At 36.1% G+C, this 72,089-nt stretch overlaps 1 protein-coding gene and 1 long non-coding RNA gene across 3 annotated transcripts; one reads left to right on the top strand and one right to left on the bottom strand.

Annotated features, from left to right (window-relative positions):
- The first annotated feature begins 28,253 nt into the window (after nucleotides 1–28,253).
- LOC111093508 lies at nucleotides 28,254–39,904 on the top strand. The gene is made up of 4 exons (XR_005381966.1): nucleotides 28,254–28,382; nucleotides 30,935–30,981; nucleotides 38,853–38,960; nucleotides 39,867–39,904. It is a non-coding gene; the product is annotated as an uncharacterized LOC111093508 (long non-coding RNA).
- A 2,577-nt stretch (nucleotides 39,905–42,481) lies between these two features.
- LOC100683655 (sperm protein associated with the nucleus on the X chromosome N3) lies at nucleotides 42,482–43,249 on the bottom strand. Of its 2 annotated transcripts, none has more exons than XM_038581119.1 (2): nucleotides 42,999–43,249; nucleotides 42,482–42,829 (listed from the first exon to the last, which is right to left on the bottom strand). In XM_038581119.1, the coding sequence occupies exons 1-2, from the start codon at nucleotides 43,083–43,085 to the stop codon at nucleotides 42,608–42,610; spliced, it is 309 nt and encodes a 102-aa protein (XP_038437047.1). In that variant the 5' UTR covers nucleotides 43,086–43,249; the 3' UTR covers nucleotides 42,482–42,607. The 2 variants fall into 2 exon arrangements, with proteins under 2 accessions (XP_038437047.1, XP_038437048.1); XM_038581120.1 differs by having other exon boundaries at nucleotides 42,482–42,826.
- Nucleotides 43,250–72,089: the final 28,840 nt, after the last annotated feature.

Here is a 72,089-nt window from a genome sequence, read left to right as displayed (position 1 = left end):
TTCTTCCTTTATGACCCTAATCCATGTGAAGATGCAATTTCTGATTAATGCAATAAAATAATTGATAAATGACAAAGTGGACTTTGCAATTATTATAACAGAATAATCTCAACAAGAACAGGGGCTACCATATTGCTTATGTTTCTGGGAAATGTTGGGAAGTAGAAGGAGAGCTTAGGGGTCAAATAACTGGCCTGAGTTTCATTTTCTTTCAATGTTAACACCTTCTAAAAGCAAAAGCTGAATGTCCAGTTCCCATACCTTCAGTGTTCATTCTTGTTTTAATTAACTAGATAATATAGAACATAGCTTGGGTCATCACTCTGTGTGTGATGGCTTTAAGGTCTTGATTTTTATAAAGTCCTGTTCCAGGAATGATTATATCTCCAACAAATTCATCCTAAGTACCTGTTTGTCATCTCTTGCTTGAAACTCCTACTCTGAGCCTCTGTGATGATTACTTTTTACTCTTCAAAACCATCTCCCCAGCCACTGACTTGGTGCACAGATCATTATATATCATAAGCAAAAGTCACTCCTGCAAACACACACAAACACACACACACACAAATATGCTCACCACTAAATAAAAACCTAGAGGGGACTAGAATAAAACACACAAAAAAATAAATTTTCTGAAAAACTGAGAATCTTAGAATGAAATTAAAATGCAATAAAATGCAGTAAAATGCAATGCAATGCAATGCAATTCAATGCAATAAAATAAATAAAATAAAATAAAATAAAATAAAATAAAATAAAATAAAATAAAATAAAATAAAATAAAATAAAAAAGTAAAATAAAATAAAAGCACACACACAGGCAAACACATGCATGCATACTGGCTACTAGGTTTCACTTTTGCTTTTTCACCAGGATTCCTTATAGTCCTTGCTCCATTGTTCCCTTGACTTCCTCCAGCCATTTCTCAAGAGTCAACTTGCACTTCTCAAAAGTCCAGTTCAATTGTTTTGTACCTCTCCAGAGTGCAGACCCCAAACCTTGAACTCAGAAAGAGAAATGTGTCCTTCCTATCTCCAGATTAAAGCCTGCTTCCTGAGGTGTCCCTGAATGATTGATCTCTGAAACACCACTTCTTTCAGGGGAAACCACTACTTGGACTTCTAAATGTTTCATATGGCCTAGAACCAGGTTAGGTGATCACAGCGCGTGATGCATCTTTCCCAGGCAGCAGTTAAGGCATCCCTGAGAATTATACTACCTGTTGTTCACCAAAGTGCCCCATCTCTTAGTTGCGGGATGGCCTGTCTAGAGATAAACTTCAACTTCCACCCAGGAAGGCAGAAGGTACATATATGGCCAATCACTTACAAGTTTGGAAGGCAGAAGGTACATACATGGCCAATCACAAGTTTTTTGTTTGTTTGTTTTTGCAGCTGTCAATGTAAAGTCAAGGATCTATCTCACAACAAAAAGGAAGTGCTGATAACTCTTAAACAATAATTTGTCCCTGCTACAAAAATGGATCCGTTACTAATGTTGTAGTTTTGTCTTTTGGGTTGTTAAGTATATGTGTGCCCATGTATGTGTGTTTATTTGTTTTGGTAGTTGCTTAATTAATATATTTTTTAAAAGTACTTTACATTTAAAAAACCATAAAAAATATAAAATTGTCTGGATTCAATACTTTTGTATTTTCATGTTTGGTTTTTATTTTAATATATACTTGGAGGGGTTATGTTATTATAGGTGGCAGCTGATTTTGTGAGAGAAATAATTAAGAATGGATGTAATTGATAAGAGAAATATATACTTTTATAGGTTTAAGGATTAAAATTAATACTATTTGCAAATATTCTTTAGATATAGCAAGTAAAGAATTAGCTAACAAATATTGCTGAGAAGAATTTACATTCTAGGCCTAGCCCTGGACTATATGCCATGGGTGAAAAAGTATGTAAATTTAAGAGAAGCCCTTGGTACCAAAAGGCTTCAGTCATAAACCTGACTGTGAATGTTTCAAAATCCTAAATTTACTAGGATAAAAAAAGAAAAAAAAAACTTTAATTTCTTTCCAAACCTACTTCCTGAATGATACATGACCTGTAGTGATTTTTTGGTAAACAAGTGTTGTTGCTGTTGTTGTTTTCTGTCTGCAGTGAAAAATATAAAGATGTCATGTGTTTGATAAAAAGAAGTTTAAAGACTTCTTGTGTCAAATTAATCTTATTTAGGGGCACCCGGGTAGCTCAGTGGTTGAGCATCTGCCTTTGGCTCTGGTCATGATCCCAGGGTCCTGGGATAGAGTCCCGCATTGGGCTCTCCACAGGGAGCCTGTTTCTCCCTCTATCTATGTCTCTGCCCCTTTCTCTGTGTCTCTCATGAATAAATAAAATTTTAAAAAAAATTAATTTTATTTAATTATACTAGTCTAATGTTGACAGCATCCTCATTTTACTTTATTGTATTTCAGTAGACTATAAAATCATGCTCGATTGTTTATTTCATCTTCTAAACAGGTATGAATTGACCACTTCTATCAAACTAGAGTCCATTGTAAATTTTTCATTTCTCTAGATTTGCTACAGTTACACATTCTCCTTTGGCATGTTTTGCTTGGAGGAATAACTGTTCTCTGTCTTCATAACAGAATCTATCAAAAGGGTTGTGCATCATGGCCTGTCCAGTGAGAGTTATTCAAGAAAAATTACTGATTGAAAATAATGTGGAGAACCACTACTGATCATTGCTGAGGTAAATCTTTCTTTTTAGTAGCAAAGGGCCATTGGTAACAGTGTAAAAGTAGACATAACCACAGAACTGTAGTTTGGAATATAGCTTTCACTAAATGGTTCCTGTGAGGTCTCACACTGTGTTTTGAAAACATTTTTTAAGAGAAGATGGGAATCTAATAAATATATTCATGACTGTAGAAATGGTAAAAACTCATGAACTCAGACTCTATAGAACCTCACCAGGGCCTTTTAAAGATTACTTTTTCAAAATAATTTTTAGCTGAACTTTGAGAAATGGGACTTGATCTTCATAACTGTAAGGATGAAGGGCCCTCGGTTTTAATATATATCAATTGGTGATTTGACTGGAGTTGCTTTTTATAGTTGTGGCCTCTTAATTCTGAGAATTCTCTTCTGGACGCATACTGCTTCATTTTATTTTTCTATTTTTTTAAAAGTTGCAGATATTTTGGCATCAGTTGTAATGTTTCCTTTTTCATTTACAATTGTATTGATTTAAGTCCCCTCTCTTTTTTTCTTGGCAAGTCTAGTTAGAGGCTTGTCAATTTTGTTTGCTCCTGGGAATTGGCCCATAAATCTGAGAAAGCTAAATGTAAATCTTTAGTTTCCTTTCCAACTGGAAGGACCAAGAGACCCTCTTAGCACAACACTGAGGTAGCCTGGGGAGGGGGACCGCTGTGATCAAAGTGAAACTGTTCCTCTTACCCTTCTAATGTTGTCCTTGGTAGTATCTGTGGTCAAGGGAGGTGTTTCAGCCACATCCCCAGTTTCAGAGATTTTCACAATGTGGTCTTGTCAATGGATAGTGGCTAGTTGATTATCTTGTGAGGAGGGATGAAACTGGGAATAAGTTAGGTCATTCATTACATTAATGATGTCATTTATTTGGTTTTTAACAAAGTTTTGATGTGTATGTGTGTATGTGTGTGTGCATGCTTATGTCTGACTATATTTGTGCATGTGTGTGTGAGAGATTTTTTTTTTTGAATGAAGAGAAATAATATGGTTACAGTTCTAGTTAATTAAGACTGATTCCACAAATCCAATATTGAATCCTTTATTGTTTGATTAAAAAATTTGTAAAATACATGTCACTTATAGAAATACTGATGTTGCTCTTTGATAAATGTAAACATAAGAAATTAAATGGGACAAAATCCTTTCTTATATAGCATTTTATTCATAATTATTACCGACTGCTGACATTTGTGTTTCTGTGATGACATGACTTTGAGGGCTATTCTAAAGCTGTAGCTGTGCAGTCCATGAATGTTTCAACCTCTATCTGCTTTTCTCTTTCATTCTCCAAATGCATGAAGGCTTCTACCTTTCTGTACTGATCAAATGCATAATTGTGTAAGAAATGGTTAAACAGCAAAGTCAGAGGCTGTGGGAGCTAGGGATGTAATTAATCAAGGCAACAGAGGAAATTAGTATTGATTTTTTAAATAATGGGTGAAGACTTTCTGAAATAGTTCTCAATGTGGAAGTTATTATTTTGTGTGTCTCTATTCAGTATGGACATAAATACTTCTTCATTAGAACCTTTCTATCCATAGCCCGCATTTACCACCACTTGCATCATCTCATCAATGTAGAAGAAAAAGCCATGGCTTGTGGTTCCAGTTGACACACATTGAGGAGAATGAACATCTTTATACTTTCCAGGTACACTAGAATACAAACTATGTGGGCAAGATATTCTTTTTTTTAATAAATTTATTTTTATTGGTGTTCAATTTGTCAGCATACAGAATAACACCCAATGCTCATCCCAAGTGCCCACCTCAGTGCCCACCACCCAGTCACCCCCACCCTCCCGCCCACTTCTCCCTCCACCACCCCTAGTTCGTTTCCCAGAGTTAGGAGTCTTTCATGTTCCGTCTCCCTTTCTGATATTTCCCACTCATTTTTTCTCCTTTCCCCTTTATTCCCTTTCACCATTTTTTATATTCCCCAAATGAATGAGACCAGATAATGTTTGTCCTTCTCCAATTGACTTATTTCACTCAGCATAATACCCTCCAGTTCCATCCACGTGGAAGCAAATGGTGGGTATTTGTCATTTCTAATGGCTGAGTAATATTCCATTGTATACATAAACCACATCTTCTTTATCCATTCATCTTTCGATGGACACCGAGGCTCCTTCCACAGTTTGGCTATCGTGGACATTGCTGCTATAAACATCGGGGTGCAGGTGTCCTGGCCTTTCACTGCATCTGTATCTTTGGGGTCAATCCCCAGCAGTGCAATTGCTGGGTCCTAGGGCAGATCTATTTTTAACTCTTTGAGGAACCTTCCACACAGTTTTCCAGAGTGGCTGCACCAGTTCACATTCCCACCAACAGTGTAAGAGGGTTCCCTTTTCTCCGCATCCTCTCCAACATTTGTGGTTTCCTGCCTTGTTAATTTTCCCCATTCTCACTGGTGTGAGGTGGTATCTCATCATGGTTTTGATTTGTATTTCCCTGATGGCAAGTGATGCGGAGCATTTTCTCATGTGCATGTTGGCCATGTCTATGTCTTCCTCTGTGAGATTTCTGTTCATGTCTTTTGCCCATTTCCTGATTGGATTGTTTGTTTCTTTGGTGTTGAGTTTAATAAGTTCTTTATAGATCTTGGAAACTAGCCCTTTATCTGATACTTCATTTGCAAATATCTTCTCCCATTCTATAGGTTGTCTTTTAGTTTTGTTGACTGTATCCTTTGGGCAAGATATTCTATTTTGCTTTGTTCACTCATGTGCCCAGAACCTTGTACAGAAATGGCACATAAAAGACCCCAAGTCAGTGTCTGTTAATTAAATAAATAGTTAAATAAGATAAAAATAACTGTAGTTGATTAAAAAAAAACCTGTATTTGAAATTCTGTATCTTAGGGAATATAAATGGAAAGTCAGAATTATTCATTGATAGGTTTTTCTTTTTGATACAAGTAAGGGCTCAAACAAATAGCAATTAAATTTCAGCTGAAAAGTCCAAAACAGAATAACAGAATCAAGAGCATAACACAGAATCAATTATAAAATAAGAATTGGATTGGTGTCGGAAAAGGTTCATACATTTCCCTAAGGCATAAGGGATACACACACACACACACACACACACACACACACACACTCACTCTTATATCCTGTTTAACTATGTAGTAAAGAATTTGTTATATTGTAATTTCAATTATTCCCTTTATTGACTTTAAAGAAGTTCTTTAAAACAGTGTTTTCAAACAATTTTGCTCCTCAGGATATATTTGGCAATGTCTTGAGACATTTTTGATTGCCATAACTGGATGATTGCTATTGTCGCTTAGTGGGTAGGGGCCAAGGATGCTGCTAAACATCTGATAGTACATAGGACAGTCACCACAACAAAGAATCATATTGTTCAAAAAATCAATAGTGCTAAGGTTGAGGAATCCTGCTATGAAGAAACATTTATCATATTTTTACTGAGAACTCTTGACTGAGGCAGAAGAGACATCATAAACATGACTCTGGTACTCGGCTGATGTCCAAGTAAAGGACACAGTTCTCTTCAAGCATCTCGTTGTTACATCTAAACGAACCACACAAATATAAATTAAAAATAAATTTAAAACAATTCTGGAAATTTTTCTCAGATTAGAGATACTTTGGACTGTCATAAAAACCAGAGTTGAAAATTTCTATCAAGACAGTAATTCCAACTATGAGGCTATGGGAGATATGTGGAGTTGTGTCAGTGTAACATATAGCAAGACCTCTGTAATTACTGAGTGAGTAATTAGATAGATTAAATGCAGCACTTGATTTTTTTGGATTACATAAAATCATATTAAGGCCTAATTACTCATACAGTTGATATCAGCTTTCAAAAACTATATATTCAAAATGGTATGTTAGTTTAGTTCCTTCTAGAGGACTCATTCCAAAATGGAATGAGAGGTGCACAAGATTTATTGGGGGAAGTGCCTGTTCAACATAGTGAAGGAGTCACAGGAGGTGAGAAGAGCAGTGAGGCTGACTTGTGGTTCTGACAACTGTAAAGGAGGGAGGGGTGCAGGAGGTTGTACAGGAAGCATCTTGGACTCCAGCACACTTCCAAGACCAGTTTGATCAGGCCAATTAGGAATCCTCAAGCCCAAATTCCCCAGTTGAAGAGTTCCATGGCTTGTAGGGATGCGGTTTCATTTGAGTTTCCATTGTGCAGAGTCGTTACTATGAGGAGCCCACAAGAAGCATGACCTTATGGATGTAGCGTCAGGCCAGAGAAGAAGAGCTGAGCATCAGTTTGCCCCTGGTAGCCAGAGACAGGGGTAGTCCATTTTGATAGTTGTAACACCACTGATGACAAGAAGATAGAATGTACTCTGGTATATTTGTACATATGAGATACCAGAAACATTGACAATCTCTGCTGAGGATATTTAATTCAGGCACAAATAAGAATCTCTGTCTTCTCCTTCCCTGCCCCCCATTTTTGATTTTATTAAATAACTATAAAGTCTTTAAATACAGGATTATGCTGTGGGTTTCATATCAACTACAAATAATTAGTATTTCCAAAATCATTAATTGATATTAAGAGCCAGTGTATACTGACAGAGATTCCTGACTGAAGTTTTTGAAAGGATAACTGAAAACAATACTGACAACTGTAGGTCAATAGACAATACATCCATCAAATAATGCAATGATTACCTGACATGTGAAAATTTGCTTATACCCACAGTTCTTGATTGAAAGGTTTAAAAAGTTCTTCAACTTTTGGGCTGTCTGAGTGACTCAGTCAGTTAAGTGTCTGACTCTTGATTTTGGCTCAGATCATGGTCTCAGGGTCATGAGATCAAGTCCTTGGTAGAGTAGGAAATCCACACTCAGTGAGGAGTCTGCTTGAGATTCTCTCTCTTCCTCTCCCTCTCCTCTACCCTCCCACTCTCTCTCTCTCTGTCTAAAAAAAATAAATAATTTTTTAAAAAGTTCTTTAATTTTTTCTCTTTAACTGGAAGAAATGTTATAAATGGTTTTAATGTTCTAATACTGGGATTTCTACCTCTGGGCTCTATGAAAATCCAAAATATGTGCTGCCGAAGTTTGATATGAAGTCATAAGTTGCATATGCTGGTTTTGAAACAATTTGGTTTAGGCCTGAGCTTTCCAGTAGAAACTCATCTTCTTGCTTCACGTTTTCTATCAGGTATCTCTTAGTTCATTCCACAATTATTATTCTTTTTACAATATTTCACATTCGTGAATGCTGCATGTGCTCATCTGAATCAACATGAATCCCCAATTAGGCTAATTAAGGTCTGATGTAACAAATTCACCTTCTTTCATACTCACCTTTACATCACTCTCCTTTTGTTTTATCTTTTGAACCAGCGTTTCTTACATTTGTAGTGGGCATGCTGTTATCCCCTGAGAAAGAGATTTATGCTGGGCCAAAACGAAATTGACCAGCACTTTAGGGCACATTGAAAATAGCACCCCTGTGACAGCCTCACAAGATTAATTCCTATATCTACCATTTACAGTAGATTGCCATCATTTACACTCTTGAATTTATGCTGTTTCGCATACTATCTTTTGTCTGTCTTGATTCTAACTTGCTTAATAACTGATAGGCATATTTTAAAAGGGGAATTTTAAAAAGCTCAGAAATCTGAGGCACTATTTTAAGACTGCAGCTGCATTTGTTACCCTATTTTCAAAGTGTTCAGGTTATTTTTATCTAATTTTTCTGAGAAGGTATTAGCCTCATGTGCTTTCACACATCAGTTTATTCCTAACCTTCTGTGTCCATCAAAGTGTAGAGGGGGGAAAAATGATAAAGCACAGTTAGGAAAAAGAAATCTGACTAATTCTAATTTATGCCCATTAATGGGAGACTTTAGGAAAACTTTAAAGTCTGTACCTTACTTAGGCCTACAACATCCTTCATGGCTTATTCTGGAAGCCTCTCAAACTCATGTCACATCATTTTGCAGGACAGCTTCCTGAGATACCTTCTGTCTGCTGTTTTGGCAACACTTTCCTTCTACTTGTCTTCTTTTTGTCATTCTCCCTTTGGTCTTTTCCTTCCTATGTTGTATATCCTGTATAGAATATTTATAACCTTATTCTATCTTTGTTGCCCAGAACAAGTATAAGCCTGTTCAAAATAAGTATGCTAAATATTTTCTATATATGCTAAATATTTCTATATACTATCTCATTTAATCCTTTCAAAAATCCTAGATGACACAAGAATCACTATATACTCACTTTGCAAATGGAAAATCTGATAGACAAATAACATAGAAGTCCTGCTGAAGGTCATATAGCTAGTAAGTGACAGTTCAATCAGAGTTAAAGCCTGTGATTCAAACCCCTTATAAAATGCTACCTTCTCAAAGTGAAAGTCTGACACCTTCTCAAAGTGAAAGGTGTGGATTTATGTAGCAAATGTATCTATTAAAAGAAAATACTGACATTAGGTCAAAATCAAAGTAATTTATATTACTAATAGATTCTTTTAGATATTAATATGTATAACTTTATCAATAGAAGCAACATAATATTCAATCATTAGTTAATGTAGAGGAATTATTTACACGGCTTTTCCCCTCCATATAACTTTTGTTATCAGAACAACCTAGAACAAAATACCTTAATAAAGTAGTGATTAGCTAACAAATGAACACTTCATAGTTTCTTTTATTTATTTATTTATTTTAGATTTTATTTATTTATTTATTTAGAGAGAGAGAGCAAACATAAGCAAGGGGAGTGGCAGAGGGTGAGGGGGAGAGAATCTCAAGCAGACTCCCTGCTGAGTGCAGAGTCCAACACGGGGCTTGAACCCACAATCCTGAAATCATGACCCTAGCTGAAATTAAGGGTCAGTCATCTTACCAAGTGAGCCTCCCAGACACCCCCATAATTTCATTTAAATCAAAATTCATCTAGGAATATATAAAAAATAAGAAGAATAACATTTACCAATTTTCTACAGTAAAATGTTCCTTAGCCAGGTGTTACCAAGTCCTTGGAATTAGTCATATTAAGTTAAACTTATGAGGGGGCATAGTGTCTTGGTTGAGATGAACAAATTTTCTTTGGATTTCAAACCTGCAAGTATAAGATTAATAGTGTCTCCTGGAATGGTCTCTCCTATTGCAGATAATTTACCTTTGTTTTCACAGCATAGGATGTCCCATCTTTATAAAGGAGTCAATTAGAAATTCCTAGCATTTCTTCACATAGCAATTTTGCATTTCTCTTAAACCTTGGTAGGTGCTTATTTATTTATTTATTTATTAAAGATTTTATTTATTCATTCATGAAAGACAGAGAGAAACAGCGTGAGAGAGGTAGAGACACAGGCAGAGGGAGAAGCAGGCTCCATGCAGGGAGCCAATGTGGGACTTGATTCCGGGTCTCCAGGATCAGGTCCTGGGCTGAAGGCAGCACTAAACCACTGAGCCATTGGGGCTGCCCGGTAAGTGCTTATTTAAAACATAAGAGTCCTATGCTACAGGAAAAAGAAGAGATAACTATGGCTGGATATTTTAAAATCCCATTATCCTGTTCAAAATTTCTGATCACATTAATGACAGGAAAACCTGATCCTGCTGTGTAAAACATTCATATAAATATATTGTTTTGATTTCAAAGATCAGTTACCATTGAAGTAATGGAAGGTTATGGTCAGAAATATGGAAAACAAGAACACTCGAATAACATCACACTGAACTAACAAATTTAAGGAATAGGCTACTCATGCCATTGTCCCAGTGGATGGAGTTCATTTAAATTCATTCTGTTGTTCCATCATTAAACATGACTTAACTCCTCTGTCTTGGCTTTTCTTTGAATTTCATCTTCCAAATACCAAGATATTGATTATTCTGTTTCATATTCAATGTCTCAGGGAGAATCTGATTGATATAAGCTAGTCATCATTATCCCTGACGGGCTGGGGATCTAGGACTTTAGATCATTGGACAACATATAGATTGGATGCCCTGGGGTCAGGTGCCCCCCAACACCAGCTAGATAGGCAGGTATCACGATAGCAGAAAATCTCAGAGCCATTGCCTTTATATGGAGACTAAGGATAGGAATAGCTGGTAAAATCTCGGGAGATAATCATGGTTTCCCTGTTCAATTCATTGACTATAAAGAATGCAGCCTTAAGAGAGACTTAACAGAATTAGTTAGTGGCACATATTTGCAGATTTTTAATCTAATTGGCTCTCTAAGTGATATGGATTGTTTACTATTGATTTGTAAAGAAAACTACCAAAACTCAGTCAAAACTGATAATGTTGTTTTCTTCATTTAGACTAGAAAATGAGAAGATTTGCATGTTGAAACCACTCTTCTTTTGCAAAGAGTACAAAATTATATTATTGATGCAGGAGAAGATACTTTTTTTCCTCTGCTTTGGCAAAAAGCCAGGCCTCTAGTTAATTGAAGGTATGCATCAGTGTATTTAGGTATAAGTTAAAGTGTAGTGAAGGCTGAGAAAAAGTCCTCTATGCTATTTGAGGCAAAACTGCTGCTGTTCAGTGCTTGCTTGCCTATGCTGATTCTGTCAGGGAAAGATAGTCTTTTGGAAAAGTCATTATGTAATAGTTCAGAAAGCTAAACTCATGTAGCTCAGTCTGGGGGTGATTTCTCCCCAAAGTTTTGAAAGCTGCTGATCACTTAAAAAGTGCTACAAAATGTTCCATATTCAAGAGTAAAAACAGGTAAGCAGAGGAGCTTAAAACATTTCTGCATATTTATTCTGAATTTTACAGAAATATTCTTTTGTAAATCAAGTTGTCTGTGTTTGTATGTTTCTAGCAATATTAACTGAACAAAGTACTGACTTTACATTTACTTTAGAGTAGAAGAGAAAGGACAATCTAGTAGTGCAAAAATTTTGGAAGAAAAAAAAATTATAAATCAACTTGGCCACTCCCCACCTTCAGAGTTGGTTGCACACACTGACTTAATTCTACATAGTATAAGGAAAAGGAGAAAAAGTAACTGTACAGTAAAGAGACCTGTCCAATACTACCTTGGCCAAGTGATCAAGGTTAACATCAGTGATTGGTCGTGTCGACAGCAAATACAGATGATGTGATGTGACGAGAAGGGCACTTCATCTCTGTGGTATTTGGTCCCTCAAACATAATGACAGCCTGACCATGAGAGAAAATAATCCAAATTGAGGGACACTCTGCAAAATACCTCACCAGGAATCCTCCAAAGCATTCAAATCATAAAAATCATGGAAAGTCTGAGAAATAATCAGACTGTGAGAAAATAAAGGGACTTGACAACTAAGTGTGATGTGGTGTTCTGGATAGGATCCTAGAATGGAAAATAGAGAAAAATTAGTGAAATAGTGAAATTCAAGTAAAGTGTAGATTTTAGTTAGTAACATTTGAATAAAGTCAGGTTGTTAGTCATAACAAATGGTCGATGCTAATTTATTTATTTATTTATTTATTTTTTATTTTTTATTTTTTTTCGATGCTAATTTATATAAGATATTCACAATATGGGAATCTGAGAGAGAGGCATAGGGTAGCTATCCATATATCACCCCTGCAACCTTTCTGTGAAAGATTCAGTTTATTAAAATCAGTGTGAAAAAATCATTATTTATTTCTTTGATTTTAGGCATTCTATTTATGCACCTTCTTGCTCTATTTTAACTTTGTTAGCATCATCTAATCTTAGCATTCCAATCATTGAAATAAAACTAAATCAAACAGAAGAGCTGTTTTGCATATCAAGATGGTGAAGTAAGGAGTGGAGTATAGTGATTTTTTTCACTTTTGAATCTTTAGATTATCTTTAGTTTCTGTTTTGCATATTTTTTTGTCCTTCAACCTCAATAACAAGAAGATGAGAGAGTCAAATCCATGTCATCAATACTATCAATTTAAGCCTGTAACCAGTGTTAGGGATTGAGTTATGCTGACCTCAAAATCCATACATTGATGTCCTAATGCCTAAGGCCTAAAAACATAATTTTTTTTTTTTTTGGACATAAGGTCTTTATAGTGGTAATCACATTAAAGTGATGTCATTAGTGTGGGCCCTAATCCAATATGACTCATAAATTGAGGGGATTTGAATAGAGAGACATGAAGGATAGGTGATGAAAAGAAATGCAGGGTGAAGGTGGTCATCAACAAACCAAGCAGAGAAGGCTGGAGCAGATTGTCCTCTCCTGACCCTCAAAGGAACAAGCCCTGCCAATACCTTGATTTGGGATTTCTAGCCTCCAGGACTGTTAGTAGATTTCTTAAATTTTCAAAAAATTGAACAACCCAATCTATGATATTTTGTTAGAGAGCCCTAGGAAAGTAAGATAGCCACTAACCAATCATTGAAAAAAAACATATTGTCTCCATGGAGGCAGCTTCAAGTGCTATACAGAGTGTCAAGGCACAGCCAACGAGGTTACATTTGAGAAAGAACTTCAGGATCAATGTTCTAAGCAGAGAAAAATGGTCAATGTTAAGTGGTATGGGTAGAGTGAAAGGAAGGGATTAGGGTTTACTAGGCTTGTAGTTCTACAACTATTCAGAAATAAAGTATCAATCAAATCTGTAGTAGAAGAATCAAGGCCCAGCTCAACCATGGATATCCAAAGAGCTATTTAACAGGGAGCTGGAGCATATCTGTCCAGGGTACCTAATTCATGGGCCACTGGTAAGATTTGTACCTTGGGATAATCTAACATAAATAGGGATAAAATAAATCAAAAAGAATTTTAGGTAGTAATATTAAGCTGAAAGAAAAATAATGGATTCCAAGTTTTAAAAACATAAGTCTTGATGGTTTATACCATGAGAAATGAAGAGAAAGTAAAAAAAAAAAAAATACAGATTCAGGATATTGCAGGGGACATGACTACACTATCACTTACTTTAGAGGGGTTATTGATAAATAAATGTCCATAGTTCTTAACTGCTCATGTGACCATTCTTCTAAGCCATGCCACTAGCTCTCATGTATTTATACACTCAAGAAACAGTCATTACTTTATTCAACCACATTCACAGCCTCAATAAATCATGTGGAGGACAGAATCAAAAGAGAAACCATCGTCCTCCCCCTTCCCCCTTCTATTAAATATATCCAGGAAACAATTGAGGTTGAGCATCAGCTGTATATAATAAACTCTGGTAAGAACTACACAGTGCATAGAAGCATGATTCAAGAGATTCTTGGTTATAAATTAGCAGTGAAAGAAAATTACCTATAAAGAACTATAACACAAGCCATTAATTTTCAAAAATTGATTATAGTAATTCACTAAATCATGCTAGATAACAAGTAATTTAACTTCTATTTTTGGTGAGTGTGTGTGTGTGTGTGCACACAAGCACATGTCTTCAGCTAAAGGAATTTCATTAATTAAATATAAAATTTCTAGCAAGTATAACTTCCACATCTATAACAAGGGATTAGTACACATTTAAAGTTATATATTCTAAGTAAAGCTAAATAAATAATTAGATAGATAATTAGATGACAGAAAAAAACTATCCAAAATGAATGGAAAAATAAGTAAAATTTTAAATTAAAAGTACTTTTGACTTCAGTATTGTATGACCAAACCAAGAAACAAAATATCCCAGAATTTAGTGGCTAAATAACATCATCTACAAAAAAATAAATAAATAAATAAATAAATAAATAAATAAATAAATAAATAACATCATCTACTATGGCTCACAAGTCCACAGGTCTGCTGGACATTTCACATGCTCTCAACCAGACTTGTCTGATCTTAACAAGGTTCATAGTTGGTAGACAGGGAGGAAGCTGATAACCTAGCTTAATTCAAATGCCTGGAACCTGGTTCGTGGTCTTCTAAGGTGTAAAAGATGACTAGTTCTCCTGTCACTTGTCATCCAGCAGGTGAATGGCTTTTGTTCAGGGAAGAAAAAAGTTTGAAGAAAGACGAAGTGTACAAAGTTTCTGGAGGCCTAGGTTGGCACACCATTACTACTGGTACATTCTGTCATCCAAGGCAAGTCCCAAGGCCAGTGCAAATTCAAAGGCAGAGAAAAATAGATTCTACCTCTAATTAGGAAAAGTGATACAGGGTATGAACACAAGAAGAGGTGAAGAATTGCATTTTTGCAATCTACTACAGCTACTAACAGAATAATGTTCTGCTCTGCCATGTTTAAACAAGTAATGCCCGGAAGGTCTTTTTTATTTACATCCTCAACTTGAAGGGATGTCACCCAGAGTGTTGCCATTCATGCATTAGGTATAAATGTAAAACATACCAAATCAATACAAATATTTCACCTTGTTGTAAAAATTGATATTCAATTATTTCCAGAAATTATACACCTGAGGATATTGCTATAAAAAATTGGAAAAGACAAGAAGTCCTCTGTGTATTAGTTTGTTAGGGTTGTCATTACACGGAACCACAGACTGTGTGTCCTAAACAATAGACATTTACTTTCTCACGGTTCTGGAGGCAAAACTGGGATCAAAGTGTTGGTAGGGATGATTCCATTCTGAAGCGTGTGGATGACTGTGTTCTTCCTGTGACCTGACACTGCTACCTCTAAGTCTGTGTGTAGCTGTGTCTTCATTTCCTCTTCTTTCAAGAACATGAATCGAACGGGTTTGGCCCAGTCATATGACCTCATTTCACCTCAGTTACCTCTTCAAAGGCCCTAGCTCCAAATACAGTTACATCCTGAGGTACATGGGGTTAGGACTTTAATATATAAACTTGGGTGGAGGAGAGCACCATTAAGCAAATAACTTCTACACAAATAAAACCAGATTGTCTTTTGGTCATTTGAAACATTATAGAATTCTTTAAGTAGATAATTTGTACTGGTATTAATATTACCTCACCATAGTTCTGTTCACACCTCCCTCAGTTGTGGCCATTGGGAATGGATATTATTTTCTACTTATTTTTTAAGAATTATTTGTACCCTACATTGATACACAGATTTTTATTGTCATGCTACTAGAACAAACCTTTATTGTTTGGTAAATACATTTGTGGATAAAATATTTCAGCAAGTAAAATTTGAAACTTCCGGAAAGATTTGACCTATTTGGATGGATTTTAGTATCACTCCTTTTCTTTTGTCTCAGATCAATCTCAGGTGAAGATCATCAAAACAGATGAAGATCTTGTACATATTTTGGCTTTTTAAATACATATATTACAAGTGTACACATTGTACATGAATTTATATGTGCTATGTTTGTTATACTCTCCCCAGTACCCAAGAAAGAGATGGGGATAATACAATTCCTATTTTCTTAGTATAGGTACAAATAGGTTTTGACAGTTCTGGAGATAGAGTTAGTGCAGAGATTGAAATAAAAAGCCAGATTCCCAGCCTTTCTTCCACTACCATTTTTATTCTGTAACTAATTAGGGAACTGCAGTTGCCTGGCGCTGTAGAAATCTGTATCCATCAGAGAAGAAAAGGCTTTAAGACTTTATTTCAACATATTTATTCCCATACCAAGCCATATTCACAAACTTCCATCTCTATGCAGTTAAGATTGTTCTTTAATTAATAAATCCTTGCATATCAGACCTGAAAGTATTTCCTAAAAAAACAACTACTTCTTACTGTAAGAGGACTGAGTAAATCAAGCAAAATACTCTCCAACTAGTACATTGACAATTAGATTCCTGGGATTTTCCCAGAGCTACTCTAGAATTAAACACATTCCTATATTTATTACTCTATCAAGGACGTGTGCCCTTACATTAAAATATTTTTTATAATTCGAAAAAACAGAGAGTACAAAAAAGATATACCATATGTAGTTATAAAAGAAGCATACAGCATTTCTAAATTTGCAGAGGGGATCCTAAATAGCTATTTTTTTCCTGCAAAGCTCAGCGTATTTGTTGACAATTCTGGATCTGGAGTTCAAACCCAGGGCTTTCTGGCACCCAAATCTGTGTTATTTTTACTATGCCATATTGCATGAAGTGTTAGACTTGTTCATGTTACTTTCCTGACTTGAGTCTCTTGGCTTACAAACTCAGCTCAAGGGCAGATAACTATCTTCCCTTAGACAAGAAGAATGAAAATAAGGTACTGGACACCTGGGATTTTGCCTTCTAATAACTATGACATTTTTCTCAAATTGAAAGACTCCTGAATGAGACTTGACAATCTTATGAAATCTTCAACAGGAACTTTCTATAGTGCACTGAAAAATTTTGTACCACAAACATTTGTAGACCTATGAACCTTGATTTTTCTTGCCACTTGACAAATTGGCATTGTGGGTTCCTGTTTATATTAACTCACTTCAGTTAAACTCCAGCATTCTTTCTAGATTATGTATGTCTCAATTCAAACTTTAATAACTTCAATTAAATTTTTCACAGTTAGCCTCCCAAATTCACTGATTAGACTTCTTTGACTTTATGGCTTCAATTATTATCATTTTGGTCCCCAGGGCAATGACAATATAATGTTAAACTGTCAGTTTGATATGGTGTGCTTTAAGTTATTCATATACCAATATCATGGGGAAAGATAGGGTTTTTAAAGAAGATTTTATTTGTTTATCTATGAGGCACACACATACACACACACACACACACACACACACACACACCGAGGCAGAGACACAGGCAGAGGGAGAGGCAGGCTCCATGCAGGACTCATCCTGGCACTCCAGGATCACGCCCCCAGCCGAAGGCAGATGCCCAACCACTGAGCCGCCCAGGCGTCAGTGGGTCAACACAAAAGATTAGGATATTGAACAAAAGAATTAAGGAGCAGTACCATGTAGATTATATATTTGTTTTATTTTCAGTCTCTTTATCCTTTCTCCAAACTCTAAAGCACTCCCGGTTGATGGTAAATACATCTGTATTATCTCTCTGAATCAGAGGTAGGATATAAGACATTTTGCTTCATTAGGAAGGATCCCAACATCTCATTGGCTTACAAGACAAAGTTTATTTTTTGCATGTTCAAGTTGTCTAGATAGGTTCAGCAAAGGCTCTCTGCTGATTATTATTAAGGGACTGTTGTTGATGGAGACTTAAGTTTGAAACATGCTTCCATATCCTACAGCAAGTGGCAGAAAGGTCTGGCAAGCTATCCACTGGCTCTTCACCTTCTAACAGAGGTGCTAACATCATTTGTACTTCCATTTTACCATATGGTAACATATGACCAGGACTGAGGCCAGCGAAAGGATGGTGCAATTATTCCCCAGAGATGGGAAGTCAATACTTGTAAACAAAAATGGAACCTATGTAGGCTAGTGCACGCCTAACCTTTCAGTCTCAAGTGTTCTTCTTCACCTCCTTTACACTTGAAGAACACATTCCTTCCTACTCCAGCCCCCCAGGGAACTCCCTTTCAGTTACAGAACTAGACTCAAGATCTGGGGTCTGACAGTCCTCCACAACAGGTCCTGATGTCTTAGAAAACAATAAATAAAATTGTCAAATTATTTGTTTCCTTGTTGTATTCCCCTCACAACCTCCCACCCTCACATCCCAAGGATACACGGGTAGATGAGGATCATCATAACCACAATCAACATTCTCGTTTGACTTCACTTATATGTGGAGTCAAACAAAAAACAAATGAACGATGAAACAACAACAACAACAAAAAGAGAAACAGACTCATAAATACAGGAACTAACTGGTGGTAGCTAGAGAGGGGATTGAGGAGATGAGTGAAATAGGTGAAGCTTAGCACAGATAAGTCACAGGGATGAAGATTACAGCGTAGGAGAATATAATCAATAAGACTGCAATAACTTTGCATGCTGACAGATAGTAACTACACTTACTGTGATGAGCATCACGTAAGATCCAGAATTGCCGAATCAGTATGTTGCACACCTGAAACTAATAGAATGCTATATGTCAACTATAACTCAGTTTTTAAAAGTAAAGGGAATGGGATTTACACAGCATTCCTTGGCCATGACCATTCTAAACTCCTACTAGGCCGATATTTTGAAGGTCTTCTCTTTCAACACATCACTGGAAATATGAATAGTGCCATGCAAACATTACATCAGTGCATTAATAGTGCAAAGATAAATAGCACAAAAAACATGTTAACAACATGAATCAAAGCAACATAATTTTCCTGAAATTGTATCTAAATTAATTGATAAATTCAATAAGGGAATTGCCCTAAGAGATTTTAAATCCTCTTTAAGCCTTTCAGAGCCCGTCTTTTCAAAATTATCTAGCAAAGCTATCTTTAAGCATCTTGTGGTGTATTACTTTGATTTTCAACCCTGAATTCTGTTGCTCTTTGCCTAAATGGCTTGTTTTCTTCCCTGCTCTGTGGCTCACCAGAGGCTGCCTTCCATCTGACAGGGACCTTTCCCTGAATCAGGACTTGATACTTTGCTCTTTTTTACCCAATCCATAGATGTGTTGTTCACTCTCGTTCTTGAAGATTTTTATCATTCATCTCACACTCTTTCAGTGCACATCTCCACTGCTGGCCTTTACTGTTGAATGTAAATATACTTTTTTTTTTTTTTAATTGTCCTGATCCAATTTGGGTGTATTCATGTTCTGATTTTTGTTTTCTTAGTTGTTTGCTTTTTTGCTTGCTTGCTTGCTTGGTTGTTTTTTCCTAATGTCTCTGTTCCATTTTGCTGAGAGATAATCCTGACTGATTTGCTAGAGAATGTATTCTGTGGATGTGAAGAAATATGGCTAGAAGGGTTTATCTCAGTTTTCATTATGCACCTTTGAATTGGAAAAATCAGCCTTGCTCTCATAGGAAATCTGAGACACTGACCGTTTAAAGCAGCCCTGGGAAGACTTAAAAGTGCTACCACTGCAGCACACAAGCCCTTGAAAAACACAGATTTCTGAGTGACTTGTCATGTGTGACCTCTGCTTCTGCTTCCCCCTCCAAACACACATCTTGTTTTTCATCCAAATGAATTGGAACTATGGAAAATGTTAATTACTCTCCCACTGTATTGGGTTCTATAACCAGGAAAGTCACAGATAATTCCTGGAATTGTGTTTTGGTTGTACTATAAAATATCTTCATATCTTTCTTAAGATTATTTTTTTATTTATTAGAAAGAGAGAGAGAGAGGGCATGTGCAGAGGAGCAGAGAGGTGGGGAGGTGGGAGAGGGAAAAGCAGACTCCCCACTTCCCCACTGAGCAGGGAGCCCCAATGCCAGCTCCATGAAGAGGTCCATGCAGCTTCATGAAGAGGTCCATGCAGGATCCCAGGACCCTGAGATCATGACCTGAGCCAAAGGCAGATGCTCAACCTACTGAGCCATCCAGGCACCGCATAAAATATCTTTAGAAGACCATTCACATCTGAGGCTTTCCTGGTCTCATGTTGGTCTGCTTTGTACATCTAATTTACTACCCAAGGCTTGCTTTGGGAAGAAGGAAACTCACTGTGGTTATTTGAAATCAGGATTTGAAATATCTCTTTTCTTCTCACTTAGTCTAGTAGAATCCACTAGGAGAAATTAGATTTAAAGAGGTGGAAGCTAGGCACCCGCTTTTATTTCCCTTGGAGATTCTTTTAAGCTCTTGGATCTAAAAGACTTTATCTAAAAGCAGCAGTCAGGGTAGCATCTCATTCACTTACATGCCAATCCCACCTCTCACTGCTTTCTTCCCATCTTATTTTTATTAGCATGAGAAGATTTCAGGGAAATTAAAAGCAATTTCTTCTTAAGGAGATATGGAAGGTATATGTTATAGGATTGAGAAAATAGATGTGGATTATTTTCCTGGACGGAGTAATATGGAGAAGCCAATATCTTAGAAGTCTCAGATTCATTCAGCCTAAGTAAGCCATTCCACTGAGACTTGACCACGTTTTGCATGTGAATATTCTCCCCTTAGCTTCTGTCTGGTACTTTAAAAGCCCAAGTTGCATGAAAATGGAGGGTTATGAAGCTACCTCTATTAAATAGAAAGTATAAAGTTTTTTTTTATTGCTCTTTAGGCACAGATTATTAATGCTGTAATGACACTAAAGAGTATTAAATGCAAATTTGCAAAGCTCTAAAGAGCTTTATTAAGATAAGCAACATTTTATTGAGTCAATTCAGTTGCTATTTTAATGAAATTCTGGCTAAATAAATCTCTGTGGAAGCCACCACAGATGTTGCATCATGCATTCTGGGGAATAAGCAACAGAATTTGGCAGAATGATGAAACAAAAAACCTATAAAAAGGAGGAGAAGGTGGGACAGGTGAAGTATAGGGCTTTGATCTAGACTTTAGAATGATTTGCTCCCTTTCATTTACTGCCATTGCAAAATGGCCATTGAGAGTCACACCAACCAATTCCTGTCTTTTGATAGTAACTGACATCTCTTTTTTCTAAGTAAAAGAATGGTATTTCAAGTCTCTACTAAGTGAAGTAAAGTGTGCGTGAATGTGTGTAAATTTGCACATCAAGCGAGGAAGAAAAGAAAGAAGAGGAAAAAAGTAATCAAAGAGGAAATTTAAAAAGAAGAAAAGTAGGAAAAGGAACAAGGAGGAAAGGAATGATGGTGTGAGGTAGGCAGGGAGAGAGAGAGGGAATATAGGCAGGTGTTTGAACATTGGTACTTAACAAGATGGCCATAATGTTCTCCTCAGTGTCAATAAATTTTGATAGGCTTCTTTTTATCTATGCAGGGAGTGGGGTAGGGAGTGGGAGGCTAACGGTCCTTTGCTTAGAGTATTTACTACAGAAAAATTGCAGTTGCGATTTTTTTCTCTACTCTCTGAGATAGGTCTTCTACTGTCTAAAAATATCTTTTTCAAGGACCTGAGAGCCATCCCTTTAATATGTAATCAAGAAAGATCAAGTTCCTTTCTCTTAGCCTCTGTGGAAAGGAAGGAGCCTAACTCCAATTAAGTCACACTTAGCAAACACAGATGGTCTCATCACATTGACCAAACTCCCACTGACTACATTTTCTGGCAGTTTTCCAATAACTCACCATAATGTTTAAAAATCTTCTGACCATGGGGTGCCTGGGCGGCTCGGTTGCTTAAGGGTCCAACTCTTGATTTTGGCTCAGGTCATGATCTCAGGGTCCTGAGATGGAGTCCCATGTGGGACCTCCACAGTCAGTTGGGAGTCTGCTTAAGATTCTTTCCCTCTGCCCCTCACTCTGGTACTCTCTTTCTCAAAATAAATAAATAAATCTTTAAAAAAATAAATAGAATAATTCCTCATTGGTTTGTCCTGACCCTATGCATTGTACAAGGATTAGCACATCTGTCTCCTGTCCATAAAATGACAGTCGTGCCCCAGGGATTAAAATATAAACTGTATCACTTTGCTACTCAAAGAGTGGCCTTCAAACCAGAAGCATAATTACCCAGGGAACTTGTTAGAAAAGAAAAATCTTAGACTCCACCTCAGACCTGCTGAATCAGAATATCCATTATAGGGACACCTGGGTGGCTCAGCGGTTATGTGCCTGCCTTTGGCCCGGGGCAGATCCTGGAGTCCCAAGATCGAGTCCCACATCAAGTGCCACATCGGGCTCCCCACAGGGAGTCTGCTTCTCCCTCTGCCTGTGTCTCTGCCTCTCTCTCTCTGTGTGTCTCTCATGAATAATTAAATAAAATCTTAAAAAAAAGAATATTCATTATAACCGATTTCCCCAGGTGTTTCCTACACAAGTTAGAGTTTAAGAAACATGGCTCCAGTATACATTTTTAAAAAGATGTCAGGGTGTGTGAGTGTGTATGTGTGTGTATGTGGGAAAGAGAGAGAGAGAGGAGTGAGAGAAGGATATTTGGTTTACAGATTAGCATTGCTGTTACTAGATTGAGGACCACAGGATCCTTACTGATTTTTAAGATTTCTTTGGTCTTCTATTTCATTCTTTTAAAATATATTTTAATAATATTTTATAGTTTTCTGTCTAGTAGTCTTGCATACTATTGTTAAATTGATTAATTATATGTTACTGAACCAACCGAAGTATGTATTTTTAAAATGTTATTTTATAACTATATTCCTAATGTATACAAGCTTTGCATATGATTACTTGTCCACCCAAATTACCATGTTCAGTTAAGATTTCTTTATTTTTATTTTTATTTTTTTCACTTAAGATTTCTAACAGTGTGCTCGTCAATTATTTAAATTCCTTTCTGAAAATAATGACATTTTTATCACTTCAAGTATTTTTACTTTTTTAAAAAATATTTTATTTATTTTTTCATGAGAGACACAGACAGAGAAAGAAGCAGAGACACAGGCAGAGGGAGCAGCAGGCTCCTTAAGGAGAGCCTGATGTGGAACTTGATCCCAGGACTGATCACAACCTGAGCTGAAGGCAGAAGCTCCACCACTGAGCCACCCAGGTGTCCCCAAGGCTTTCTATTTTTATTTTTCTAATTTCTAGAACTGCTCTGAAGTGATCTTAATAGGCATTTCTGTTTCACTTCTATTCCTAACAGAAAAATTTCATCATTTTGCCATTAAGTGAGGGTATTAAAGGTAGCTTTTATTCTATCAAGGAGGTTTCCTTAAATTTCTAGTTTTCTAAATGTTTATCACCATCATATTTTGATTAATAGGTACTTAGTTACATGTTTTTGCATCCATTGAGATGCATATAATTTTTTCATTTATTTTTAGTTTGTGAATTAAATGGATTCATTCTCAAGTATTAAATATATCCTATATTCCCATAATATATCCAGCCTGGCTATGATCTATTTTTCTTTATATAAATTGCTGAATTAGTTTGCCAATATTTTGCTTAGAATTTCTGGTAAAAATAGTCTCTGATTTTTCTTTCTTGCCAAGTTCTATCATGTTTTAGTTGCATAAGATGCTGGTATCATAAAACTACTTGTAGAGTACTCCTTATTTTTATACTCTATGGAAAAAACTTTTATAAGATCAGCCTTTTTAAGTTGTTTTTGTTTTTCTTCTGTAGAATTCACATATAAAGTTAACTGTACCTAATATTTCCTTAGTGGGAAGTATTTTATTGCACATTGAACTTATTTAATATTTATTAAAATTTTAAGACTTCTATTTTTCTTTCATTTTGACAGGTTTTATTTGGTAAGATTTTGTCCATTTGTCAAATTTTGTCATATATTGACATAAAATAATATTACCTAATATTATTATTTTATTATCAGTATTATTTAGTATTTTATTTTTAATCATGTTATGTATTTTATTTATTATTTTATTTTTCATAAAGGCTGAAGTACCTGTCACAAATTCATTTTTATTGTAATGATGATTACTGTTGATGTTTTTCCCTTCTCTCTTTTTCTCTTCATCAGTTTCAGAATTGATTTGTTCTCTACATCAATCTTTTTTACAAGCTTCAACCTTTGACTAAGTTTTCTCTCACATATGTATTTAATTCCTGCTTTATTAATTTCTAATACTTATTTTTTTCACTTTTTGTAACTTTTTTTCTTTAAAGATTTTATTTATTTATTGAAAGACACACACACACAGAGGAGAGAGAGAGAGAGAGAGAGAGAGAGAGAGGCAGAGACACAGGCTGAGAGGGAAGCAGTCTCCATGCTGGGAGTCTGACTTGGGACTTGATCCCCAAATTCCAGGATCACACCCTGGGCAGAAGGCAGGGGCTCAAACACTGAGCCAGCCACCCAGGCGTCCCATTTTATGTAACTTCTTAATTCAATTTGCTGGGGTTTTATTTTGTGCTGTGATTAGCACATGATTTCCAAGTTTTCGCCCTTTCAAAGTATAGTATAGTAGCTCTCTATTTTCCTTTAAATATGGTTTTAGTTGCACCTCACAATTTCTGATATATAGTAAGGCAATTAAAACTATTTTTTAAAAAAAATTTTATTTGTGAGAGAGAGAGAGAGAGAGAGGTGCACGTACATGAGTGCGGGGAGGAGTAGAGGGAGAGGAAGAAGCAGACTCCCTACTGATCCAGGAGCCCGACCTGGGACTCAATCCCAGGACCCTAAGATCTTTTCCTGAGCCAAAGGCAGACACTCAACTGACTGAGCCACCGAGGAGCCCCTAAAACATCTATCTTTTTCTTTCTTTCTTTCTTTCTTTCTTTCTTTCTTTCTTTCTTTCTTTCTTTCTTTCTTTCTTTCTTTTTTTTTCTTCTTTCTTTCTTTTTTCTTTCTTTCTTTCTTTCTTTCTTTCTTTCTTTCTTTCTTCTTTCTTTCTTTCTCTCTTTCTCTCTTTCTTTCTCTCTTTCTTTCTCTTTCTTTCTTTCTCTCTTTCCTTTCTTTCTTCTTTCTTTCTTTCTTTCTTTCTTTCTTTCTTTCTTTCTTCTTTCTCTTTCTTTTTGTTTCTTTCTTCTTTTTTAAAGATTTTATTTATTTGAGAGTGAGAAAGAGCATGAGCAGGGTGAGGGGCAGATGGAGAGGGCGACTCTTCACTGAGCAGGGACCCTGATGCAGGGCTAGATCCCAGGGCTCAATCCTGGGGCTCCAAGATTGTGACCTGAGCTAAAAGCAGAAGCGCAGCTGACTGAGCCACCCAGGCACCCCTAAAACCATTTTCTAAAGATAATTATAATTTTCTTTGATATATTGTTTATTTAGATTTTTTTCATTTTCAAACATACAACTATGTTCGCTTTTTGTTTAGTTTTCTGTTCTCTATTGCTAAATCTAAATATATTGTGATGGAGAATTTATTCTACATGATGTAGATTCTTTGGAATTTGCTGGGATCCCTGTGTACCCCAAATAGAGTCAATTTTTATAAGTGTTCCACATATTTTTGAAACTAATATGCACCCTACATTTGGGAATGTTATTTTCTGTATATCAGAGAATGTCTGCTGATCAAGTTATTGAAATTGTCTGCATCCTTACTAATTAACTTTCCATTAGTTACTGAACTAGATGAAGCTCTCTATGATTTTTGTTTCATTGATATTTCCCTATATTCTTGTCACATTTTGCATTATATATTATGAAACTGTGTTATAAGGTGCATATAGACATAATTTACATAATCTTTTTCTATTCACTCATTGTCAAATTTTAATCAAATCCAGCATTAATTGGTACTTTTTTAAAAAACATTTTATTTATTTATTCCCGAGAGAGAGAGAGAGAGGCAGAGACACAGGCAGAGGGAGAAGCAGGGTCTATGCAAGGAGCCCGATGTGGGACTCATCCCAGGACTCCAGGATCATGCCCTGGGGCCAAAGGCAGGCGCTCAACCACTGAGTCACCAGGCACCCCTGGTACTTGTTTTGAAAATGTAAGAAACATAAACCAGTCTAACTCTAGTTATTGCTCTTCCTAATATATTCTATTATATCCATGTAATTTAGTTCCATATAAGTTTTAAACCCAACTAAATATTACTCAGTGATCATTGGTATTTATCCACACATTAGCTATTTGCATTGTTTTTTTTTCTACTTAAATCTCTAACATTCAAAGATCATTTACCTTTTCTGTAAAAATACGAGTGGTATTTTCTTTACTAGGATTTACTAGTTTTGCTTCCCTCGCACTATACTGAAAATTCAATATCTCTCCCTACCTCCGTGAGGCTCTCAAAAACAGACTTCACTCGGCATCTGCCCTCTCCCACATCCTGAACCAAAAATTTTCCATGAGCTTATTATCTAATTCCTTTAATCAGATAGTCTTAATATTTTTATGCAATATTTTTTTCTTCAGTAAGAAATTAGGTCCCAGTTAGCTCATTCACTATTGGGGGAACTAGAAGTCCCTACTAACTATATAGATTATTTTTTACCAAGCTATTAGTGGCTTGCTATGCCACAAAAACTTAACTTTTCTTTTTTCTTTCTTGCCTGCCTATCTCTGTGGTTTAAGAAAGAATAGCTCCTGGCAATTCATATTTAGATTTCTTGTTTTAGCTTCTCTTCACTCTGTACTAATGGACATTATTAGTGTACAAGCTTTCCTTACAGTTGCTTGGAATGGCACTGTCAAAGTCACATTCTCAAGAAATACTGAATTCTCTAGCAGTGGTTTTGATAATAAAAATTAGGAAATGTTGTTTTATCATTTGATAGTAAGAATGATTAATGTAATCAGTGCAGAAGCTCTAATATATTGCATGCTAAATTTTGGGAAGTGTAGTACAATCGTAAATTAATAAATGTAGAAGAGCTATTTAATATTTTATGTCCAATTCTTTTATTTTTGGTATGGAGGTAATTATTTTTCATGACAAATGATAATGACTGTTAGTCAGCTTTTCATGTTCAAATGTTTAGGTGAATGAATGATAAAATGAATTAAAGGGTAAATATTAAGTATATTATATGTCAAGTAATTTCATGTACTTTGGTTAATACAGCAGTCATGAGAAGAAGTATGATTTCCTAAATTTGAAGATAAAAATAAAAGAAAATTTTTGACTCCAATATAGCAGTTTTCCAATATTTTCTGGGCAATGTAAAAGATGAGATCAGACATTAAGGCAAAGAGATATATGGTATATCATCTCTGCTAGTAATAGCAATGAGAATTACTATTAAAATAATGACAGAATGACAATTTTCATGATGCAGATGAGGGTATAGCATTATATTAAATTCCTAAGTAGATACTGCTAAATTGGTTCACATACTTTGAGAATACAGTGTGTGAACCGATATATGTTACTGTTAGCAACGTATGGAATTATCTCAATTCCCTATGCCTCCCCTCTGATCAAGAATACGTTACATAACTAAACAGTTTCTGATATTTGTCATGTAAGAGGTAAAATAATAGCACCTCATTACAGATTCCACTTGAAGCCTATTTGAGAAATTTCACATATGCTTAAAAGCTAGTTGCGTTTTCTTTTCTATAAACTGTCTATTTATATACTTTGTCTATATTCCATTAAGATTTTGGTTCTTATTAATACATATTTTTAAATGTACTAAATAAACTGCAGCTCTCTGTGATATTAATTGCTAATATTTTCACCCATTTGTTCTATGTTTTTTACCTTTGCTTGTGATATTTATGCCAGGAAACATTACTGTTTTTAATGTAGTCTTTTCTTTTGCAGCTTTTCATGTTACTTTATATTTTAAAAAATGTTCTCTATCCTGATATAATAATAAATTTCCCATGCTTTCTTCTTGCATTTTAAGGATTTCTTTTTTCTGTGCTTAAATCATATGCCAATCTGAAATTATTTTTGTACAAAATTAAAATAGATGTGACTTTTTTCCCAATGACTTTCTAATTGCTCTAATGCCATTTAATGAATAATTCATCTTTCCCTTGTATATTTGAAATGAGTGGGTTACCATTGTTTTCAATGCCTCTTTTCTTATGATCCTCTTTGGTTCCATCTCTTAAAGCACCAGTGTGTATCTATCCTCTCCTTGTAACCACCAAAATCCTTGCTCAAAAAGACCAAAGCATCCATTTTAATTTTAGTTTAAATCCAGTAATATAACTTACTTCCTTTCAGAAAATTTGGATTTAGGAAGTTTTTTTTTTTTTTTTTTTTTGAAAAACTATTTTTATTTGGTATCTGACTAACTACTTAATTAAAGAAATGTTATACATTAGGTCTAGGTTAAGACAGAATTTGTTTGATGTAAATTAATCATTCCTGTTTCTGCAAATCAAGAGTTTATCTACCTATACTTAGCAAAAAACTAACCCTGAATTTGAAGATGTACATTTGATAGAGGAATGCATGACTTCACATGGTTCAAGTGAAGACAGTGAAAAATAGGTAAGCTTTTGACCTGTACTAAAATTCAAGCTCTGCCACTAATATTTCTGTGAATTTGGGAAAGTTACTTTACCTTTCTGAATCTTCATTTTCACAATTACAGAATTGAGATAATAATGGATTCTTCATGAAATATTCTTGGGTCTAAAGTCAACATATTATACAGTAGAAAGGTTTATATCACTGATTATGATAATGTATTTATGTGTATTGCAAAAATGAGTTAAATGTATGGGGTTGAAATGTATGGGGTTAAAACAGAAAATTCAAATTTTGTTCTTTAGAATAGTTAAACATTTGGTGTCTACCTTTCACATTTTCTTATGTGTTTATGAGCCATATATAAGACATTTTGCAAAAAATGAGATTATCATAGCATATTCTTATGCAGCTTAATTTTATTAAATAACACATACCTCCTCACACGTACATTTCTGTCTCCACCTAATACAGTAATTTTTGTATTATTAGTTGCAAGACATTTGTCTCTCATTTTGACAACAGGCATTTGTTCTCCTAAATGACAAAGCATTACATGAGGGTATAGTTTGAAAATAGAGTGAATATTTTTCTTCTTATTCTTCATATAGACCTCAACTACATTTTTTTAGATTTATTTATTCATTCATGAGAGCCACATACAGAGAGAGGTAGAGACATAGGCAGAGGGAGAAACAGGCTTGTTTCAGGGAGCCCCATGTGGGACTTGATCCCAGATCCCAGGATCATGCCCTGAGCCAAAGGCAGACACTCAACTGCTGAGCCTTAAAGCCCAATAAAGACATTTTGAAGTACAGGTTTCTTAATTTCTCTAATTGTAAGAGATAATAATGATGAATGAAAGCCTGAGGTTTAGGGTCAGACTAGGACCTAGCTATTACATTGAGGACTGTGTGATCTTGGATGAATCTTCTCAACAGTAAAATGGGGATAATAATCCTTTTCTGGACAAAGTGGTCTTTAGAATAGTTTTAGGATCATTAAAATGCTTACCAACTGTTAATCATATATGTATGTTTCTTATTTTGACCTATTATACCCAGAAAAATTGCATATATTATTACTTAAAACTGAGTGAAAAAATAAGTTGATATCAAGGAAATATTCTGGCTTATTGAAAATTGGTGATTATTTTTACACAAGTGTTAATTGTGTGCATATTTTTGCTCAAGATATATTCAAGGAAGTTTAGAACAGTTGAGGCTAAATATTTATTTTTATTTTGTGTTTTCAACCTGAGCAGCTTTGTTGAGGTGATGGATGTATTTGTGGGTGAATTTATAGTCACAAGTTTCATATTAGGTCATGAACCCAAAGAGATGTGTTATAAGTTTGAGGCTAAATCCAAGAGACTATTATTTTTTTCTATTGCTATTTGTCATGGTAGTGATATAAGCACTGAAGATGGAAACATAGTTTTTTGTTGCTGTTAAATTCAGAGAAATCAGATTATAGCTGATGTAATTTAGATGTTTGGAGGTGGGGGCATTTTCTGATAGCAAAATCTAATATATGTAGCTCCCAAAATGGAAAGCCTCTCTCAGGGGGATGACCTGCATCAGAGAATTTATTTTTCAATGTGGTGATGCTGACACCAACTTTAATACTGATTTTTTTTTAATGGAAGTTTTTTGATTGGAGGTGACTCAGATTTTGTATTTAGTCTTAACTGTGAGGGGAAGTGAGCAAAGGAGACATCTTTTCTTTCTGTACCCCAATGCCTTTAGCCTGAATTAATGTCTTCAACACTCATGTGCACTGCTTTAGTGTCTTGTTATTAATATTTCATATGCAATGGGCACCATAATAGTTTTCTTAACACTTACTTCATTGATCGGTATTCTACATGGTGAAGTAAGTGCTATCCTACTTATTTTATAGAGGACAAAACTTGAGGGGCACCTGGGGGACTCAGTTGTTTAAGTGCCTGCCTTTGGCTCAGGTCATAATCTCAGGGTTGTAGGATGAAGCCCTGCATGAGGCTTCAGGGGACTCCCTAGGGGAGTCTGTTCCTCCCTCTTCTTCTGCCTGCAGCTCTGCCTACTTGTTCTCCTCTCTCTGTGTCAAATATATGGGTGGAATTAAAAAAAAAAAAAGAGAAAAAAGAAAGAAAACTTGAGACTTAGGAAGTATAAATAATTTACCCTAAGTCACACAGTTTAAAGAGGGTAAAATCAATTAGGTATATCTAACTCTGGAGTTCGTATTTCCAGTCACCATGTTATAAGGCTGAATTACAGTAGTCATTGTGTGTTATACATGTTTAGCTGTCCAGAACTTAATAATTAACCTCTTTGTGGCTTGTCATCTTAGATACCAAGCCAGTGTCTAAATAATTGTTCAAAAAAAAAAATATATATATATATATATTTTAATTTGTAACACCTAGAAATTTCTAAACTCTACTTGGGAAAGAATGAAGATTTACATTTTAGTTATTGGCTTCTCAAAAACAAGTGACCATGACCACTGAAAGAGCACCTGTTATTGCTTTGTTTTCTGTTTTTTTTTTCAAAAACCCTGAACTTTTTTTTTTTTTTTTTTTTTTTTAGCACTGGCCTTTCATTCCCTCCCTCCTCTACTTGAACGTCTGGGAAAGGTAAGTTTCATTCTTGAGAATGGAAGATAATAATTCTGTGTTTCTGTTAAACTGAATGTAAAACTAAACCTTCTGCAAACATAACACATTCCTATGGTCAGTTTTGTGCAGAATCTATCAAACTTGCCATAAGTTGACTACTGTAAATTGAGTTTGGATGATCATTTCCTTCATTTTTTAAGAGTGTAATGAAAACAACTCACCATGAAAGGTAAAACTGGTTAAAAGAATCAACCCATATATTGAATAATCATAAGCTTAGATATATGATGTAGTTTCAAAGAAGTTTCTAATCTCCTGGGTTTGATATGAACAGTTACATATATTGTCTTCTTAAGATATAGCCTGAGGAAATGCCTTCCAGGTCTATCCTATATTCTTCTTCATTACCCACACCCATTCCTGTAGAACTATTTAATCTTTTCCACAAAGTTATCATGAGAAACTCTTATGCACTACTTCCTTTGGAACCATATGTTCTCAGTACACTTATTTTTATCACTTAAGAGGCAGAAAAAGCTTACATAAAATTCTAAATATATCCACTGCACATTTTAGATAATCCCCCACCTCACCCTTTTAAAGATTTATTTCTCTAATTGGCTTTCTCTCCAAATCTCCATACAGCTATTTCCAACTTTCTGAATTTTTAAATTTCACAACCTTTCTTCTCCCACCTTATTCTTATCAGACAAGCTCATCTACATATTAGAAAAACAGGAATAAAACAGAAATCATCAGAAGACATTTCTCTCAGCCTCCTGTTCCCAAAGTTACAAATAAGACCTTCATTTGATCTTTCTTCCTTTTTTCCTATTAGAAAGAATCACTTCCCCCCTTGAGCTGCAGAAAGTTAATTTTTCTGCCTTATTCCTCATCCCTTGCTTCCCACATTTTCAGGGGAAAAATCAATGATTTCCTCTATGTGTGTTCAACCTTTCACTCTCCATAAGTACCTTCCTTCCCTTAAGCTTTTAGACATGCTTACATTTTGGTCTAAAAATTTAAATATGAAAAAATGTAATGAAAAAATTAGAAAAGCTTCTCCGAGACATGGCAGTCCTTTTTGGCTAATGGTCCTTTTTGGCTGCTGACACAGCTAGAATTCTCAAGTTGGAAGAGCCCATGCTCAGTGTTCTCATTTGCTAGTCCTCAGAAATCAGACATGGTCCATGATTCCACTCATGTCAATCTTATCAGATCAAAATTGTCTGCCTATTGCTAAATAACAGTCCTTGTCATAGTTTACTTGAAATAATATCCAACAGCTTTGACTTCTTCCTCTTTCTTGAATGAAATGTCTTTGGCTTCCAGAAGACCAAGTTCTGGTTTTGTTTGCTGTTCTTTTGTACTAGCATGTCTTTTTACTATAATGCTTTAATACCTGAGGTTTTACTGATTCTAGGGAGACAGTCCTCTCGAGGGCTAGCCAATTCATAGAGATAGTAAAGGGCTCACCAGAGAACATACGTTTCAAGGAAAACTAACCAATCCAGAGCCCACACCCCTACTTCCTCTCCCCCATCAGGCTGTAATACCCCTGGCCAATATTCTCTACCCCAATCACTTCAGGGCTAGGTGCCAAATGTAGGAGAGCCAATACTCCAGAGTCTACTGAAATTATTTAAACTAATCATTTCTAAATCTGCATACCCTCACTCACCTATTTCTTCTCATGGAAACCACAGTATTAACTCTTGCCTAGGTTTCTTCATGATCCTGGTGCTTTCTTGCATGACCCTTTGTGGTATGGAGTGCCCCTTTAGAAACTGTGTAACAAACCACCTTTCCAATGGCAATCATCTCTTGATTTGTTGCCCTCACAAAATCAAAATAATAATAAAACCTACACTTTAAAATACTCCTTAGAAGATCTATTCCTGTAGTCATCCTTAAATTAATGATTGGATATCTCTCTACAGAGCCTTCTGGAAATTATTGGAAATACATGTCATTTATCATAACAATTAGAATGTTGGACTTCCAGCATTATTGAGAGCAGTGGGTCAGGGATATTAGACATCCTGAAAAACAAGAATAGCATTACAAGAATCAAGAATTTTCTATAGCCCTGCATACTTTTAAAATGACCTGCCTAGTATACAGATAAACTTTAAAATTTCATCATAGAATCCAACTGTTTTACATATATATGTACAAGATATTGCTTTCATAGTTTTAATCCAAGTGGGATTTGCCAGAAATAAAACTATGTCTTAATTTGAGGAAAACCATTTAATCCATAATTTTACCAGAAGTTCCATTATTTTGGAAAATCATGTCACAAAGGGCAATATCATAAGTGGAATTTGAAATGCTAATGGTACATAGTTGTATGAGTCTTTATTTCTTGATTCACCATGTTTCTACAATGAAGAGTAAAATCTTGATTCTTCCTTACTGTTTTGTGTGTAGAATTGTCCCAGAATTTACATATTGAAAGACATTTTTCGTGATAGATTCCTTTCATGTCTCTTTAATATTATATCTATGCCATTCTACTAATTTTTACTCTATATAAAGTTGTAGGTTTTATTAACTATGCATTGCATGCTGAGATAAAGGGAGCATCACAATACAGTTGATAGAAAAAAAATGGGCATTGGGTCTTATAACCGTATCAAGATACAGCATCTAAAATTCTGATTATCTTTGGGATTTGGTCTAGGACTTATTCTCTTGCCTTTCTACCTACATTCTCCAGGCAATTACATATGCTGAAATTATAATTGTTTTCAAGACTGTTTACTCATTGAATGCTCATGCTTTATCCCCTGCCCATACTTTGTACATAGCTCCAGACTCTTTATTCTTCTGCTTTGCTAGCACACCCATCCCATGTCTATGGCCTTCCAAAGCTAACTCAGTCCTTTGCTGAAAGGATCTCCTTTGCCACAAAAGTCTGCCTTTTTTAGTATTCCCAATCTCAAAAGGCAAGTGTCAGAGACATTGGTGCTAAAATAATTAATTATCTCCTTCTTCCCATACCTTAAAGGGGAGGGAGGGAGGGAGAAGAGGAGAGGATAGAGAAAGAAACGAGAAAGAAAGGAAAGAAAACGAAAGAGAATAGAAAGAACACAGAAACGTCAAAGGGGAGAGGAGAGGAGAGGAGGATAGCGAGAGTGAGAGCTTCGGGCGAGGTATAGATTCTAGATCTATCTATTAGCGAAGTGCTACTGGATTATCTATTCTCTTCTTCTATTTCTCTCTCTTACCTCTCTTCTCTTTCTTTCCTCTTCTCTTCCTCTTCTTTCTCTTCTCTTCTCCTTTCTTTCTCTCTGTCTCTCTCTATATATCTCCCCAAACATACACTGACTTCAAATTGCTTTCATCTTGCAACAAGGAAAATCCCCACATCTTTCTTCACTTACCATGTTGCTCTTTGAAACAAAAATCTCTCTCCTACTCACAGACAAGCTCCTCAGGAAGTAGACTAATCACTGTCATTACTGCCTCACTGTGCACTGGTGCCTCAACATACTGTAACATAGAACAAGCTCTCACTGTTCACTGAAAGTACTTTAAATAAAGTTGTCAATGTCTTTCTTGTGTGCTAAGTACAAAGAGTGTACCTCAGGCCTTTCATGCCTGGCTTCTCTGTGGCTTCTGAAACCGTTGATTACATTTTGCTTCTTGACACACTTTTCTTCGTTTTTATATTCCTTCTTCTTCCCTTATGTCTTGGAACCCCCTAAATCTCTGGCCCAGGCAACTCTTCATACATACATCTAGTCTCTAAATGTACTTTATGTGTAACATGGCTTGATCTTCTTTTCTTTCTGTCCTTTTAAATCTATGGATTTATTTGAGTTATTTCATTCATACTTTAGGCTTCAACTACCACATGACAAACAATTACTTCTCTTTTTCTTTAGCACAAACTTTCTTTCCTGTTCTGGCTCAATTACTTATTGAACATTTCTATATTCCATAGGATCTTCAAGCCTTTATTCCATATGATCCTGAAAGCTGAATTCAGCCATTTTATACTACCCCCCAAGCCCATACCATCTTATGTATTTTGGAAATTGGTGAAGTTCATCATCTAACACATTGTCCCTCAGACTCTCTATGTTTATGCACTAACATATTTCTGTATTTACCAATTCCTGTTAACTACTCCTACTTTTGGTTTAGACCTCCATGTTCAATTAAATTGAATTTTTCACGAATTTATTCTCACTTTCCTTGTGTGGTATTATCTTCTACTCAGTTTTACTTTGTACATGCACAAGAATTATTTTTCCAATAGTCAATACTGATTACATCATTTCCACCTTAAAAATGTTGAACGGTCACCAATTATTTATTGCCTATCAGATAGTTTATTTGTGCCATGCATAGTGTGGCATTCAAAGTCTTTCCTTTTTAGCTCCTGGTTTTCACCCAAGCTCCAACATTCCATTCTCCTCCATACTTCACTTATGCTCTAGCCTTGCCAAAAATTTTCTTTTTTTTCCCTATACATAATCCTTTTGTGCTTCTTTTTGTCAGATCATTCCCTCTTTTAGAAATACTTTTTTCTTCCCTTGTCCACCTGATAGTCATGTTTATTTTTCAAAGTCAGCTTAAGCATTACCTCTGAAGATTTCTTTAGCTCTTCTAAGCAACTTAGGAACATTTGTCACAGCCCAGTAACCTTAGCCTAATTCCATTTTAGCAGATATTGCCATATCATGCAGAGCAATTTGTACATTTAGAATCAACTACAAATGACTAAAACTCTCAAATGATGTATAGTAAAAGGCCTAGTATATATATTTTTTAATTTTAACAAGAAATTCTTAGAGGAAAGAGGAGAGGGGGCTTACCCTCCTTTTAGTTAGCTAAGACTATTTGTTTTTAAAGTATAATTTTTTTGTGGGGTAATTTCAATGTTTCGCATATACTATCTGCATGTTATCACCACAGACTAAACACTCTGTTAATCGTTTTATTTACCCCAAGTAGATACATGTCATGTAAACTTTCATTGATGTACTAGGACAAAATATCATATTTATATCATATCACCACTGACAACCTAAAGTCAAGTATTAATTATCACAATTCTTTTTTTTTTTTTTTATTGAATCCTGTATATAATTCAGGTATTGTGGTTTTTTTTTTAATTATTTATTTATTCATGACACAGAGAGAGAGAGAGGCAGAGACATAGGCAGAAGGAGAGGCAGGCTCCTTGCAGGGAACCCGGTGTGGGACTTGATTCCAGGACTCTGGGATCATGCCCTGAGCAAAGGCAGACGCTCAACCACTGAGCCACCCAGGCATCCCAGTTATCACAATTCTTAAAGGTCCTTTTCCTATTTCTTTAGCAGAAATATCTTACTGGCCACCTTCTCTATGAAATCCACCTTCCTGCTCTGTTCCACAGATCTCTTTCCATTGCTTATTGTCACACAACTGTTCCTACCCTCAAATAGTTGTTAGTAGCTTGTGCAGAGAAGTCCAGTTGTACTTATTTCAAGGTTTTTTTGTTTTGTTTTGTGTTTTGCTTTTTTTCCCCAAAAATCTACATTCAGGGCATCTTATCCCATAACTGAAGATTTCAAGATATTATATTTAACAAGGATGTTTTTTCCTAAAATTGGCTCCTGGATCATTTTTAACTTGTTTACATTGACTACGCTTTTCTTGAAGTCACAGACAAAAAAAAAAAAAAAAAAAAAAAAAAAAACTTCTCAATTTTTATACATACAATTTTCATTGTCTTCAACAAAGATTTATTCAATGAAAATTTATATGAATATGATAAATGTCAACTAAAGAGTGGACAACAGATTGTTTTCATTATTATTCATTTTTATTCAATTAGGTAAATCAAACTAATATTGTAGTTTTAATTTTTCATAATTATTCTTGAGAACACATTTCCTCTAAGTTGTTAAAATCCTTCAAAATTTTAGAAATTTCAAACAATTTAATTTAATTGATAGTGCTTTTTATCTTAGTCAAAAGCAATAATTAAGGTGAGTTTTAAAAATTATACTCTAAAAATAAAATACAATGAAAAATATAAAGTATGCTCTATGTCCCTGGTGTATTACTATCAAATTAGAGGTTTGGTATGTACCTAAACAAAGTACTAATGTTTTATAATCATATTATGTCAAAAGGTCTGGAACTCTTTATTTCAGACATCTTTGATAATACTTCAATATTAATGATAAAATAATATATCAATGATTTTTTTATATCAATGATTATAACAAAATCATAATTATGATAATAAAAGCTATCGTTTTGAGTATTATTTTATGTGTTCTTAACAATAACATGGAATACGGGGATTATTTTCACTTTTAAGGATACTACTAGCAGTTGTAGCCCTTTGAGAAGCCTCAGTTTAATTTACAAAAAGTGATTTCTTGTCCAGGTATTATGGGATAGGGCTGTTTCTACCCGACTTTCCCCACTAAATGCAAACTATAAACACTGGAAATATCAACAAAAAGAGAACTCTGAAAGATAGAGATTAGGGATCCAGGGCTGGAGGAACAACACTGTTGTGGTGGGTCTTTCAACTCCCACACAGCAGAAGACCACCTGTGGCAAATATTTTCCCATTTCTGTTTGTCAACAGCAGGCGGCCCAGGTAGGCTCATTCTTCTCCTAGACTGAGCAAAAGTCCCTCCCATCATCATCAGCAGCAATAGGGATTGATAAGGATCCCAGCTGATGATAAAACCAGCCAAGAGAAATTATCTCTTTACTCACTAAACCTGAGATGGATCTTTCCTCACCCAACATCCTCACACACATACACGCACATGCACACACTGAGACACCTGGGTGGCCTGGCAACACTGGGAGGGGAGATCATGTCACTATAAACATTATGGCCTAGGAGGTCTCTTTGTCCCCATGATCTGAAACTCCCTACATTACCTAGAAACAATACTACAAGGAAAACATAACCATTCTAAGTGTGTACCCACCAAATAGAACTTCGAAATACAAAAACACAAAACTTACAGCACTAAAAGGAGATACAGGAAAATCCAAATTTATTAGATCCTCAATGTATCTTTATAAGAAACTGATAAAATTAGTATATAGAAATCAGAGGGGATATACAAAAACAGCATAATTGACCACTAGGATCTAACTGGCATTTAAAGAAGACTTTGACCAACAACCATTAGCACAGTGTGCATCTTTTTGTGGGCCTGTGGAACATTTACCAAGGTAGACCATATCCATAAAATAAAACTTACAATATTTAACAGAATTAAAATTGTACAGATTCTGTTCTCTGACCACATGGAATTAAAATATAAATCAACATCAGAAAGACAAGAAAGTCTCCAAATACATAGGAATTAAACAACACACTCCTAATGACCCATAGGTCAAAGAGGCAGTGTCAAAAGAAATTAAAACAAATACCCAGAACTGAATGAAAATACAAGATATAAAAATGTCTAGATTTTTTTTTTTAATTTTTATTTATTTATGATAGTCACAGAGAGAGAGAGGCGCAGAGACACAGGCAGAGGGAGAAGCAGGCTCCATGCACTGGGAGCCCGACGTGGGATTCGATCCTGGGTCTTCAGGATCGCGCCCCGGGCCAAAGGCAGGCGCCAAACCGCTGCGCCACCCAGGGATACCAAAAATGTCTAGATTTTAACTAAAATGTGCTAAGAAGAAAATGTTTAGTGATAATAACTTACATTAGAAAAGACAAAAGGTCTCAAATCAATGCATTCCTACCTCAAGTAGAAAAAAAAAAGGAGAAAAATAGTCCCAAATAAGGCAGAAGCAAATAAATGAGAACTTAATGAAAATGAAGAAATGTGGGGAAAATCTGTTAAAAAAAGCAGTTGTTGGGGAGAAAAACATGAAATTGATTAATCTCTGTCTTTATTCAGGTTGCTATAACAAAATATCACAGAGCAGGTGACTTAAATAAAGAATCGAAATTCACTTCTCACATTCTGGAGTCTGGAAGTTCAGGATCAGAGTGCCCAAGTGGTCAGGTGAGGGCTCTTTTCTCAGTCAATACTTGTATCCTCACATGGCTAAAGGCTGTGGGGAACTCTGTCAGACCTCTTTTATAAGAGCACTAATCCCATTCATGAAGCCTCTGTCCTCATCTCCTAAACACCCTCAAAAGCCTTACCCTCTAATATCACCACCTAAGGAGTGAGGTTCCAACAAAGGAATTGGGCAGTATTCAGACCATAGCAAGTTCTAAGACTAACAAAAATAAAAGAAGTTACAAATTATCAAACTGAGATAAAAAGAAGAATGTCATTAGCCTGAAGCCATTTATAAGATAATGAGGGAATACTATAAACAGCTCTATGCTCATAAATTCAACAACTTTGAAGAAATGGACCAATTCCTTAACAAAAAGACCACAACAACTCAACCAAGATGAAACTGCCAAATTGAATAGTCTATATTTGAAAATCTTCCCCCAAAATATCTCCAGGCCCAGATGGTTTCACTGGTGAATCCTATCAATTAGAGAACTGGCACCAATTTTACATATTTCTTGCAGAAAACAGAGGATGAGAACACTTCCATCACTTGTTGTGTAGCCAGTTTTATTGTAATGCAAAAAAAAAACAAAGTACCGAAGACAAAACTCATTCTCTTTCTTGAGTTTAGACGTGAAAATCAACATAATTTTAGCAAACTGGATCTAGTAATAAATAAAATGATTATATACCAAACCAGTGGGACTTATTCCAAATATGTAAGACACATAAAAATATGTGTCCTTGTGTCCCTTTGGCTTTCTCTTTCTCTCTCCCTCCCTCCTTCCTTCCATTCCTTCTCCTTTTCTCTTTCTTTTTGTGATAAGATTACTTAACATGAGACCTGATTAACGAATTTTTATTTATTTCTTTTAAAAGATTTTATTTATTTATTCATAGAGATGCAGAGAGAGAGAGAGGCAGAGACACGGGCAGAGGAAGAAGCAGGCTCCATGCAGGGAGCCCGACGCGGGACTCAATCCAGTGTCTCCAGGATCACGCCCTGGGCTGCAGGAGGCGCTAAACCGCTGAGCCACCAGGGCTGCACTGATTAATGAATTTTTAAAGTATTACACTAAATTGTTAACTACAGGCACTGTTATACAACAGAAAGTTAGAACTTAGCTCGACCCACTGACAGCAATTACCCATTTTTCCCCTTCCTCCAGGCAACTACCATTCTGTTTTCTGCTTCCATGAGTTTGCTGTTTTGTATGCCTCATATAAGTGGAATGATGCAGTCTTTGTCCCTCACTGCCTGATTTATTTCACTTCCAGGTCCATCCATGTTGTTGCAAATGGTAGGATTTCCTTCTTTTTTTAATGCTGAATAATGTTCATTGCATATATTTGCCACGGTTTTTTAATCCATTCTTCTGTCGATGAACATGTGGGTTTTTCCCTCATCTTGGCTTGTGATTGATACTATAATGAACTTAGAAGTGCAGATATGTCTTTGAGATCCTAATTTTATTCTTTGGATATATATCTAGGAGTGGGATTGCTGAATCATATGGTAGATTTATTTTGAATTTTTTAGGAAACTTCATACTGCTTTCCATAGTGGCTAGACAGATCATTTACATTTCCACAAACAGTGTCCAAGGCTTCCAATTTCATCACATACTCACCTACATTTGTTGTCTTTTGATTTTATGATAATAGGTTTCCTAACATGTATGAGGTATGTGGTAGCTTATTGTAATTTCTATCTGTATTTCCCTGATAGTGATTTTAAACATCTTTTTGTAGACTTCTTGGCAATTTGTAGGTCTTCTTTGAATAAATGTCTATTCAAGTCCTTTGCCCATTTTTAAATTAAATTGTCATTTTATTATTAAATTATGGTTGTTTCTTGTATCTTTTGGATATTTACCTTTATTGAATATGTGGTTTATAAACGTTTTCTCTCATTCTGTGGATTTCTCTTTCACCCTGATGACAATCATTCTTTTGTGGTTTTATTTTTATGTAGTCTCACTTCCACTTGTCTATTTTTGCATTTGTTGCTTGTGCTTTTTTTTTAAAGATTTTATTTATTTATTCATGAGAGACAGAGATAGGCAGAGACACTGAGGCAGAGACACTTTCCACAGAAACATGTGGGACCCGATCCTGGGATTCCAGGGTCATGCCCTGGGCCGAAGGCAGGCGCCAAACTGCTGAGCCACCCAGGGATCCCATGTTGCCTCTGCTTTTGTTGTCACATCCATGAAATCATTGCTGAGACCAAGATCATAAAGCTATCCCCCCCATGTTTTCTTCTAGGAGTTTTACAGTTTCAAATCTTGTGTTTCAAGTCTTCAATCCTCTTTAAGCTGATTTTTGTTTTGAATGGTGTAAGATAGGAGTCCAATTCCATTGTTTTGAAAATGGATAGCCTTTTTCCCCAAATCATTTATTGAAGAGACTACTCTCTCTATATTTTCTTACACTCTTATTTCAGGACAGTTGACTATAGATGTGTGGACTTGTTTCTGGTCTCTTTATTGTGTTCCATTGATCTATAGGTCTATTTTTATGCTAGTACCATAGTTTTAATTATAATAGTTTTGGAACACTGATTTTAAAAACAGGAATTGTGATGCCTCCAACTTTGTTCTTCTTTTTCAAGATTGCTTCACCTCTTCTGGGTCTTTTTTGTTCCATATGAATTTTAGAATTTTCTTTTTCTATTTCTGTAAGAAATGCCATTGAGATTTTGATGGGAATAGCATTGAATATGTAAATTGCTTAGGGTAGTATGGACATTTAACAATATTAAATCGACCCATGAATCTAAAATGTCTTTCACTTATTTCTTTTTTAAAATATTTCATTAGTGTTATATAATTTATAGCTTATGAGTCTTTCACTTCCTTGCTTAAGTTGACTCCCAAATATGTTATTCTTTGTGATACTATTGTAATGGCCTCATTGCATTCGTTGATATTCTGTGAGAATACATGTAAAAACACTTTTAAGAGAAATATAAATAGAAATCATAAATTTCACATATTATTTCTCTAAAATATGGTGAGAAATGATAATAAAAAAAACTTTTCCACAGATATACTTGTGGGGGAAGTGACTATATCTCTCTTAAGAACACAAGGACACGGATCTTAATTTAGAAATTTTATTTGTTGATGTAGAAAGTAGCAAATAAAACATACTTATTTACATGATTGGAATTCAAATCCCTATTTCCTTTAAAGGCCTAGGCAAAGCCTAATGATATGGTATCAGATGAGTGTTTAGTATTTACTTTAGTAGCATTTAGGTATCTCTATATTTAAGAAAAATATGCTTCAATCATTAAAACATACCTGCCTCACTCCAAAACAATTAATTTCAATCACTATAAAACAGAGCTCCTATAATACTTCAAAGGTTACTTGATGCTAGATATAATTTATATGAAAGCGTAGACATTAGAAATTTTATTTAACAACTGCTTGTTTAGATCTACCTTTCAGTCCTTTTCATAGTAATTTCACTAGTAATTGACTAGTAGATCCAATAACTACTCAGGATTCATATAGATTGCATCTTTATTTATTGGTTAATTTTTGTTATTGTTGTTGATACCTTGATTTTATTGTCATCACCCCTATTTTTCAGATGTGGTCTCTCTGTAGTTGGCTTTCTCCATTGCATTCTCATGTAGATAGGCCCAGATCTCTGGCCTCTGCCACTGACAGGCCACTGCTTGGATCATCAGAGCTCTCTGGGGTCTCTTGTTCAGACTCCAGCTGATTCTGATGTATTTTCTTGTTTGTTCTGTAGTAACAGACTATTATTGTTGGATTTTTCGTGTTCTTCATTTTATCCAAATTCTGTTGATGGCCTAATGTTGCTCTTATGACTTCCTTTTGCACCTGCTAGAAAAAGAAGATGAAGCCATAAGGACATTAGTTTGGAGGAAGAGGAGGGAGGGTGGATGGCAGGGAGGCTTTATAAGAAGGGGTATGAGTTGCTAGACAAGGAGAGTGTAGGGGTTGTAGGATGGAAATCTAAAGAAGAGGAGAAGCATGAATAGAGACATCTTACCTTGTCATTTTTTTTGTTGTCGGAGGGACAAGAAATGTTCTGCTTTTTCCTTCCTTTGGTGCATGGCATTCGGCGTTTCATTCTCATACTTTGATTGTTCTAGATTTATGCTAGGCTTTTATGGTATGTGGATCTTATCACCATATTTAAGCCTCCTAGTGATCTATCTCAGGGCTTCCTGACTTTCATTTATGTACATATACACACTTTCCCTTAGACAATGTGGAGTCATATCCTTTGGCTTTGGTCATCAAAGAACTGTTCCAGCCAATGGGTGGCTTCAACATCACAAAGCGTTACTTCTGACATCTTTGTGGGTGGGGGGATATAGGTTTGATGCTGTGGTCAGTTCTTTAGCAACCCTAAAGATAGGTCCTAAAATGACCTGTAATTCTTCTTTATCTCCAATATACAATTCTGATGGCAAACATGACATAAAGAGGGAGTTTCTTCCATTCATGCTCCATTACACCCCTATTCTGTGGTTCATTTGGTTCTTTCTCACTCTTCACCATTACCTTTTATTGTGAATTTCTTTTTTTTTTAAGATTTTATTTTATTTATTCATGAGATGCACAGAGAGAGAGAGAGAGAGAGAGAGAGAATGGCACAGACACAGGCAGAGGGAAGAAGCAGGCTCCATGCAGGGAGCCTGATTGATATGGGACTCGATTCCAGGTCTCCAGGATCATGCCCTGGGCTGAAGGTGGCACTAAACTGCTGGGCCACCAGGGCTGCCCTTATTTTGAATTTCTTATCTAAACTTTCTCCAAACTAATGGGGCCATATTTAAATCTATAGATATTTGTTCTTTATTTTTTATTTTAATCACCCATTGCTCATCACACAAGTGCATTCCTAAATTCCCATCCCCTATTTTACCCATCTCCCCACTCACCTCCCTTTTGGTAACCATCAGTTGGTTCTCTATAGTTGAGTCTGGTTTTTTTTGTTTGTTTGTTTTGGTTTGGTTTTTTTTTTTTTTTTTTTTTTGGTTTATTTGTCTGTCTGTCTCTCTTTTTTCCCTTTGTAGTCTATGAGGAGATCTGAATTATCTCATTTTCCCACCACAAACCTTTCCTATGCACTTTGAAGACCAGTTACTTTTTGGTTACTGTCAGGCAAATTTTTTTTTAAGATTTTATTTATTTAGGGACACCTGAGTGGCTCAGTGGTTGGGCGTCTGTCTTTGGCTTGGGCCATGACCATAGGCCTGAGATTGAGTCTTGCATTGGGCTCCCTGCAGGTAGCCTGCTTCTCCCTCTGCCTATGTCTCTGTGTCATAAATAAATAAATAAATAAATAAATAAATAAATAAATAAATAAAATTTAATAAGATTAATAAGATTTTATTTATTTATTTGAGAGAGAGAGAAAGAGAGAGAACAAGCAGGAGGAGGAGTGGATGGGGAGGGAGTGGGAGGGGGATTAATCTCAACCAGATTCCTCACTGGGCTCAGAGCCTGATGTAGGACTCAATCTCACAACTCTGAGATCATGTTCTGAGCCAAAACCAAGACTTGATCACTTAACCAATGGAGCCACACAGGCACCCCAGTCCAGGCAACTTTTCTATCCATCTCTTTCTCCCCAGGGTTCATGTAGATCTCTTCAATTTTTGGTTTTCATTCTGAAATCACTGCCTGACAGCTGTCAAGACTTCAGTGACTTAGTTTCTCTACTGGGTATCTTCATCTTGTTTTAAATATGGAATGCATATTCATGTTAGTATATGTAGTATTCTGACATGGGTTTTACCAGTGTAGAGGGACAGGGGAAGGTATTCATAGGACAAAAGTTGCTCTGAGTGTTTAAATGCAAAACACTACAAGCTAAAACTGACTTGTGCACCCAGAGTAGGGCTAACTCAACTTATCCTGGAAGTTTTGTGCATTGTAACAAGAGAAAAAGAAATAAGATTGGTAAAGGAGAAGTAAAAATGTCCTTCAAAAACTATGACAGTTGGGGCACCTGGATAGTTCAGTGGTTGAGCATCTGCCTTTGGCTCAGGGTGTGATCCTGGGGTGCTGGGACTGAGTCCTGCATCAGGCTTCCAGGAAGCCTGATTCTCCCTTTGCCTATGTCTCTGCCACTCTCATTTTGTCTCTCATGAATAAATAAATCTTTAAAAACAAAAACAAAAACTATGAGAATTTATGTACTATCAATGTGAAAAAAAGCTTCTATAACTAATAATTGAATGTATCGAGGTTGCAGGATATAGAATCAATACATAAAGTCAATTGTATGTTTTTATATTAATAAACAATTACAATTTTTATTAATAAGCAATTAAATTAGTTTATTAAGAATTAAAATTTAAAAGTGTAATTTAAAATATTACTAGAAAATAAGAAATACTCAGGGATAAATTTGACAAAAGGTATAAAAGACCCACACTAAAAGGTATAAAACATTGTGAAGATACATAAATGACGTAATTAAACAAATGGAAACATATACTTTGTTCAAAATCCCAGAAAGACTTTATTTAAAAGATGTACTTATTTATTTTAGAGACAGAGTTGGGGAGGGTAGAGTAGAGGTAGAGGCAGAAGAGAGAATCCGAAGCTGACTCTGCTCTGAGCATGGACCCCAACGCGGGTCGTAATCCCTCAACTCTGAGACCATAATCTAAGCTGAAACCAACAGTTTGATGCCTAACTAACTATACCACCCAGGCACCCCCCAGAAAAGCTTTTTTAACAGAAATTGACAGTTATTCTAACATTCATATAAAAATTCAAAAGACCTAGAATAGCCAAAACAAAATTCTAAAATGAGATGAATTCTGAATAAATCCTGTGAAGTAAATCAATGTCAATGTTCTAATTTTAATAATGCTCTGTGATTATACAATATTTTATCACTGAAGGAAGCTAGGTTACACACAGGACTCCCTTGTATATAACATTGAAACTTCTTTTAAATCTATAATTATTTCAAAATTAAAAATTAATAGAAGCAGCAAGAGAGAGAGCTAAGGGTACCAACAGCATGCCTCCAGAGTCCTCTAACAAGAATTCACACAACTTCATAATGAGAAAATAATTGGATTAGAACCTTGATTCTTGATCCAGTTTTCATGCAGCGCATACATCTTCATCTCATACACTAGAACATCAAGAAAGATCCTAGCAAAATGCCCTAATGATTTCCAGACAAAACAAATTTATAGCATTCCCATGACCATAGACTAAACACTACTAAATAAAGAGAATGCTGTTACTAAGGCATACTTTTTCTTAGTGTGTTCCAGATGATGTCTAGTGATTACCACTTCCATTTATTAAACGTACACAAGCCAATTTTTAAGGTTTTTCTTTAACTCTTGTCTGCAATAATGAGAATACCATGTCATATATGTACTATATATACATATATATAGTATATGTATATATATATGTATATGTATATACATACATATATAATCAACAGACTACATCAAATAGAGATCAAAATGATTAAAATTGTTGAAAATAACATCCTTCCATTCTCTTAAGTAACAGTTTTCTAAATTTGCTTACCAAAAATATATTGAAGGTTGTACTACTACCCAGTGAAAATTCATCAAAGCATTAGGAACATAATCAGTCTATGCTCTGTACTGAAATATTGTAATTGATTCTATAAAATAATCCCTGTTGGACTCTTTAGTGATTCTCTTTTAAATTTCTCACCTAAATGAATGAGAAAAAAAAATTAAAGGCCATCAATGGACACTGAGTTCGTTTTTTATCAAAACTTTCCATTTTGATGTGTTCAGCTTTCAAGACTAATCTTCATCATACAGGGTTGAGGAACACATTCAAAGTGACTCTCCCGTGACACAATGCAAGTCAGAGACAGCTCCAGGCCCCCCAAATCACATGCTCCTATTTTCCGTTTTGTTTCTTTTTTCTAGGCTTTTGTACAAGTGATATTATCAACTGACACTGATTTCACTATAATAATAACCCTCAACTACATCTGCAATGACTTTCTTTACACTATTTATTTTTTAACTATAGAAGGCAGGTTTGAAAATTACACAGAGCACCAGACATGGGATGGAATCTGCTTGAGAATTTGCTTCATTCTGGCCACAAAGGGCAAGGTGTCAGAAGCCAGCCCTCCAATTTCCTCAAGGGCAGTTAAAGAGAAATAGACTGGGAAGAGCTGAGGACCATGGAAGGGGGTACTTCTTACAAGCTTTGTGTGGGACTTGCTTTAGGAAATACCAACACCATCACCTGCACTGTGACCACTCGTATCACTTATAACACTGCTACTACTAATGGCAACAGAGACCATGTACCAAGAACGTACTACATGCCAAGCTCTATTCTCAGCATATAGTATCAGTCAGAGCCCAAACAGGAAACAGTGCACACAAACTGGAATAATTTGACAAAGAAAAGGTTATGGGGAGACCATCAGCAAGACTGCCATCACAGTGTTAATAGCAGCTGCATTGCTATTACCTCTGACCTAAAAAGAAAAGAAGATGGAGTGGTCCCTGGAACCTAGAAAGGTCGATAATCATGAAGAAAAAGCCATCTTGAAAAGAGCAGTGGCCTCTATCAAGAAACTCAGCCAGCCCAAAGTGATAAGCAGAGAGGAAGACAGGAGATTAAGCACCCTGCCCTCACTGTCCTCCCTACCCCAATTCTCCTTGAGACTCCCCAGTAATCAAACCCAGTGAATTCCTGAGGGTCAAGAATGATATAATCCACAGGAAACAGCTTCCCTGGACAGAGAGCTGGGTCAAGAAGAGTGGATAGTGGATCTGAAGGGCAGAGGGAATATGTCTAGCAAGATGCAAGATGCACAACAATGCCAGGAAGTGGGTACCAATTGTAGTTCAGAAGGAAAAGTTAGGGAATTGAGGTCCTGAGAATAATCCATACAACATTGTGAAACATGATTTCTAACTCCTGTTCTTCCTGCCCCAAGTCACGCATTCTTTCTGGGACTCTGGGTAAACTGTGTATCCTCCCTCATCATCAATTCCCAATCTACAAAATAAAGAAATTGAAATAACCAATGATAACTTTTAAAAATATGTTATCATTCCATAATTCTTACTTTTAATATTATAATTCCTTTAAGCTTTTAATCATATTTTTATTAGCTTTTAATCATATTGTGATTCCAGCCAACCAGCTTACAACGCCAAAGTATAAAACTCTGTGTGGGACTACCCTGGCTTGAGCTACCCTCCTGCTCTTCTGATTCAGTCATCCCTGGGAGGGCACCAGACCCAGCTGGCACCAGTTGGCTAAATCTGGAGGATTATTTCAACAACAAGGTGCTTTAGACAGAAGTAAACCACAGAACAAAGACCATTAACTCACTCAATAATCCTTGAAAAAGCACATGTTCTGTGTTGAGCGCTGCACTAAGCACAAGGATGCAGAGACTGATAAGACATGGTACTTGTCATGCACTTTTTGAAAATCTCTCTGACCCATGCCTTCCCAGACTTCCACATATGGCATAGTGAAAAGCAATTTCCATACTATTAGAAAATAAACCTCAACCCTTAAAATCAAGCATTCTGAATTTTCAGACATTTCCTATAAGGCTCAACACTTTAAGGTTTTTCTCCTCTCAGATGCCTAAAGCTAAGGAAGTATAATCTTTTATTACTATGCCAAATATGAAAAATGCTTTAATGCCACATGATAAATGGAAATATTAGTTTGCAATAAGAAATACCTTCAATTGTACATATCAAGGAAAGAGAAAAAAAATTGTGATTTTTTTCCCCTGTGGCCTGACAAGCTGAAAGAATATTTTTTTATTCCACAAAGGCTATCTGGGGAAAGTTTTCCAGGAAACAATGCTAGATATTGAGGCATTTTTATGGAGAAAAGAAAATCGGGCTATTAAAAGTTTGCTGTATGTCAATTATATTTCAATAAACATTATTCTAAGCACAAAAGTTTTTTGTCTATATAGAATATTTTTTCTATGTTAATTTTGTCATGTTATCAGTGACAATGTAGAATGTAACAAAGTACAATTATAAATAATTAGAATTGTAATTTGCCCCTACATTTTTCTTTGCCCCACATCTATCCTGATGATAAGAGTTTCCTGTTCTACCCAAGTTGTAGATTCTATTATTTTTCTCAGGTTTTCTGAACTCTAAGTGGAATGGCATTATTTGAAGGTCAGTTCAAAGATAGAGAAACTGACATTGTCCATACTTTCTGCCCAGGGTGAACTTCCAACGTGTTTTCTCCCTTGAATTGATGTGTATCCAACCAAACAGGCTTTTATTCTCTTTTTTAACTATAAAGATTAAACGGTTTGACATGTTAAAAATCATTTTATCAATTTCTATAGCCTTAATTAAATTGTAAATTTCAGGAAATTATAATACTAATCAGGAATGTCATAAAGCCAATAAAGGCCAGGCTGGCATAAAAGATGATCCCACCATTCCATGCATAACCCAGCACCACAATGCTGCCTACATTCAGCTTGGAAAAAAGTTCTTCATACTGACCGTGGTTTACTTCCCTCTTCCCAAATAATGGCTGTTCTGAATATGTTCACTTTGCAGATTCAACATATTCATCAGACATACATCCTTTGGTTAAAGACTGTTGAGTTCACTATCTCAGTAACATAAACATTTAAGATGGATTGAAAATTTTGCTTTAGAACTGCCTTTCCAATCATTACACAATATGCAACTTTTTCCTGTGATTTGCTAACACATAACTACAGTATTTTGTATAATGCTTTATATTTAGAGACCATTTGTACTTTATAAAGCCTATCTTTCTAATATAGGAATATAGAACTATAGAAAGAATGAAGGTAGCAGTTTCTTTCACATTTACATTCAACAGAACAATATGCTGCAGTGTGCAGCTTTATGAACATTCACAGACCTCCATTTATAACAGAGCATTTTTGCTCCTTCTATGGAGGACACAGTCCATCTTTCATATGGGACTCACACACTCCCTCTGAAGCCCTTTCAGTTCAATCAAAATCAAGAGCTATCATTTGCAAAAGCTGCCAGGATGTCATATAGTGGAGCATGAATACCACATGCTCTGCTTGGGGGACTCCAGGAGAAGGAGGAAAAACAGGCGGAGTGAGTTTCAGATTTCCAAAAACTGGGCTTAGAATCAGCAAAGGTCTCACCTGGCTAAGCTTGGCTCTGGGAAGAATGACAATTAACCACTGGCAATGATAGAGGAAAATATGATTTTCACTAGTAATGACTTGTTTGAACCAAAGCGTGTGATTGATGTATTTTGTCCTTCCATGAGAAGATGCTTGCATTTTGCCAGGATCAACATGATCATGAGAAGAATTGTGGATGCGAGGCAACTGGGTGGCTCAGCCCTGCACTGTATGCCTTCACCAGAGAAGCTTATGGCAACAGCAGAGTCCATTTCACAACACTTTCCTAGTTGAAATCCCTGATTGTCTACTGAGCTCCTGTCCTGGGCCAGAAACTGAGCTGTGAGAGACACACCAATGAATCAGACATGGAGCCTCCATGGAAAATACAGTATACTATGGCATGAGTGAGAGATAGCAGTCAGAGACTGGGATGGGAAGTGAGAGAGAGCAGTCAGGATGAGTGAGAGAGAGCAGTCAGAGACAAAGATAGATGCTCAAAGAGAACAGATCACAGGGTGGCTTAGTCCATTAAGCCTCTGACTCTTGAGTGGATCTGAGTTGAAGCCCCGTGTTGGGCTCCACACTGGCCATGGAGCCTACTTAAAAAGAGAGAGAGAGACAGAGAGAGAGAGAGAACAGATCACAGAAGATAGAAAGGGTCTATTAAAGAGATGGAAATTGGAAAGGACTTTATAAAAAATTATTTATTTGAGAGAGAGGTAGGTGTGTAAGGCAGAGGTTGGAGGAAGAGGAACAGGCAGGCTCTGAGCTCAGCACAGAGCTCCATCTCACAACCCTGAGATCATGACCTGAGCAGAAACCAAGAGTCAGATGCTCAACCGAGAGTGACCCAGGCACCCCACCAGAAAGAACTTTCATGGATAGAAGACATAGGCTTTAATGGGGAAGAATGAAGTCACTCAAGAAGGGGCAGCTTAGGGGAAGCAGGATATGGATCTGGTTGACTCTATCCAACATCCCCATAGCACTGCATGTTTTTCCGAATTTTTATACCTGTATCATCGTCCACTTTCTTGTCAGTCTCCCTCATGATGCCAGGAATCCATGAGATCAGAAACCATCATGTGCTCATTTCCCCATCTCCATTTCTTTTATAAAGCAGCCTTTCACAACTGTATGCAAGATATTCATCAGTATTTGCTCCCCCAATAGTTATACAGGTAAGGAAATGAAACCCTAAGAGGTAAAGTGAGATAAGAAATAAAGTTTTCATTCCCACACTTATGAGCTTGTAGAACTGGGAGTCAAACATAAGTTATAGTAACTCTGGATCCTGAGACTATGTCGTGCTAGACCATGATGATCCAAGCAGATGGGAAGGGAGACAAAGTACAAAGGATTGCCTTTTCCCATCATGTGTCACAGGAATCACCATTGTCATACCATGTCAACTCTCACTTTTTCCTTATCATGAGGTAGAAACAGGGGCTGTCATAATTGTTAGGGTGGGGGGTGGGCATCCTGACACAGCCAAGTGTTTGTGTCCATCAATTTCTGGGCTGACCATCTGAAACGAAAATGGTACTCTGAGAAAAAGTTCTATGAAACCTGATGACAAGGGTGGACTCCGGGCTGGGCTTTGAAGTCTCTAGACTCAGACTCGAATTCCAGCAAGGCTACTTGCTGCCCGTGCCTGGGGACACACTCACTAACCTCTCAGCCTCTGTTTCCTCAGGAAATAATGTCTCCTATGTCAGAGGTGGTCTGTGAAGAGGTGGCACATATCGCAGCTGCGACACACTTAGCCAATGTCAGTTGTCATTACTCAGACAAATATGCACACCCTTCTTCAGCAACAGCTCAGAAAGGACAACTGGAAGGGACTTCCCCAGTCAGGAGCTGCCATGGTAAGCATAATTTCACTAGCAGGCATGGCCTAAGACTTGCTGTGGAGAGGGATCCTATATTGATCCAATCTGAAGGTTACCACATGCACAACTTGCCACTAGGAATGTGGGGACTTGAGCAGAAGCCTGGAAATGGCATGTGCATGTTGGAAGTGGGGTGGGCTCAGCGTTCACAGCTGCACAGCTCATTTGGGCGGGCTGCTGTTCTGCTGCTGCAAACCCAGCTGGCCCCACCTGGAGTTGCAGCCAGGGCCATTCTGACTGATTGAGGTCCATGACGTCCCAGGAGTGCAGAATCTGTCCAATTACTCTAGTTTTTAGGACTTGCCCCAGTGTTCTGACAGGCAAAGTGCCCGAAGAGCCACAAAATGGTCACGGAGTGTCCCAAAGCACCCTACAGATACACAAACTAGGGGACTGATTCAGGGAGATGACCACGGGCACCAAGGCCACAAGATCCTCCAGAGTCTGTCGTGAAACACTGACTTCCTGCTCCTTACCATGGGCACACTCTTGCCCCTGAGCTTTCCCAAAAATTGTGTGACCCGCATAAACTGGATTCTTCTAACCATAATGACAACAACTCCTATGTCTTTATGAGGCCTTCCTTTGTGCAGAAGCTTTCAAGGCATGGATCTCATTTGGCCCTCCCAATAATCCCTTGAAGTAGGCATGGTTTATCATCCCCCAGTTTCAGATCAGGACAGATACTCAAAAGGTAGACAGCAATGAAAATCAAAATGACAGTGACACACCACCTCACACCTTTCAGAATGCCTATTGCGAGAAAAGACAAAATAATGAGTGTTGACGAGGATACAGAGGAAAGGGAACACCTATACTCTTGCTGGAAATGTAAACTGATGTAGCCACTATGGAAAATAGGGAGTTTCTTCAAAATTTTAAAATATAGGGGGCAGGTCTAGGTTTAATTTTTTACCGAGGGCAGAAGTGAATAAACCTTTTTATATTGGGAAAAAAAAAAATAGAACCAGTGATCCAGCAGTTTCACTTCTGGGTATTTATCCAAAGGAAATGAAAATACTAGCTCAAAAATATATACATGCTCCCCCATGTTCACTGCAGCGTCATTTACAGCAGCCAAGATGTGCAAACAACCCAAGTTTCCATCCACAGAGGAATGGATTAAAAAAACATGGAAGATGACAGAACCATAAGAAAGAATGAAACCTTGCCTTCTGCAACAACATGAATGGACCTTGAGGGCATTATGCTAAGTGAAGTAAGTCAGACAGAGCATTACAAATAACCAGACGATCTCACTTCTATGTGGCATCTTTAAAAAACAACAAACAAGGGGCTCATAGATACTGGTAACAAATTGGTGATCACCTGTGGTGGGAGTCAAACGGTAAAAATTTCCAATTATAAAATAAATAAGTCATGGGGATGTCATGTACAGCAAGTCAACTATAATTAATAACACTGCATCATATATTTAAAAGTTGCTAAGAGACTAAATCTTCAAAAGAGCTTGTCACAAGAAAAAAAAAAACTTGTGGCTATATGTGGCGACAGATGTTAACTAGACTCACTGCAATGATCATTTATTTTGCATTGTATACTAATATCAAATCATTGTATCATGCACTCGATACTAATAAAATGTTACACATCAGTTATATCTCAATTTAAAAATTAGAAATTAAAAAAAAAAAAAGCCAGCTTTTCTGTCATCTGGTGCCACAGCACAGAGGGACTCAGTAAATGCTAGATGAACTGCTCACAGCTGAATGAGCCAGCTCTTCACTAGAACCAGGACGTAGGCAACACCTCAACTCCTTGGTCTCTCAGCCCTGTATCTAACCAGTCATGAGATGCAGTCGCTTCTGCCAGAAAGCTATCTTTGGAATCTTGTGAGCCTTTTCATTTTCATTGCTACAGCAGCCTTGTTTGAAGCTTTCATCATGCACATTTTCCCCTTGCCCTGGGTTGGCACTACAGATATAATGAAGTCTGAAATCCCTGGCATGACATTTGAAGAGGCTCTACACAGGAGTTCCAAGATCTTTCCAGGGCCACTTCTCACCACTCCCCTCACGTGCTCCCCAATCTGTGCTCCAAGCACAGGAGTCAGCCACTTCCTTTCTCGGGAAGCTCACACATGCTCATTGCTCACTGCTTTGGCTCACGCTGCGTTTTCAACCTTGAATAGCCTCTGTGCCTCCTCAACCTCATCTTATCTCTTGTCAAAGCCTCCTCAACCAGCTGAGACCTTCTCTGTCCCCTGGGAAAGGATGCATCAATTCCTCTTCCAAACTCCCATAACTCTTTAATTTATTATTTTTTTTCTCATGACATTACAAGGTAGTATACTTTAGAAGAAAAAGTGGAGTCAGGTAGATTTTGTTTAAAATCCTAGATCTACTACTTTTTAGGAGTCTAACTTTTGGCTTGTCATTTTACCTCTCAATGCCTTAATTTCCTTATAACAAAAGTGACTTGTGTGATAAAAATAGTTAAAGATTATTTTGGTTGTTCATTCCTGGCATGTTTCATGTGCCAGTGTGTTCCCTCTCTCTCTACACATACATGCACACACATACACACACCACACAATACACACCCACGTATATACATATAATATATACATATATGATGTAGATAGATGATAGATAGATAGATAGATAAAAGCACAATACAGGTATTTAATATTTGTGTAATGAATAAAAATTAGTATATTCTTAATGAAGGCTTCCCACTTGAACTGATTAATTCCATTAAACATTTGTACTTTGATCACATGATGAAGTAAAGGTATAGAAATGAAAGAAATATAATCAGCTTTCACTTTCAGTCCAGCATTCACCAACTTCATCACTGTCCTCATGGCCATCACCTTCTTCTCAATGGACTCTCCTTCCTATGCAACCTTGATTCCAAAGAGATGAAAGCACCTAATTACCTTTACAATCATTCCGTCTTATAATTAATCAAAACCAGTTGGAAAATTAAGTGGAAAATTCCAATTTTTTCAGTCAAATTCCTTTCCTAAAATTGTCTGTGAAATGACTTCAGAAGAGGATCTATCATACTGAAGATGCAGATCCCTGACTCTAGAGACCGGAGCTGCTTGACTGGGGGGCTGATGGCTATAGACGCTCCAAGATAAATCCTGGACTCTGTAAATGCTCAATATTATGAAAAAGAGTAAATAAATACACAAGAGCCCATAGTTGATTCAATTCTGAAGTTCCTTATCCAACACATATGTCAAATAACTAGCCACCAAAGGCATCTTTACCTTTGCAAAATAATTTTATATTTCTGGGTTAATGTAAATATCTCATGAAATGAGAAACACAGCAGCATAGGAGTCACTGAAAAGCATATACCCTTTTTCTAAGTAATGTGAATTCTCAGAATTGATTCTCACAAAATCATTTCAAAACAAAACAAAATAAAAGCCACCATGCACAGAAATATTTACCAAAGTGCTTTTTTAGATAATAGCAAACATAGAAGAACAATTCATATGCCCAACAATAGGGAAATTTTTAAAGGATAAATTATGCTACCTCCCTATGTCTCAGTTTCCTTATTTATAAATTGGAAATAATATCTACTCGATTGTTTTAGGGGATTAAGTTAACTAATATAGGTCAAATACGTGCATCTTAAATTGGGTTCCATGAGATTCCCCTTATTAATAAATCCTCTTTTCACTTCGGTTATTTTGAAATGTTTCTGTTTCATATTCCTTGCAATCAAGTGATCCAGAATTCAGATGGGGAAGAGTGGGAGAAAGAAAGACACTGAGAAACATTGCCCTCTCTGTACTCTCCCTGTAAGTGTATGGAAAAATACAATGAATGCTTAATTATAGGTGACCTAAATTGCCAGATATAACATCTGTAAAAATTTCATTCCAATACTATTTTTTACCCAGAGATGCATGCCAACAATGGCTCATCCACTGTTAAACACCGTATGTGGAAGTTCTCATTAAATATTTATTTCTTCCACCTTAAAGATGAGGAAACTGAAGCTCAGAAAAGTTATATATTGTTAGCTGAGAATATATAGAAGGCTTTATTTAGGACCTCAATCTCCTGCATGAGTATATGTGTGTGTGTGTGTCTGTGTGTGTGTGAGAGAGAGAGAGAGAGAGACAGACAGACAGAGAGAACACAAAGTGAACAAGTTGAAAGTGAGAGTTGGGTAAAGGCCTGACTTATTTGAAATTAAATTTGCCTAGAAGACTACTGCTTTTTAAAAATTTTTTTTGCATTTTTTGTAGATTGGGGTACTGGTCTTGAAGCCTCATTTGTATCCCTTGCACTTTGTCTTTATTAATCCTTAGGTATATGTTCCTTTGGGGGTAGGTTGTATGAAGTACTGAGCTGTTGAACCATCACACCTGGAAAGCTAAAGTCCTTACAAATCACACTCTTGCTCCTCTCTGGCTTCCCCACTGATTAAAATCTGGTCCAGAATCGCACAAATCTCCCAGACCTCAAAATCAGAATACTTAACAACAGAGGTGACCTCCCAATAGACTTTACAGGGGAAATAATATCTGTTTTCAAATCTTACATTATATAAGCATTGTGTATTTATCAAGCAATTTCTGAGCTGTGATCTTATTTGGTGTGACCCAACTTGTCAAGAAGCAACTCTCCTATTTTAATGAGACTGACTTAGAGATACCTTAACGTAACACAGCTATCCCAGACCTCACCAGTCGAAAATGTTTTACTTTTATTTTTCATGAACAAAGCATGGAGCTTAAGCCTCCACCAACCAGATTGCTAGAAATCCTACCTCTATTTAAAAAATGTTCCCTCTATATATCTTGGAGTAGTTTCCAAGGCCTCTCACAAGACTTTCTGTTGTAAGCATCACACAGGATCTGTTCTGTACCTCTTTGTTTTATCTCTACTACATGGCCACCCTCCAAGCTAGTAGGAAAAGGCTTTACCGTTATCACTGTCCAACTTGCAAGGCCCAAGGTCCACACCAAGGCTGCTATATTTAGATGCTTTCCCAAGTTCCCATTAGGGCATTTCTGTATGAAAAACCTCTAAGAACTTCAGTTCAGGGCCCTCAATAGGGCCTTGAAGCAGCACACTTTGGGTGAGTCTTAACACACACAGAATTTTGAAGACTTTGGCTGGAATCTCACTCCCTGCTTGCCCAGAATCTCATCGATTATCTCATAAAAATTCAATTCTATAGATTTCTGGTGCTCAAACTCTTTTAACCAGAGGAGCTCAACCCTATCCAAAGGGCCAGATGGCAGACATTGATTCTGAGATGGAGAGCTACTTACTGGAGGATGACTGGGGAAACTTGAAAGTGACAGTGTTGAACCTGATCTCAGCCCCGGCTTCCCAGAAGGCAATGGCAGTTATGACCTGACCACCACCATCACTCACTTTTTGCTCTGGAAATGGCTAACCACAAAGGAGCACCTCAGCCTGGACAATTTGCATATACCCAGACAAAATCATGTCTACACTTCCACTCAACCTCTACAATACTCCCATATAAAGCAAATGACTCCCTTGTCTCCTGCCATTATAAAACACTAGTCCTTTCCTCTTCTTTGTTTCTTGAACTTGGGAGCTGATCTTTAGGTTTGGCACCATGCTCATGAAGCTTGGGTTGGTCAGTGGGCTGGTCATGTCAAAGCTGCAGACAAGTTCCTTGGGACTCACTCTCTCTAAGCTTCAGTACGGCCATCCCGAAGTTCAACTTGTAGGTCTCATTGTGGGGACCATCTCCAAAGCCTACCTGTTGTTGCAGGCCACTGCTCCACTGAGCTCCTTTGAACTGGGGGCCACTAGGCAAGCTCCACCCCGGGCTGTGCTCTAAGATGGATCAATGCAGTTGGCCCACTCACAGTCTTGTCCTGCCCTCGTGTACCTAAGGGGTTTGCCAGAGGCCTGGACTCTGTTTCAGAAATAGACCACATGGGCCAGGTTCCACTCAGCTGCTTTCACTGTAGAACTGCACGACAGCTCCAACGTTTGCTACCCTCCCTTCGGTTTAGAGGCACTGTGTCTCAGCGAGTGCTTTTCTGAAGGCAGAGGTTTTGCTCGTGGTTCTTCACGTCCTGCGGCCAGATGTCATCTTTAAAAGTCAAGATTTTAGTTTGTAGCAAGCATGTATCTTAGCGTGTAGGATATTAATAAAAGGGTTTTTTATTATGAAGTAAAAATTATAATATTTTTTTAGAAATGATAATTTTAGAACAGTATCACAAGAAATTTTGAATTGATGGAAGGGTAGAGTAGAATAATGTTATGGAACATTTGAGAAATTAAGTATAATCATTATTGTAATCTTTTAAAAACTAGGGTTTTTTTCATTAAATTGAAATGATATAAATAAAAGATAAACAGAGGTGTAATATATATTGACTTCACGAAAAGAAAAATGAATGATTAATAGTCAAAAGAGTAGCACTATTCACTATAGATAGGATATGGAAACAACCTATGAATAGGTCCATGAATAGATGAACAGTTAAAAATTAAAAAGTTGTGTATACATATAATGGAATACTGTTCAGCCTTTAAAAAGAAGTAAATTCTGCAATATGTGACGACATGGATGAACTTTGGGGACATTAAAAGTGAAAAAATAGAAACAGTGACTGAAAGATAAGAACTGCACAATTCCACTTATATATGAGCCATCTAAACTAGTGAAATTCATAGAATCAAAGGGTGAAATGGCAGTCTCCAGGGGATGATGAGAGGGAGAAATGGGGGGGGATACTAATCAATGAACATAGAGTTTCAGTTAAGCAAGATGAGTATTTTAGAGATCTACAGTACAACATTTTATCTATAGCCAACAAAACTGTATTGCACATTTAAAAATTCATTAGGAGGGTAAATCTCATGTGTTCTTAGTACAATAAAATGTATTTTAAAATAATTCAAAAAATAAAAAAAACAATCATCAGAAAAGATAGAAGGACTTGATAGTTACTGGGAACTCTTTTCCAGTTTTAAGCAAAGTGTAAGTTAATAATAGCATTTGTAAAATGGTGAAATATAGATATGTCTCTCATCAAGAGAGGCTTAACTCAGAAATAAAGAAATGAATCTATGAAGAGAGGTCAGGACCATAAATGGTCTCAAAGAGACTATGAACACTTACATTTTGCATGGAATTTCACATGAAGGAGAATCAGAGTTTAAGTAGAACTTGATTTTACACAGTATAACTCTTGGGGACTTTCCCTGAATTAGATTATTGAAATCTTTATTATAAAATGTGGCTTTATTGATTTAAAAAATATTTAGTACATATATGAATTCTAGAGGAAATAAGAGAATATGTAAGTTGAACCAAAAAGTTAAAAAGTTTTGAAAATTTATCGATATAAAAGTGCTGCTCACAAAGTCAGTAGGCTTTGTTATTTTTAAATAAACGTTTCTTGAAAGTTTGGAGAGTAGCTGAGAAGAGAAAGACCTTAATAAATTTTTATAAATAAGTCTCAGGAGACTAAAGGAAAATGGTTGATAAAAACAACAACAAACCAACAACAACTAGGACTTTTGTGATAAAATGGAGCTAAAAAGATCTAGTACTAAAAGGAGAAAATAAGGCAACATGAGGACAGGAAATAAAAGGTAATTCACTGCTGGGTTTACAAAAATCAGAAACAGATTATGTGATTACTCATTATTCTCTGACTAATCTGCTGAGTGTGTTTTGGAATACTGACGAGCTCACACATTATTTCAGTAGTTGGCAGTAGCATGTATAAAAGCACAAATGATGTGTAAGTGAAGGAGTAACAGATCAGGAGTGATTCTGAAATCCAGGGATGATGTGGAAGTTGCAACGACCCGGTCATAGAGGCAGAATGCTGTCTTATTGGTCACACTCTAGAGGCTCTTTAATTTCCAATTACCAAAAGTAATATTTCGCTTCATTAAAAAAATTCTTAATTATTACACTTTCCAACATTCAGCATTTAAACTAAAGGATGTTGAAAGGGTTGATTCATTCTTCCACTAATATTTACAGTGGGTCTATGTACTTGATCTGGTGTTGGATCTAGGAATATATTAGTGAAAAGATACAGAATATTGTTCCTCCACTATAGAAGTTTGAGACTATAGCAGAGTTTTATATTATGCTGGGTTACAGAAATATGTAAAATAACTGTGGTAAATTCTGCAAAGAAAAATATATATATATGAGATCACCATTGAGATCACCTAAGAGAACAGGAAAATCTGAATTCTTCTGGGATTGGGTGTCAGAAGACTTTCTTGAGGATAGGACATTTGAGCTGAATTCAGAAAGATAAGTAGGTACCAATGAGGACACATAAAGTATATAGCAATTTGAACAGAAGTCAATACAAAGCACTGTTAACAAGGGATTGGAGTAATGAGAGATTGTCTGGTAAGAAGTAAAAAAGAATTCCAAAAACATAGGAATATAAGGTACAATGGACAGCACCTTTAAGACACGATACATGAGTAAGTTTCTCACCTGTCTGCCAGCACTGAGAGCCAGACCTTGTGGGAGAGGGTATACCTTAGCTCAATAATGGAGAGAAGTAGCTGAGGTACCATACTGGTGGAATTTGCCAGAAATATGTGCTCTAAAGTGGCAAGAGGAGCTATTTGCGGAAGGTGCCTCATGGGAGCCATTCCTCTACGAAACCACCTGTGGGGCTGCCAGGAGAATTTCTTGTCCCTGGGCTGCTGACCTCTATGCACCTGGAGAAGCTGTGAGCTAAATAAGTTGTGTGTGCACCTGGCACTGGAGAAACCATCCCCACGGCTGGAGCTGGACCCTCGGGATATACCGTGTACTGAAGGAGCCTGCCAGGAAGAGTGCCACAGACCAGGAAAAAAAAGCTTCTTTCTGCGAAATCTGTTCACCATTCTCTACTGATAAAGCTCAAGTGTTCCAACTGGCTAAGGAAAATGTTTAGTGGGCCAGCGTTATCCTCAGAGTACATTTGGACCCAAGAGACAGTCAATTGATAACTGGCCAGGGAATTGACTTTGCAGAGGCTCTGGGTAAGTAAATAAGACATATATGTGGAAATAATTCACAGTGCAATGCATTTTATTTAACTCTTTAATTCAAATCTGAGCTGAAATCAACTTTCCATACCTTGTAAAGATGGTTAATGTAAAGTGTAATTGTGCATGTGTTGCATCTGTTTTGAGGAATCTTTACAATAATCTTAAGTTTGACGCAAGTATTTCCCTATAGTTCATGAACAAAGAATGCATTGTGATGTAGTTGCCACCCAAAGCTTCCAGAGCACTGTCAGCATATCACAGAGCCAGAAATGCCATTCCAGTAGTTTACAGGCTGATGAATGCTCTCATGGACCTGAACTTGTTCCTGCAATTATTATTTAATGGTACTTTTAATTGACCACCATAGGCAATGCAGTAGATCCTTTCTTTTTGTTTATGCTCCAGAAAATGAATCTGAGAATTCTCTTCAACCTAAAAGGGAGAATTTAACCATAAGTATCAGATTGTAATAGCTTTAGTTAAGTTAAAGATGTAGTCATTGTAGTGTTAAGTGGCATTTTGCCCCTATGATTTAATGATTTTCAGAAGAGGGCATCTGCAAGTTCCTGGGACTCTGTAGGCTGTAATTAGTATTCAAAACCACCGCCAGTTTGAGAGCTTATCCTTAATTATATATATATATACACACACACACGCACACACACATATATATATACACACACACAAATAATAGAAAGATTAGCAAAAGGATAATGAATCTCAACAGTTTTATAAAAAAAATTTCCACGAGATATCTCTTCACAAATAAGCTCCAATAGTGATAGAGAAATTTAGTTAAAATTATGGATGAGCCTTCATGCAAATCATGAATCTTTTAAAGCTGTATTCAGTAAAGTTCTTCATCATATGATTTTTTTTCCTAGGCCTCATTATTTTCTGGTTTGCAAATGACCTAGTAGAATGATGTTAAAAGACCAAAATAAACACTATTTTCCATGAATCTCTGGCTCATAAGAGTTTTGGACAGCACACAGAATCATTTTCAATAGATTTTATGTCATAGATTTGCCACATATGAAGATGCTAAACCTTATAAATTGATTATTTTAAGGGAGATAAAAAAAAGGAAGAACTTTCTATATCTCAGTAATAATTTTTAATGCCAACTACTTTTTCTTGAGCAGCAGCTTAGGATGTCCAATTAATTGACTTAAATTTACTCTTTTCTTTTGCTGCTTTAATGAAAAGTAACTTTATAATTGGGAGAAAATAGAGAGCTATTTTTAGAAGTCATGGAGAACTACTTTCTAAAATTTCAGTTGTATCTAGATTATATATTAAATAGTTTTTTATCTAAAGAGATGATTTTAAGTAACTTTGTTCTGTTAAATTTAAGATAAATTATTCTATGAATGTTTTGATTTGCTTCTTTAGCTTATCAGTTGCCTCAATGTTTTTATGAAGATGCTGCATGAAGAACATCTATGTACCAAAACTTATTTCTGAGCAGCTTTTCCATATCAATGCATCTTGTGCAGCATAGTGTGTAATATCAGTCCATTCATTAAAATATATATTCAGCACATGCTAACTTTGTCAGATGCTGAAAACACAACAATAACAAAACACCCCCACAAACCCAGAAACACATTATGTAGCTTTTAGTCCAAAGAACAATTTTTATTACCTAGTCTTTCATGGAAATGTAGAGAAGGGAAATGCAAGATAATTGATATTTATTAAAAGAATCTTTAGATAAGATACAATCGTGATTTAGGTTTTTGACTAAATGAAGTGGTTAAAACCTGAGAGGCAAGAATAATGCACTATAAAATCTAATAATACAGAATATTATATATTTACAAAATGTTGGAGAGATAGTAAATGACAAAGTCAGGGCATATAAATATTTTGATAAGACAGACAAATGAGCCTAAATTTATATAATGAAATTTAGCTAGATTTAATTCAAGTTCTTAGCTCTAAAACAGGACAATAAACAAGCATTTAACAGAATAACTACACAAATAGAGAGGAAGAGAAGCAACATTGGTTTAAAAATCTTGACAGTTTATTGACAGTAAATTCAATACCAGACAACTCTGAGTCATGTTAATAACGTGAGTCATGGTAAGTCATCCTGCCAAGAAAAGTCATTTTGATGGTGGTTACAGTGATAGACTTATAGGATAAGAAATGTGATAGGAACGCAGAACAAGGAACAAGGAAAACGACAGTGCTTTGTCATTTGGTTCAATCTAAGTTTTTTCAGTCCAAAGTACCAGACTTTAAGAGAGAGATTGACAAAGTGGAAGAGCGTCAGAGCTGAGAAGGCCACATTTGTGAAGGGAACCAGCAGCATGACACATGAAGCCTCCTTAAAGGTATTGTGGATATTGAATCTGTAAAAGAGAAGACTCAAGGGGAATTTGAGAGGTCCACTGCAATAGACCAAGAGTTTTCCTGTGCAAGAGGCATTTGATTTGTTCCTTATAGTCCCATGGCATCAAAATGGAATGAAAAAGTGGAAACTCTGGGGCACATAATTTTTGCTAACTGTAAAGAGGAATTTTATACCACTTACAGGTGTCCAAAGACACCTCAGACTCCCTCTGGAGAGGGCATCCCCAGGCTATAATATTTTCTGCATTACTGAAAGCGTTCAGGCACAGACTGGACAAGCACACATCTGTAAAGTTGTTATATGGGGGATTCAACACCAAACATAAGCTGGGATAGAAGCCCCTAAAAATCTCCTATCCCTTTCTACTCTGTGCAAAGGACATGTTTATTCTTCTGCACATCAAGTATGGACATTCTTCCACTTACCTACATTTCTCTGACAGTGAAGTCTTGAGATTCCTTTTTCTCCTTAGACATTGAATATATAACACTAGAATCCTTTTATATTACAAAGTTATCTAAGAAAAAACTTCCTTATCGATCTATCTACCTCTCTAGCTAGCCAGCTATCTACCCATCCACATCTGTAGTTGTATATCACGGTCTCTATCTTTGCCTCAATCCCTTTAAAACATCACCCCGTGAAAAATTAATGAATTTTAAACAGGCTAAGGAGATGTGAAGGATTTTGTTTTTGGCAAGGTTAGCAAAAGGAAAATATCAAAATAATTTCAACAATTCAAAAATCTTTTATCCTCAATTATAGAACTAAGGGAGTCTGTAGGGAAGTAGAATCTTTGGTTGTTAGACTTCCAAACATGGGGACCCAGTGATAGAAGACATGTATTGGAGCCTGGATCAACCCTGGGGAATGTCATCATTGTTTCTTCTTCTTTTGCCTCTGCTGTGTGGGCTCCTCTTTCATTTTTGGTCTGTGTGCCCTACAGTCATCTGAGATGGGCCCTGCTACCAACAACTTTATCTTGACCCCAGATGTGATTCTAGGGATCCCGGCCACTTTTCTCAAGTGAATGGTATAGTTGCTGTGTTTTATTCATGGCAATTGTCCTTCATGTAGGTCTTCACCACTCCTAGCAAACTCATCTGTCCTCCAGCATACCTGTCTCAAGGACACTCCACCCTTACTCTCAGGATCAGACACTTCAATTAGCTTCAATCCTTTCTACCTATGGGCTCAGCCAGCTTATTAGCCATGAGTGAGCCTGAAAATCAACTGATCCTTATGAACCCTTTGGAAATAGAAATGGGGGCCAGGGGTTAATGCATATCTACTGGTTTTAGAAAAACAATGTGAAATTCCATCTTTATTTCTTTATATTGACATTCTCTCTTTGACCAAACTGTAGTCAAGCATCACTGAGGCCTCTCCTGCATTGGGCCTCAGGGTGGGCCTACAAAGTTTGGAACACACACTAGCATAATTTCCAACAGCTGGAGGGAAGCTATATGCCTGGGAGTATACAAGTCTTCATGATGGTGCCTGCCTAGGAAAAATCTAGCCTGAAAAGATCATTTACTACTTGTTTCAGCCAACACCTAAAGATAGGCCCTCTCTCTCCTGGATTCTGGGATGGTAGGAACCTACCTTTGATAAGAGCCAGTTTACATACCAAAATGGGTCTCACTTGGCCCAAACTTCCTTTCCTGTTTTTTATAATTTTTTACTTTTCTGACTAATCAAGTCTCATATGTTTTCCCCTACTAATACCGCATGTTCCTTTTAAAACAACCAGCCACCTCTGTTAAAGTTCATTTCACACTTGACCCTTTTCTCCATTACAGTAGTATATATTATTAAAATTGGTCCTTACCACATTAGTGGCTAGCTTTGTTGATCATTTGATAGTTTGTGAGGAATGGGCATAATGATAACTTAATTTTCTTAACTCATCCTGTTAGAAAACGAATCTCATTTATACATAGTAGGGCTTCTATATTTCAAATTCTTCCCTGAAGAGCATGGCCCAAATCAGAGGTAGTCATTGGTAGAATGCAAAGCTTCTTGCAGGTAAATGCAATTGGAAAGGTGAGTCTCTTTTCCTTTCTTTTCTCATCTGCTCTCTTCTCCTTTGCTTTATTCTCTTCTTTTTCACTATTAGATTATTTTTAAAGTGTTTGGGCTTTTGGTCTAGGAGGTAGATAGATACACTACATGGAGGCTGCTTTGGAGCTGAGATGATATGCAGATTGGGAGACTGTCTTACAAACTAGATACTGTGTTATCCTTTGTGTTTATGTATTTCAAATTTTCAATACCCCAGTCTTCAGTACAGTTTTAAAAATTATTTCATTTTTATGTTATGTTTACTACAAGATTTAAAGGGAAGAGTTCTGTATCTAGAGTGCTAAAAAGTGATCAGTGGTATTTCACATACTGATTGCAATGATTTCTATAAATGTATGTTAAAAATATAGATACCTCTCCTCTATTAGTCTTTAAATATTTTAATTGGTTAATAAATGTAATGCATGCAAAATAAAAGGAATGAAAAGGCACTTTTTTATGAACAAAAATTAGAATCAGTAATGCTGAAAAGAGAGACAATTAGAACACGACACAAACATAACACAAGAGAGACTGCTTCAGTGATTTTTAAAATCTAAGTTGGTAAAAGGATATTGTATATTTAAGTTGCAAGACATAATCCTGTTACTGATTTCTAATATCTCTACTGTCCAATATACTTATTTTTTAAAGCAGAACATTATTACATTTCAATACATCAGAAGTACAACCAGAAGTAAAACATTACAGCAAAATATTGGTGAGAAAACATATTTCATTTGCCATGTATGGTGAATGGTTAACACCCTAATCCTAAATGATCTCTTAGAAACCAGAACAAAGACACTAATATTCCAAGGTAAATGAAAAAGAAAAAAAAAAAAAAACTGAGAGGAAAATGAAATAACAAATGACATAAAACATATAATTTTAGATTTTAAAAGTAAGTTCTTAGGAAAAGTAATTGGTGACCCGCGCAAAAATAACTCCCAGTGGCCAAAAAATATGGACGCGCAGCCCAGGTAAAATCAAGCTGCCTTATTTGGTCATTGTGGCCAAGTCTTTGTTTTGCTTGAATTTTGAAACTTGTGGACAAATCACATTCTGCTAAAGTCAAGAAAAACTATGGAAAAAATATACATAAACGGAGGCAACTATTCTCTTTTTGGTCCTTGTTTTGTTTTGTTTTGTTTTTCCTAGTAGGTTAATTATCAGTTCTGTGGCCTAAAAATACCACCTTCCACCTCTGGTATATGATGATACAGACATTTACACAATCAAGTCTATGATCTGTGTGGTTCTATGAATGTGAGCCTCATGTTTGATTGCTCTTTTCCCTATGTCCCTCTCATTTAATCTCTTTGTATGTCTGGTTGATATAATCTTTGTATATTTCTTATTTCTTCTCTTCATTCTCATTTCCACTATTCTTGCTGAGGCCTCAATAACCAAAGTGGGAATAGAGAAGAAGCTATTGTATGTGTCTCCCTGCCTCCAGTCTGTTTCTACAACACTTTTTATACCTGGTTGTCGGATTAAGCTTCCTGAAGCAAGGACCTGATAGTTTCTTTAACAAAAAAAAAAAAAAAAAATCGGAGTCCCCTTTCCCCAAGACAACAGCAAAAATTTTGAAATTCACCAGGATTTAAGGTCTTCATTGACCAAATCACAAAATTCTTTTGCTATCATCATTTTCTTGCAATAATAGGTTTTCTTACTTTTGGTTGTCTGAACTGAGCCACTTGCCTTTACAATATATTTCATGTTTCCCCAATCCTGGTTCTTTCTTTATTCCATTTTCCTCACCTGAAATGTTTTCCTACTTTACCCTCAAAAGTATAGATTGTTTCCTTTTTTTCCTTAACTTCTGTTTTCTTTTTCAAGTTTTTATTTAACTTCCAGTTAGTTGTGCTCACTTCAGCAGTACATATACTAAATTCCAGTTAGTGAACATAGAGTGTGATGTAAGTTTAAGGAGTATAATTTAATGAGTCATCACTTAGATACAAACCCAGTGCTCATCACAGGTGCCATCCTTAATTCCCATCACCCATCTAGCCCATCCCTACCCTCCACCCTTCTGGCAACCCTCAGTTTATTTTCTATAGTTAAGAGTCTGTTTTCTTGTTTGCTTCCCTCTTCCTCCCTTCCCATGTTCATCGATTTTGTTTCCTAATTTACACAAGTGAAATCATACAGTGTTTGTCTTTCTCTGACTTAGCCAACTATTTTGAAGAAAATGCCACTCAATTTTTCTTCCTAAAAGGAACTCCTCTGTTTACAAGTAAATTGTGAGTCATGTTATGGCAATGATGCATGCTCTTGGAATTACTAAATATCTATGTATGGGTTATCTAAACAAATTTAGTATCTGGTTGACTTTTTATCATTATAACATACATTAATTACTAAGGCATATTCTCTGGCAATAATTGTTGATTGTTTCAGTGTAAATATTAGCTAAACCTAAGCAGAAAGTCATATCTTCTAAGAGAAATAACAAATGGAAACTTTATAGAGTAAGTCTCAAATACCCATGAATACTGAGGTACTTAACTTTGGTATCATCATATCTCATTTCCCTTTCATAGCTGCCCAAAGCATTCATATACTATTCTACAATAGATTCTTCAAACAATGCAGATGATGAAATCTTAAAATCATAGCATTTCTAGGAGTAGCTATAAAATTATGACAGTCTTGCAAATATGCTTTGATATGTAGCCCTTTCCACTTTGGTATGGCAGGTCAAGGAAATGCGTGACAGAGAAAAAGTGAAACACAGAGGCACAAACTTCAATGCCATGTATGGAAATCTTCCAAATAACTCTTAAATTTAAGGTGGTATGCTTGACCTGAAAGCTCTTTTCCTCTTGATGCAGAGGGCTTATAAAATCATGACCACAAGGCAGATGACGTTGGCACGATATTATTTAGAGGAGCATAGTATTTTGAGAATGGTTACTAAGTGGCTATCTCTCTCAGTATTTCTATAATTTACCAGTTATACAAGTTAATTGAGGAGAACATGAAATATCTAGATAAAATATAAGTAAAAATGACAACAAGTTAATTGAGGAGAACATGAAATATCTAGATAAAATATAAGTAAAAATGACAACTTCTATTAAAAATATACATCCATGTTTAGTATACTATGTGTGGTTTTCTGGACTTTTAGAAATATGTATATGTAAATATTTAATTATATACATGATTAGGAAGACACTTTTTGCAATAACAGAATCATGCTCTGCATATAGGGCAACTTTTTGCCCCATTACATCATAAAAATAAAACTATAATTTTATCTGAATTAAATTAAAAATGTTAATAATTTATTCTGATATTTAATTAATGTGCCCTTTTATCATTTCTTGATATGCCTCATGTTTTTATATTACAAAAACGATTATCCTCAAGGAGTCTAATATTAATCCTCTTCAACAAGTCATTATGTAAAGAAAAAAAGTAAGCCTCAGGTACAGTATATAGGGCTTAGTGACACATACACACACAATTTCCCATCAGAATCTAAACAGAGCTATCTAAAAGGATATTAATTTGATTTTGTTACTAAGTTAATTTCTTGAACCAATTTGCTATGTAGTGCAACTTTTTTATTTATGGGAGATGACCAAAGTAATTCATTTAAATTCTCATTTCCCTACTTACATTTCACTCATGTTTTCTCACACTGAAGAAGCTTTATGTAATTCTTTAATTTGAAAATGCTGTTTTTATGTAGTAAGCCTTCTTTAATTAATATGTAAATCACTCAGAACTTTTAGTATTACCTCTAAAATTATATATTCATGTCTCAATGGAATAGCTCATTGCACATAGACCAATTTTTGGAAAAGTAAATCTTCTCCCATCTGGCTAATAATATAGCCCAAGACTTCTCAAAAATGCACTGACTTGGACTTCATGTAATTTTAAATTAATACTCCCCAGCTTCAGGAGGGATGCGAAAACTGAAATGATCAGTAGGGAACATCATGTTTTTGCCAACTGGTTTTGCCAAACTTTGATGGAATGTACTGTGTATATATATATGTGTGTGTGTGTGTGTATGTGTGTGTGTGTGTTTATTTTGAATCTCAGCTTTCTTGGACTATTACAATATACATGCAAAAGCTAACAAAATAGGTGGCCATATAGAGCAAAAATATAGAACACTTTCTTTTATTGTTAAAATAAATAGGGAAAGATGTAATGTAAAAGATACTTATTTTTTCAACTCCTAAAATATGTATTTCATTAAGAAAAGAATGAAGCACAAATAGCAAATGTTTTTTTTATCAATATTTATAAGAATTTTTTTAATTATCAAAGAGATTTTCAAGTATTTAAAAATGTTGTTGAGATGGGTACCTGGGTGGCTCAGTCAGTTAACTGCTTGACTCTTGAAATCAGCTCAGGTCATGATCTCATGGTCATAGGATAGAGCCCCAGGTGGGGCTCCATGCTCAGTATGAGGTCTGCGGGATTCTGCTTCTCCCTCTCCCTTCGTCCCTACCCCCTTACTCTCTCTCAAATAAATAAATAAATCTTTAAAAATGTTGCTGAGATAAAAACAAGAAATTCTTCATTTGAAGATACAGACCATTAAATGTGAGCAAACTATGAAATGGGTAGTGGTAGTAAGGAGAAGCTCCATCAGTATGAATTTGATTATAGTCCTACAATTAGTAGATATAAAAGTGAAATAGATAAGAAACTGAGGGATGTGGGAGTCTTACAAATAAAAAGTTCACTTAATTATTCATTTATGCTTATATGAAACAGAGCTAAATGCAAACAATAATGCTTTTCTGTGCCATGAGAGCAGAATGGAAGGAAACAAAATTAACTATCTTAAGATACCATCACTAGAAACTAGAAACTGGAAGGGAGAAAGAGAAGTCACATTAAGAGATACGTGGAAAATAATCACTTTAAATATACCTAGAAACCTGAGTTTTCACTTGGGGTAAGGTGGAAGACTCCCTAAAGTCTAAGACTATAATGGTGCCTTGAAGTAACTTTTTTACCAAGCTTAAATAGGCACTCATTTTGTCAGATGACCTGTGACTATGTTACTCTTCACAGCCTGTTCCTGACCACACTGCAGTCTCTTTAACAGGTCATTTATTGAGATGGCTTTGGATCATCCTTACATGAGAAGAGTTGGGACTATGTTCAGGTTGTCAGGTTCCTGAACCTCTCTTTTGATGGAATTAATGAAGGAATCATCTAAGAAATCATCTTGAGTTTCATTTGGCCACACCAGTTAAGTTAGATGAATCAGAGTTTTTCTTCTGGTACTGAACTCAAAATTCAAATCATCAAGCTATGTGAACAACTATCTAGCACTTCTCATTTATCTACCTTTTCTTGGACTATTACAATATACATGCAAAAGCTAACAAAATAGGTGTTATAATACAGCACTTCAAAGAGTAATTTGTAGGATGACATGCAGAGACCCCTCAAATAAAATGCTTAGCAAACGGGCTTACAGTAAAGTTCTAGGCAAATAGGCTGAATGTCTAGGGGAAATTAATATTATTGGTGCAGCATCCATGCTGTCTGAAAGATATATAGAAAGTCAATTTTAGGAAATTCTTCTGAAACAAATGTTTATCCTATTATTGGTGTAAATCTCTATAATTACAGTTACATGGGGCTCTTATTATCATTTCATCATGTTAAATGGTCATTACGGTGTCATAAACACTCGAAATGGCTGCAACAATTGCAGTGAGTTGAAAGGAAATCCATACACACAGGACTGCATTTTACCCAGTAGAAAAAGTTTTGTAATACTTAATTTTATACAAAGCACAAATCTGGCAAGGAATTAAAAAAAAAAAGGCTTGAATTATATAAGCTAATTTTTCAAATGGAGAAAAAAAATGACTCTACCTCAGGACTTCCATCTGTCTGAACGGTAAAATAGTCACCACCTGGCTTCTGTGTAAGATCATTGCTCTTACAGCAAATGTCACAATTTCCATTTCAAAACTCCCCTTCAGCTGTCTCTTTCTCTACCTTAAAATAATTAATCATGAACTATTGTGGTCAAAATAAATTCCCTATCTATGTGATAATGATTAGAGAAAATACCTCAAGAAACAATCCTGGTGGATCGGTTGCTCTCTGCTACATTGTTTCTATGTGAAATGAAAGAGGTGGAAGGTGTTTTAAAATAGAGAATTAGCAACATTTACTTTATACTCACCTATAAGACATAGTACCAGTTCTGCTGCTACAACAGCAGCTCGGACTCTACAAAAACAACAATATTGCTTTAACTACAAGATTGCCAGGTCTTAGGATTTACCCCAAATTTTGCTTATTATGAATATGTGTAGAGAAACATCACTTAGCCATCCAAGAATAATTTTACAAAAACACCTGCCTTTTTCACTTCACAAAGTCGTTTTGGAGGCTCAATGAAATGATATAAGTGGTAAAATGGGTAAGTAGGTCTATGCAATTATTTTGAGATGTCCAAAACAATATCCTTGCAGGCTTAAATAGAATTAGTCACTAGTCATCATTTATAATATTATCTCATTCTGTATTACATAACTGTGTTCATGATAAGTCAAAGCACCTGATTTATTCAAGGTCCAAGGATATAATTTATTTAAAGTATATCCAGTTCTTTCTATTATATAAAATG

Source organism: Canis lupus, chromosome 31, assembly GCF_011100685.1.
Source record: "Canis lupus familiaris isolate Mischka breed German Shepherd chromosome 31, alternate assembly UU_Cfam_GSD_1.0, whole genome shotgun sequence".
In the NCBI taxonomy this organism is placed as follows: Eukaryota; Metazoa; Chordata; class Mammalia; order Carnivora; family Canidae; genus Canis; species Canis lupus.
Note: the sequence above shows the minus strand (reverse complement) of the source record. Positions and strands in the feature narration are given on the sequence as shown.

Coding starts and splice junctions, on each gene's coding strand:
- LOC100683655 (XM_038581119.1), bottom strand. CDS start 43,085: ATGAGAATGAAACGCCGAATGCCATGCACCAAAGGAAGGAAAAAGCAG. Junction 42,830..42,998: donor ACAACAAAAAAAATGACAAG/GTAAGATGTCTC, acceptor TTCTTTTTCTAG/CAGGTGCAAAAGGAAGTCAT.